The sequence below is a fragment of the Haematobia irritans genome, chromosome 2 (genome assembly GCF_050003625.1).
Source record: "Haematobia irritans isolate KBUSLIRL chromosome 2, ASM5000362v1, whole genome shotgun sequence".
NCBI lineage: Eukaryota > Metazoa > Arthropoda > Insecta > Diptera > Muscidae > Haematobia > Haematobia irritans.
In genome coordinates this window covers 88114657-88186745 of record NC_134398.1, presented here as the reverse complement: position 1 = coordinate 88186745, position 72089 = coordinate 88114657, and the positions used below count along the sequence as shown (strand labels likewise).

General features: G+C 34.2%; 1 long non-coding RNA gene across 1 annotated transcript; it reads left to right on the top strand.

The window, feature by feature from the left end:
- The first annotated feature begins 37858 nt into the window (after positions 1-37858).
- LOC142224852 (uncharacterized) lies at positions 37859-38397 on the top strand. The gene is made up of 2 exons (XR_012719203.1): positions 37859-38055; positions 38185-38397. It is a non-coding gene; the product is annotated as an uncharacterized LOC142224852 (long non-coding RNA).
- The last annotated feature ends 33692 nt before the right edge of the window (positions 38398-72089 follow it).

Sequence of the window (72089 nt, the reverse complement as noted above, 5' to 3'; positions counted from 1 at the left end):
AGTGAACAACAATTTATAAAATTTTTAGGTTATAAATTTTTCCCCAAAGCATATTTAAGAACCAAAAGTAGTTTTTGGTGTATTTTTGCTCTGTAATATACCTACAAGCTCCTAAATACGATCAGCAAACATTTTGTTAGCTGTTATGCCTCAATTCGATAAATATTCAGATTTTTGGTCAAATACTATAGATATTCATAAAATATTGTTTTAATTATGTTAGGATAGCTCCTAAGTTGTAATTTTTATTTGTTTTAGCCAAAATAAAACATGTTTTAGTGTAATCGAGCTTCAAAAATAGCAGGAAATGTTTGCTATTTCAGCAAACAGTGACTGCTGTCCCTTTTTCATCAGACTTTCTGCTGTCTTAGCAGACTTTTCTGCTGTCCCTACTAACAAATTTCTTTGGGTGTAATAATATTAAAAACTTAATATAATTTCATGAAAAAATAAAAAAGAGATATCGGAAAAATATCAGTGGGTATGTAGTTATAAAGCAATTTAAATTAAAAATTAAAATTCATGAAAAAAGCCAAACTAGATCACTAACAAGTAAGGAAAGTCTAAAGTCGGGCGAGGCCGACTATATTATACCCTGCACCACTTTGTAGATCTAAATTTTCGAAACCACAGCACATCCGTCAAATGTGTTGGTGGCTATATATAAAGGTTTGTCCCTAATACATACATTTAAATATCACTCGATCTGGACAGAATATCATAGACTTTTACAAAATATATAGACCCAAAATTTAAGTCGGCTAATACACTAGGGTGGAACATAACATTTAAATCTGAAGCAATTTTAAGGAAACTTCGCAAAAGTTTATTTATGATTTATCGCTCGATATATATGGTTACTTCCATTATTTTATTTACAGCATACTCTCTAGGTCTCTCTTTCTAAAGACATATATGTATGAAGCATATTATAAAGGGTGATTCTTTTGAGGTTAGGATTTTCATGCATTAGTATTTGACAGATCACGTGGGATTTCAGACATGGTGTCAAAGAGAAAGATGCTCAGTATGCTTTGACATTTCATCATGAATAGACTTACGATCTGCCACAACGTCGAATTTTCAGTGAATGGGCCCTAGAAAAGTTGGCAGAAAATCCGCTTTTTTATCGACAAATTTTGTTCAGCGATGAGGCTCATTTCTGGTTGAATGGCTACGTAAATAAGCAAAATTGCCGCATTTGGAGTGAAGAGCAACCAGAAGCCGTTCAAGAACTGCCCATGCATCCCGAAAAATGCACTGTTTGGTGTGGTTTGTACGCTGGTGGAATCATTGGACCGTATTTTTTCAAAGATGCTGTTGGACGCAACGTTACGGTGAATGGCGATCGCTATCGTTCGATGCTAACAAACTTTTTGTTGCCAAAAATGGAAGAACTGAACTTGGTTGACATGTGGTTTCAACAAGATGGCGCTACATGCCACACAGCTCGCGATTCTATGGCCATTTTGAGGGAAAACTTCGGAGAACAATTCATCTCAAGAAATGGACCGGTAAGTTGGCCACCAAGATCATGCGATTTGACGCCTTTAGACTATTTTTTGTGGGGCTACGTCAAGTCTAAAGTCTACAGAAATAAGCCAGCAACTATTCCAGCTTTGGAAGACAACATTTCCGAAGAAATTCGGGCTATTCCGGCCGAAATGCTCGAAAAAGTTGCCCAAAATTGGACTTTCCGAATGGACCACCTAAGACGCAGCCGCGGTCAACATTTAAATGAAATTATCTTCAAAAAGTAAATGTCATGGACCAATCTAACGTTTCAAATAAAGAACCGATGAGATTTTGCAAATTTTATGCGTTTTAAAAAAAAAAAAAAGTTATCAAGCTCTTAACAAATCACCCTTTATATATATATATATATATATATATATATATATATATATATATATATATATATATATATATATATATATATATATATATATATATATATATATATAAACAGTCTTGTGATAAACAGTCTTTTTCGTCCGTGTATAGATTTGTAATATGGTAAAGTACAAAATTTCTAAAATTATCCTACATATTATTATTTGTTCCTTTGAGTGTGTATTACCTCCAAAGAACTTCTTTGGAAATGAAAATTAAGCGTACTTGCAAATGATTAATTATAGTTAATCACTTGCCAGAACTTCAGATTATTTTTCAAATTGAGTTACCTTTGACCTTCTGAGATAATTTCATCCGATCCGATCATAACACTAGTTTACACTGAAAATGTACACTTAATGAGAGTCGACTTATGTATTTTGATATGCTGAATAAAAAAAAAAAACAATGTTTAAACATTTTTATGGAACAGTTTTTGGGATATCCCGTTATTTTTAGATTTTCGCTCTTTTTTCACTAAACAAATTATATCTCGAGTTAGAAATGTCCGATTATAACATTGTTGGTACTTAAATGAAAGGTATTAAGATAACGAATAATCGCTTATAATTGTATCTGTGAAAAGTTAAGTGGTTCAAAAAATATCGATGCGAAAAACCCAACTTTTCAAAAAATCGTATTTTACAATGGACCTTTTCCGCCAGAAAATATAGGTATTTATTCCTTTATTTATTTAAAATAGAATCAATATGGACTAACATACAGTTGACCGTAAAGAAATTGTTTGTCGGTTTGTCAATCGCTCAAAAAATTCGTGCGGATGGGTCGGACAAACACTCCAAAAATACGATCGCGGTGCTTCGAACACGTCTATAATATCGTGACAGGTGATGAATCGTGGATTTATGCGGATGAGTCAGAAAGTAAATAGAATTCGACTGGGTGTTTCGTTACTGGCTCTTCTGAGCACAATCGTAACACTAAAAAAAGCAGAACAGTCAACACAATAACAATTTTTCCAATTAAAGTCTTAATTGAGTTTTAAAAAACATTCAATTAAAAATTTAATTGATTCAACAATTTTTTTTTTAATTGAAACAAAAATCAATTACAAATATTAATAGTATCAATTAATTTTTTAATTGGATCAATTAATTTTTTAATTTATACTATCATTTTTGTGATTGAAGACATTTCAAGTAAAAAATTATTTGGATCAATTAATTTCGTGATTGAATCAGAAAAAAATGTTTGTGTGTGTGATTCGATTTCAGTACTTCAGATTTAATTTGACGAAATAGGAAAATAAAGTTTTAAATTTCCATTTCTCTATGTAAAAATGGTTTAAACATTACTATCACATGTTTTATTGAAAATAAAGGGTGATTTGTTAAGAGCTTGATAACTTTTTTTTTTTTTTAAAAAACGCATAAAATTTGCAAAATCTCATCGATTCTTTATTTGAAACGTTAGATTGGTCCATGACATTTACTTTTTGAAGATAATTTCATTTAAATGTTGACCGCGGCTGCGTCTTAGGTGGTCCATTCGGAAAGTCCAATTTTGGGCAACTTTTTCGAGCATTTCGGCCGGAATAGCCCGAATTTCTTCGGAAATGTTGTCTTCCAAAGCTGGAATAGTTGCTGGCTTATTTCTGTAGACTTTAGACTTGACGTAGCCCCACAAAAAATAGTCTAAAGGCGTCAAATCGCATGATCTTGGTGGCCAACTTACCGGTCCATTTCTTGAGATGAATTGTTCTCCGAAGTTTTCCCTCAAAATGGCCATAGAATCGCGAGCTGTGTGGCATGTAACGCCATCTTGTTGAAACCACATGTCAACCAAGTTCAGTTCTTCCATTTTTGGCAACAAAAAGTTTGTTAGCATCGAACGATAGCGATCGCCATTCACCGTAACGTTGCGTCCAACAGCATCTTTGAAAAAATACGGTCCAATGATTCCACCAGCGTACAAACCACACCAAACAGTGCATTTTTCGGGATGCATGGGCAGTTCTTGAACGGCTTCTGGTTGCTCTTCACTCCAAATGCGGCAATTTTGCTTATTTACGTAGCCATTCAACCAGAAATGAGCCTCATCGCTGAACAAAATTTGTCGATAAAAAAGCGGATTTTCTGCCACTGATTTTGGTAATAAAATTCAATGATTTGCAAGCGTTGCTCGTTAGTAAGTCTATTCATGATGAAATGTCAAAGCATACTGAGCATCTTTCTCTTTGACACCATGTCTGAAATCCCACGTGATCTGTCAAATACTAATGCATGAAAATCCTAACCTCAAAAGAATCACCCTTTATCACATGGGCCGAAAACTTGATGGGTCTATATTTCAAATTTTATTTTCCAGCTTTTCAAAAAGTCTGATCTCAAAAGAACTTCTTCTGAAATAAAAATTCAGTACATCTACTTTTTAATGTACATTAAAAGTCCCAGCAAAAAAAAGCTTCCAAAAAAAAAAATATGTTTGGATACCCAATCCGTGATCTGGAAGTATTGCAAACTTGGATCGTCTCCAATGAATTTTACATGCGCTTTTCATAGGTCGGAAGTACTCCCTTTTTGGATCCTTTGCAATGCTTTAGAATGCTTTAGTACGGAAGTACTCCCTTTTTGAATCCTTTGCAATGCTTTAGAATGCTTTAGTACGGAAGTACTCCCTTTTTGGATCCTTTGCAATGATTTAAAACTTCTGCCCTGGAAGTTAATTTGAATGAAGAACTTTAAATTTCACTTTTGTTCATCCATATGTTTTATTATACTATTATTTTTCTATTATCTGATATTTACAATTTGAAAAACTTTTTCGCTCCGACCAGGGGTTGAACCTGGGTTTGTTGGCACCATAAAAGAACGCCATAGCACACTCAGCCATAAACGCAATTGAACATAAAACGTCGAAAGGTAAATTCAAATGTTTGTGATATGATCGTAATACGACACCAAGGAATAACATTCTAATTGCTTCTCGAGATGTTCTTTATTAGTATGAACGAAAAAATAAGAAACGCAGGTTCAAATCTCACCAGCGGCAATTTTTTTATCATTTTTTTTTAAATTATTTTTTTTTTTATGTTATGCATGTGTTTAATTTTTTATTTTCAGCATATATTTTCGTATGAATATATTTTTTCCATTAAAAATCAACAAAAAAAAAATTAAAAATTCTCGTAATTTGCAAAACCTTCTCAAAAGAACTTCCATGGAAGCGAAAAAGTCAAACGACATAGGTTCAAATCCCAGCGGGGATGAATTTTTTTTTTATTATTATTTACTAAGTTTCTATTTTGTATTTTTTATTAGTTTTATATTTTTGTTAATTGTCCAAAATTTGCACTTCAAATAGCCTGATTGCGTTCTTTCTAATACTTGTCCACAAGGACTGTATCAGAAGTAGAAAAAAATCATTGTGGGATCCCAAGATGCGCTTTAGAAGAAATGTTTGTGGGCTTGGTCAAAGGAACTGCATCGGAAGTTGAAAAAACACGATGGGGGATTCTGGGATGGGCTTTAAAAAAAAATGTTTGTGGAACAACTTCCAATTTTTTTGCTGGGGGTTTGACTTGAGAAGAACTTCAGCATTTGTTTTGTTGCTTTTGAGTTTCCTTGAACTTTTTTTGGTATAATACCATCTTGTAATCATAATCGTAACGAATGGTACGTCGGATGAGATTATAAAAAATCTCACACAAATGAGTCTTTTCTCCGTGTAGATGTTCGTTGCTCATAACGTTTGTCATCGTATTTGTGGCATTTGTCGGTGAGTGTGGGCCAGTGTGTGTGTGTGTGTCCGGCGTTTTTGTTGAACAAGGATGTTTTCACAGTAAACGTCATACTTGGATGCTCCATTAACTCGTGTCAAATGTGCTTAGATTTCAAAACCAATATTATGGCCCTCAATATGAGTCTTAAAAGCTGTCAACTGCTCCGTAATACAAATGTAAACACCAACCGGCATTCGCTCACATATACAATGGCATAGGTATGATTTTCGTGAGTACAAATATTTGTGTGTTTACTGGAATGTGTGTGTATGTGTGTGTGAGTTTGTCATATTGATATAAGAATTACAGATGATGTGACATTAGCTGTGTTTTTACTTATATTCTATTATTGAATACCTTCAAAATCAGATATACGAACTTCTTAGAAATAATAGATGGGCGACCATGTTGTTTATATTTGATGATATTAGTATTAATCTTAAGGTAGTTACCATGTTTGGTTTTTCCATCAAAACTCTTAATTAACAAGTGAGTGAAGTAGAAAGTCGGCCGACAATATCATATCCTAAACTACCCCTACTGAATCAGTAAACATAACCATTTGTGGGGTATTATTGGTATAGGTTTGGAGAACAAACCACATTTCCATATTTAAGAACATAAAGGGGTACATGTTCATGGGAGTTGTATCACAATCTGAACAGAAATGTCTGATATTAGCGGATATAGTTGGTTCTGAACCTACAGAGTTAGTATGCCACTAATATTGAATCCATTATTAAAAAAGAGGAAATCGGTTATTTAGTGTGGCAATAAATCCAAATTTCCGCAAAAAGGGCAAAAGATTTATGTAAGAGCTACATGTAAGTCTAACTATGATCGGTTAATACTTCAATATAAGAAATTTGAGTAACATTAGTTAATAAATGTCTTATGGCCAAAATTTGGGAAAATCGAGCGATGCACATATATGGGAGCTATATCTACATCCGAACCGATTTGGATGAAATTTTCCAGGTTTGCTTGATACCACATAAGGTTACCTTGTGCTAAATTTGAGTATGATCGGTTAATAAATGAATTGAAAAATTAATAAATGATGGTCAAAATAAGGTTATTAGGGGAAATTTTTCAAAAACGGGCGCTACATATATATGGGAAATGCATCTATATGAGAACCGATTGGGATGATACACTGAAAAAAATATGGTCGTGAGGTCAAAGATTTCATGTCTTTAAAATACGAATGCAAATTTTGCTTAGCATAGAAGATGCATTTCTCTAGTATAAAGTTTTTTTCCTTGACCAAAGGTCGATAAACTTTTCAATGAAGTCGTATTGTCCTTATAATTAAGTGATTTGATTTAAAAATGGATATCATAACATGAAAGAAAAAATGTTTGGGCTAAGGTCAACTTGACTTTAATAATTTAGAACAAATTTTTAAATTTAATGAAATTGTCTTAAAATTTGTTGTCTTTTTGCATCTTGACTACAAAGAAAAAATCGTTCAACTATAGGACATGTTTTTCAACACTTTATTTTAAAGACGTTTTTTACTTGAAACACAGCATAATTTTTACTAGAAGTCGAGTCTTAATTTGGAAAATAAAGTCGTTGTTAACTTGTTTTTAAAGGACTTTGATAGCATATGAAGAAAAAAAGCTGAAAAAGCGAAAAATTAAAATTTGTTTCCTAGAAGCAAGTACACAAAACCCGATTTTAAAAGAGAATTGTGTCTTAAAAGTATCCTTACTTGTATTATCCAAAGATGGCTCGGAATCAATACCAAATTTTTTAAAGTAAAGACAAAATCTTTGGAACCGAGTATGCTTTTTTTGCAGGTTTGGTTGGAACCACATAAAGTTACTTTGTGCTAAAGTATATATATATAAAAAACTTAAAAGCGTATAATATTAAATAGTCTTGCTTTAGTTTTCCATTAAGAAACATTATAAAGAATGCGAATTATATCATGATGGCACGATGCTGTACGTTTGAACACATTCTGATAATATAGTCATCACAGTCATCGGCAAAGGTATTGTGATCAAATCTTTTTTGAAATTTTTAACATCGATTGGTTCCACTACGAGTATTAGGTATATAAAAAATCGTAACACCATCTAAAGTTTCTATGGTCGTAATAATTAAAAAACGTGGGCTGTTTTATTCATTCTTTGTTATTTGTGTAGAAAATACAAAGGGAACAGTCAAAATGTTGTGTGACAAATTTCCCGAAACACTAAAGGAATGTCGAAAGTTAAGATATAATGAATGATATATAAAAATTTATAAAATATGTAACCTCCTCGTTCGTCAATGGTTTATTGCGATCTTCTCGGAACCGATTTCACCAATTTTTTAATGAAATCTATAGGAGTTTCTCTCTAAAGATCCTTAATTTCAGAAATCGTATCCTCGCGAGTCCTTGTCAATGATGTGTTTTGTTTTTGCTTTACAAAGGGTGGTTAAATTGTAAGGACCGATGTTGAATGTGAACGACACCTAAACGCCAAGTTTTTTTCCGAATTTTATTTGACATTTCTCTATTTCAGACTTACTCAATTTGAACCTTGGACGTCGTGAATGGGCAGAACGGTTCCAAGAAATGGCAACAGTGAATGATCAATTTTCGAAGAAAATCATCTTCAGTGATGAGGCACATTTTCACCTCAGTGGATTCGTCAATAAACAGAATTGCCGCATTTGGGCGAATGAGACTCCAAGAGTGATTGCCGAAAAACCAATGCACCCACAAAGAGGGACTGTTTGGTGCTGTTTATGGGCTGGCGGCATCATCGGGCCGTATTTTTTTCAAAATGATGCCGGTCAGGCAGTTACTGTGAATGGTGTTCGCTATCGTGAGATGATAACGAACTTTTTATGGCCCGAATTGGAAGATATGGATGTGGACGATATGTGGTTTCAGCAGGACGGTGTCACTTGCCACACAGCTAACGAAACAGTTGCTCTTTTGGGCAACAAATCCAATGGTCGTGTTATCTCACGTAATGGCGATGTCAATTGGCTAAAGTATGAGATAATTCGGCACATTAACGGCATAGAACCTCCATTATGCCTAAGCGTCATCGAAAATTTGGACCATCGGATGAAGGTGTGCCACCGAAGTCGCGGCGCCCATTTGGCCGATATTTTGTTCCATACATAATTGAGTAATACCAATATATCATAATAAAATAAAATTACAATAATTTCCTAAATAGTTTGTGTTTTATTCAAAATCAACATCGGCCCTTGAAATTGTAACCACCCTTTATATGCCCACACGTTTTCTATAATATTTAAATCAGAAATTTTGGATCGCCAATCCAAAGTATTTACCCAAATATCGTCAAGGAACTTGATAGTTACTTTGGCTTTATGACATTGTGCGCTATCCTGCTGAAATATAAAGGACTCTCCAATACGTTTGTCACCAGATGAGAATGCCTTTTCGTTCCGAACTTGTAAATATTTATGCTTATCCATTGTTTCATCAGCAGAAACTATATCTCCGACTCCACTATATGCAATAAATCCCTAGAAAATTATAGAGCCGCCACCTTGACTTGTTATCTCACAAACTTGAGCTTTCGTTTTTCCTAAATTTTCTCACGTAAACTTTATTTGGGAATTTCGCTTGTCTAAAATTTCGGCCGGTATCTCACGAATTTATGTTTCAATTGTTCAACAGAGTGAAATCTAGCCAGAGTAAAATCTTGCCAATTTCGGCAAATTCGGGATCCACTGTTGTGCAATGGTTAGCATGCCCCAAAGGGTCGTGAGTTCCATTCCTGCTTCGACCGAACACAAAAAAGTTTTTTCCAGCGTTGGATTATCCCCCCTCAGTAATGCTGGTGACATTTCTGAGTGTTTCAAAGCTTCTCTAAGTGGTTTCACAGCAATGTGTAACGCCGTTTGGACTCGGCTATAAAAAGAAGTTCCCTGTCATTGAGCTGAATATGGAATCGGGCAGCACTCAATGGCAATAAAGAAGATCACTACTGTGGTATCAGAATGGACTGAGTCAGCCAATCGACTGGTCTCGGAAATGTTAACCTAACTCGCCACTTAGGAGTGTATGTTACAGAAGAGAATTTTTCCTTTGAGGATATAGTTGCAGGGACTACAAAACCTCCAACTTAATAGCATGGTATAATAAAAACCATAAAACACATCCATTATTATGTTTGTTTCATACTACGTGCGTAGGGAATTTCATGTCTGTTTCACGGATATTTGTAATAACAACAAATGGCATCCATTATCACCTCAAATGAAAGGTGCGGGTTAGAGGAATGTACCAAAGAATTGGCTACATCATTAAATCAATGGCATATCTGTGCACTCATAGTTCGCAATTGAACATATCAGAAAGTTATTTGTGATATTTCACATGTTCCTAATCTCATTGTAATATGCAACTACGAGTAATTAAACCAGCAGATTATGCAGTACCCAAGGTTTTGGGCCTTTTTTATAATACTAAAAGAAAGACAAATTGTGAAAAGTATAGCAATTATATATTGAATGTTGAAGTAAATTAGAATTCAGTGCAATTTTACTAAAATGACAACCTTGAGATATGCGTATTTAATTTATGAGTTTTACTAATTCATCATAATATACTCTTCAAGGCCCATAGCGCATGCATTTTTTCAAAATTGGTCCAGCAGTTTTTATGTTTATCCACACTGAAAAAAATATTGTCGTGAGGTCAAAGATTTCATGTTCTTAAAATACGAATACAAATTTTGCTTAGCATAGAAGACGCATTTCTCTAATATAAAGTTTTTTTCCTTGTCCAAAAGTCGATAAACTTTTCACTGAAGTCGTATTGTCCTTATAATTAAGTGATTTCACTTAAAAATGGGTATCATAACATGAAAGAAAAAATGTTTGGGCTAAGGTCAATTTGACTTTAATAATTCAGAAAAATTCTTTAAATTTAATGAAATTGTCTTTAAATTTGTTGTCTTTTTGCATCTTGACTACAAAGCAAAAAATCATTCAAATATAGGACATGTTTTTCAACACCTTATTTTATAGACGTTTTTTACTTGAAACATAGCATAATTTCTACTGAAAGTCGAGTCTTAATTTGGAAATTAAAGTTGTCGTTAACTCGTTTTTAAAGAACTTTAATAGCATACGACGAAAAAAAGCTGGAAAAGCAAAAAATTAAAATTTTCTTCCTGGAAGCTAGTACACAAAAACCAAATTTAAAACAGAATTGTGTCTTAAAATTATCCTTACTTGTATTCTCCGCGTCTTTGGCTCGGAATCAATACCAAAATTTTTAAAGTAAAGACAAAATCTTTGGAACCGGGCATGCATCACGAACATACACGTAAATTTTATATATACATGCTCAAAAAAAAAATATATTTTTCAGGATTGGTCCTAACAAAATAGTGTTTGTATTGTTCAAATATATTATGTTTCACATTAGGCATACAGTAATAGAGAAAAAATTTAATGACATTTTCTTTGGGTGTATATATTTTTAAGGTGCCAATTGGTTACTTCCATTCTTCTACTTGCTGCATACTCTCTAGGTCTCTGTTTCTAAACACATATATGTTTATAGGCTATTTGTAAACTGATATATATTTGCATCCAAACATATTATATTTACAAACATTTTATGTCCCAAACATAATATGTTCTAACATATTAACATATATGTCCCACGCTTACGAACAATATATGCTTGCACTTAAAAATATTTTGTTAAAAAATTTGGGTTCCAAACATATAATTTTTACACTCCCACATTTGGGAGGTGTTCAGTTATGAGATGGTTAACTTTAATGGCTTAATATAGCAAACGTCTCAAGACAACTGTCCACATTTGGGAAGGTGTCCGCCTTTCAGAGTGACACTCTCAGAGTGTCCACGTTTGAGAGGTTTCACTGTATTCACATTATCCAAAAAAATTCGCATATGTAAGGGTGCAATCGGATATCTTTCCTTACAGATATGTTTGGAATTTTGTTAAATATTGCAGTTTTGATTTTCAGAGGTTGCTCCTAATGTGATAATATAGCAAACGTCTCTATAAAATGTTCCACATTTGAGAGTTATCTGCCTTTTTGAGTGTCGAAATTTGAGTGGTAAGGTTAGGTTATGTTCATATGGACTGCAGTAGTGCATCGTTTTAGCAAAGTTACAATTGGCTTATTCCTATTGCAAATAAGCATTGTCTTTTTGTTGAATAATATCGCTTTTGGGGAGCTTATACACACTTTAAGTAAGTTTCGATTATTCGGTTAAACTTAAGTTCACAATACAAAACACATTCATGAAAACATCGAAAGAAAACAGAAATATTAAGGTGATACGCTTTGGTAAACATTTCACAAATTATTGAATGATTACGGAATAGTTTTCCAAGCTAAAATATGCAACACTTAAATAGAGGTATTTAGGTCAGATTAAAGGTCAATAGGGTTTCAGGACATTTTTTCTGTTGATTCAAAGCAAATTAAGAGCAAATGAGCTTACTTTAGATGCTGCACATTTTTTATCTGGTCTGTGCAGATTTTGCCATTAGCTTAAAACTACACCACAGAAAAACTTGCTTTAAGCATTACTATGAAAATTTTGCATTTACTTTTTGCCTGGGGATTATTCAGAGAAGCATAAAACAAAGCGAAATAAATATTCAACATAACACCCACCGCATCCATGCTCTCTGAAAGTTTCATCGGAAGCATTTTTGTGGTTCAACTGTAACTTTTCTTTTGCATTATTAATGTTTATGCAACATTTTTTGATCCGTCCCCCATGGAAGCGCTGGCTATTTGGAACCACCAAATGGCCTTATGTTATGTCCTGCTTTGCAATTCGACACATTGATGCTATTCGAAGTCAATGAATATAAATTGAGATCTTTGGCTAAATTAGATTTGGCTAACGTCTCTTGGAGGTGCAAAGTCTAGTATAGTATTTGTTTTAATATCGTATTAAGAAAAACAAAAAAAATGAAATAGATCCGTAAATAGTTCCGGAGAGAGTTCTAAATGAGAGGTAATGGTTGTTGCTCTACACCCAGAAAAAAGTGCCTTCGAAACTAAAGGAAAAAATTTTCATCAATATAGTTTATCCATTTTATTTCCATTAAGGTACATTTTTGTGAAAAATAATAAAATTTACTCGTTTCAGTAAAAAAATCCTAAACTGTAAGCAGTTAGGAATAGTTCATTAACTAGAATAAGGCATGGAATTTTACTCATCCTATTTTCTTCGCTGGGTATAAGAATTTACTACTGAAAAAGAAAATTTAATTCACCGATAACAAAGCATTCGTAAAAATAAACAAAAACCGAACTAAAACCAAGTTTCCTCAAAATTAGTAAAATTTCTTATAAAATGATAATTGCGACTTCCTTTATAATAGAAAGTTTTTCATACATACGAACAACACTTGGCATAGAAAAATATTTTAGTTCATTCGTACTAAGAAGTATGCAATCCTTTCAAAACTTAAGGAAACACACTTGTTAGAATATAGGAAATTTTCCTAAATTTCTATTGTTTACCTGTAATCGATACCTGTCATCGTAATCGATGTTTTTGCGCGTGGGTGTAATCGATATATTTGCGCGTCGGTTGTTTTTTTAGTTGGAATCGCGTTGTTTTGGTATACGGAGAGATTGTTAAAAAATAATATGGTAAAATAATATAATAAATAACAAATAAAATATATAAAATATTTGTTATTTTAAATTAGTGAGAAAAAATTTCGTTTTTTTAAATAAATCTATCAATATTCGTGATAGTGTATAAAGAAAGAAAACACCAGCAGAATAACAACCCTTTCATTTGTCTTCATTTTGGAATCTTCAATTATCAGGTAATATTCAGTGACGCTAACCTTTTGCAACAAAAATGTTTTATGATTTTTTTATATTTGTAGGTATTGAAATTGTAAAAGGAGGACAAAATCGTTAGGCAGCAACTTATTAAAAGTGAAAAGTACAAGAAGAAGAAAAAGTGCGTTTTACAGTTGATAATATCACACGGAAATTGGAAATAGTGGAATAATAAACTAATATTCCAAAGAGATTCGATGCTGTTGATTCTTAATAAATATATTCAATATATTAATAAAACATGTCTTTTATTGAAGATAAAATTGCTTATAGAAATAAATAAAATTGTATTTAAAAACGAAGGTAAGCAGTTCTAATTATGAAGTAAAAGTTTTACCACAAATGTGTAAGATTTGTCGAAATGAATGAAAAAATGTCAATAAAATCATTCCATATATGAATTCAAATTAGTTAAATTTTTTCATTCTGTAGTATAGTTGTATATAAATATAGGAAAATGTTAACTAATATATGGAATGCATTATTCCTAATTTCTACGAAAATCACATCGTTCAAACAAATAAAAATGTCTTTGGCGCTATACGAAGTTCAACTTTCTTCACAATGAGTTCATTTTAACTTAAAGAAGGGGTCACTTTTTTCTGGGTGTACTTAGTCGAAGTGTTGCCAGCTGATTTTTGATTCTTACCCCCAAAAAAAAAAAAATAAGAACATAAATGGTACAAATAGGGTCCCAAATTTCCCCAAAATATTTTCTTTTGAAGTAAATAAAAATCATTAGATAAAATCAATGATTTTAGGCGTGAAATGATGCTTTCAGCTGCTAAGTTAAAATATGATTTTTAATTGTCTCAAATATTAAAAATGCCCTTTCAACAGAAGCGTTTGAAAAATATAATGAAAATGATGTGTTTGCATACTTGCTTGTATTTAGGAACTTGGGTTGACTTCCCGCATCTTTTTTCTCAAAAGTCATGCCAGAATTGTTATGAATTGGTTGACAATTGCTCCACTTTATAAGGTCTAAGATATTTTGGTTTTACTCCCAAAAATCCCGCCATATAAATGTTACCCATAAAAATTCCCTTAAACGTGCAAAAACCCTCTAAATTTGTGGTGGAAAACCCCAACAATGCAACACTGTTTGGGAGACATATTTATTCAGTAATGTCAATACCTGAATGGCAAAAATAACAAAATACGTAAAACCCCAACTCCCGTCACAAAAATATTCCAACCGAATAAAAATTCGGATACATGGGCTTGTGTAAGTCTATTCTTTTTGGGTATGTGCTACAGAATTGCCACCTCTAATGATTTTTGTCATCTTGACGATATGACATAAGTTGTAATGTGAACAAGTAATGACAATTCTATCAAAATGTGCACCTAGCCTGCACTCCCTGTCACATTTGTCCCCGTTAAATAATGTTATGTTTTTGCATGGGTTCGTAAGCGCTGCAAGCTATCCCAGCAAAAAAATTGGAAGTTGTTCCACAAACATTTCTTTTGAAACCCATCCCAGAATCCCCCATCGAGTTTTTTCAACTTCCGATGCAGTCCTTTTGGACAAGTGCACAAATATTTCTTCTAAAGCACATCTTGGGATCCCCCAATGATTTTTTTCCACTTCCGATGCAGTCCTTTTGGATAAGTGCACAAACATTTCTTCTAAAGCGCATCTTGGGATCCCCCAATGATTTTTTTCTACTTCCGATGCAGTCCTTGTGGACAAGTATTAGAAAGAACGCAATCAGGCTATTTTAAGTGCAAATTTTGTATAATTAAATTTTACAAAAAAAATAGAAAACTAATAAAAAAACTAAAAAAAAAATAGAAATTAATAAAAAAAGTAAAAAAAATAATAAAAAAAATAAATTTCATCCCCGCTGGGACTTGAACCTGTGCCGTTTGACTTTTTCGCTTCCATGGAAGTTCTTTTGAGAAGGTTTTGCAAATTACGAGAATTTTTAATTTTTTTGTTGACTTTTAATGGAAAAAATATATTTTTACGAAAATATATGCCGAAAATAAAAAATAAAAACGTTGCATGACATAAAAAAATAATTTTTTAGAAAAATATTTGATAAAAAAAATTGCCGCTGGTGAGATTTGAACCTGCGTTTCTTATTTTTTTCGTTCATACAAATAAAGAACATCTCGAGAAGCAATTAGAATATTATTCCTTGGTATCGTATTACGATCATATCACAAACATTTGAATTGACCTTTCGACGCTTTAGGTTCGATGGCGTTTGTGGCTGAGTATGCTAAGGCGTTCTGTTATGGTGCCAGCAAACCCAGGTTCAACCCCTGGTCGGAGCGAAAAAGTTTTTCAAACTGTAAAAATTAGATAATAGGAAAAAAATTGTGTAATAAAACATATTGATGAAAAAAAGTGAAATTGGTTGAAAAATTGTTTTTTCGCTTTTTAATTTCTTCATTCAAATTAACTTTCAGGGCACAACTTCTAAAGCAATGCAAAGAATCCAAAAAGGGAGTACTTCCGTCCTATGACAAGCCCATGTAAAATTCATTGGAGATGATCCAAGTTTGCACTACTTCCGGATTACAGATTGGGGATCCAAACTACTTTTTTGGAAGCTCTTTTTTTGCTGGGATGTTATACAAATGTAACTTATAACGATAATTGTCTAGTGGTGACTATAACAGCTACGTAGCCCAGTGGTAGTGTGTTGGCTTACAAATTGCATGGTTCTCGGTTCGATTCTCCGACCAGGGGAAAGGTAAAATTTAAAAAAATTATAAAATTGAATAATTTCTTTATTATTTGTATTAGAGAAAAAGGTGCCAAGAACTAAAAATTTCGTGGAAGTGAAAATTATGTAAGGGAATGAGCACAATCTTCTTGGGGAGAAAATTCTTTCAAGCATATAATATTTTTGGACTCAAAATGCTTCCAAACATATAATTTGTTCACATAAAATAAACATAATCATGTTTCGGCAATATCCAATAATATATGTGCTTGCTGCAAAATATGTTTGGAACATATGTTAGAGAAGCGATTTTTTTTGAGGGTGTATCATCTAAATAAAATACATACATTAAACTAACTATAACAATCGCATTCCTTCTAAGTATTTTGTAAGTATTTTTTTATTTATGAAAAATATATAAGTATTAATAACAAAAATTATACATGAGCAATTTAGAATGACTTAAATTTTCAAAAAGATTTATTTAACATTTTATGAGAACATGTATTCCTTAAAAATGTAGTCAATACAACCAGAAACATTTTTTACGGGCGACAATTTTATGATGAATTTTATAACACGACTTGACTACCAAAAATATTTTTAAAATTGACCATTTTCAGCGCCAAACAGTTGGCACCACTGTGGCTCTAGCAAACACAACTAGCCTAACCATTACATAACGTAAAAAAGAGAATATTAAGAAAATGAAAATTTGTTTTTTTTTTTGTTTCCTAGTGTGTACAAAAGGAAAAAAACAATGAAAATGTTTCGTAATATCTATGAAAATATTCTCTATTATAACGAATTTTCTGTTAGTCAACGAAACGTTTCGTACTATTATTCTCATTGTCTCTATGAAAAACATTCGTTGGCTCAATTGTAATGGAGTTATCTTTGTGTGTAATTTGACGTCAGTAAAGAAGGAGTCTAATTAGGAAATTCATACCAAAAGAGGTGACTCGGTTAGAAAAGGTTAGAGTACGCACAGTAGTACAAAAATAAAACGTAGGACTTTTGGAGTACTCCAGCATTTTCAGATAAAAAGCAATGGGCACTCTGAAAGCCAACACCTTTTAAAATTGTACAATTTTCGTGAGACGTTTGCTATATCTCCAATGGTCAATTTTTGTTATTCAACTAATTTAACTCTTCAGGTTTTATCACTCAGGCTGTAAAACAAAACAAGGAAACTCGATACGGTAAAGTCCAGTTTTGTTTATATTTTCCAGTTTTAATGAAGACCGCCTAACGGCGAGTTTGGGCATTAGTGGGTTAATATTCATTTTTTACATGTGGACAAAATGTAGGCGAGGGTTGGCAATCGAAAAAATTACAGAACTGAAGTAAGCAAAGCAGGAAGAGCACATAAATATGGAACTGGAAATGTCCTGTTGGCTCATCCAGATCAAGAAAGTACTTCAGTTACAAACAATATTTTGAATCTGAATTTTGTTTTATGCTGCGATTCAAGTTGAAGTTTACAAAAGCTGTATGTCGATTACATCCAACTCGGTTAGCTACGATGAAATAAATCCCAAATTTATCAAGATAATTCTACCATACACTGAACACATTTTTTACTCTATTCACTGAAAAAAAAGCATGCCCGGTTCCAAAGATGTTGTCTTTACTTTAAAACATTTGGTATTGATTCCGAGCCAAAGATGCTGAGACTACAAGTAAGGATACTTTTAAGACACAATTCCCTTTTAAATTTGGGTTTTGTGTACTTGCTTCTAGGAAGCAAATTTTAATTTGTCACTTTTTCAGCCTTTTTTCTTCATATGCTAATAAAATCCTTTAAAAACGAGTTAACTTCTATGCTAAGCAAAATTTGCATTCGTATTTTAAAGACATGAAATCTTTGACCTCACGACAATATTTTTTGTCAGTGTTATTATGACCAGCATCTTCCCCACGGCATTTATAATTGCAAAAGTTAATGGAGTATTTCGTGCAGTGCGGTACTACCATATCTCTCTAAAGTCATATTCCCCCCAAAGAGAAAAATATTCCACGAAAATTTTTCCAATTAAAATTTTAATTGAATAAAAAAAAAAAAATAATTGATTCAACAAATGTTTTAGTTGAAACCAAAATCAATCACAAAAATTAATAGTATCAATTAATTTTTTAATTGGATCAACTAATTGTTTAATTGACCTTCAATTAATTTTTTTAATTGATACTATCTGTGAATGATGACATTTCAATTAAAAAAATAATTGGATTGAATCAGAAACAATTTTTTTTTTTTGTGCATATTCAAATCCAAAAATAATTGAATGAGAAAACCCTGTAACCACACGACAGTCGCGATTTAGGCCTAAGAACAGCTGTATCACTGTCTTATTGATCGTTGCGGTCGGCTCTTGACAACGGGAAATAGCTTTTCTCATTCTGCTCATCGAATGACTTGAAATATTGGAAGCTCCCAAATTTAGAACTTTACAATCCACTAAACTCTATAAAAATATCGAGCGTTCGATGGTCATTTATTCATTACGTCTCCGAATCACCATTTAATTGTGGGATTTCTCGTGGATTCATGAATAGCACATACTTCCAATATGTTGCAATTCGATGTTTTTATTTTTTTATTTAGGACGTGCTATAGTTTGATAAAAAATGACAAGTCACTGAGCACATTAATCCTGCTCTCTGTCCACAGTGGACAATCGAATTCCGATATGACTCTAAAAGTTTATACTTTAAACCATGACACTTACTTGGAGGCCTACGATTAATTGTCATAACGTTGTGGCAAATCCCAATGGCCTTTCCCATTTGTAATTTAATCTGTAATGCAGGGATTTTCATTTAACATCCAATCAAGCGGTAAATTAAGCAAATATTCAATACTCTGTTCCACGACATGTGTACATCTACTGGAGCCAGAGTATATGCAACCGCTCTACAATAATCTCTGTATGGTATGACCGGTTTTTGTTTATCGTTTTTTTATTTTTTTTTTATCAGATACTGCCACGTAGTGGAGAGGAATCGTTTTTTCTACACATAGAGCTTCCCATAATTGCCATGGGATCAACAGAAAATAAAGCGAATAAAAGTTATGCGTACAGTGGACAGAGATGGTCTGTATTAAACTTTTTTAGGCTTGCGACGGTCGCACAGTTGAAAACGTCGTAAAGATTATAAATGATATCCAATATGATGATATATGCGAAGAAGTTTCATTTCTCTTAACGAATTTAAAAAAGTAAACTGGAGAATAACTTATTCCGATTGGAGAATCCAAGTCAAACTTATTATGTACTACTCGATGGTGTAGTAACAGCGTTACCGTTGTGCCACTTTAGTGGCAAATTTGCCACTTTTTTTGGGCGGTGCCATTTTTGTGCCACTAAATGTGATATATTTTACGATTTTGTGCCACTTTCCTAATAATGTGAGACACTTTTTCAAAAGTTTAAATTTTATGGAAAGTTATCACATAAACAGATGTGTTACTCCGAAAATTGAATATTGTGCAACAACGATAAACAGCTATCGTCAATTAATTCTTATTATATGTGAACAGTTATGACCCGATTTAGTTTGGTAAAGCGTAATTTGAATATGTCAAATTTATTCGGACATTATAATTATGGACATGTTTAAGATTTGTATCGTGACCGCAAATAATAATTGATGATGGATTTGATGAGACTCAGTTAAAAACAAGTATATACAGCAGTAAGTTCGGCCGGGCCGAATCTTAAATACCCACCACCATGAACCAAATATTAGGGTCTCCTTTGAAATTTCAGGAGGGCTTGAGGACTTGAGGACACTTCCCGAAGATAAATTTAAAGATTTCACCTATGAGGACTATATCAGATTCTGGATTTATAAGAACCATTTTTGTTTGAGTTTTAGAGGAATCATTAACATCTCTTGTAAGTGTGCAAGAAAATTATAAAATAACTTCTTGATTTGAAATCTTAAATCTGTAGAAGTAAAATCTGGAAATTTTACATTGAGTTTCAAGCAATTTTCATGATCAGTGCGCCTTCTACACCCTCAAGAAGTGAAGTCGGTCTATATGGAGGCATTACCAAATGGACCGATAAAAACTTAATCCGATACACGTTTTTGTGAGCCTAAAATACCAGAATATTTACAATTTCAGGCATATCAGATAAAAACTACGGTTTCTAGAAACCCAAGGAGTTAAATCGGGAGATCGTTCTTATGGGGGCTATACTAAAATATGGACCGATACTCACCATTTTCGGCACACCTCTTTGTGACCCGAAAATACCTCTAGATTTCCAATTTCAGGCAAATACGATAAAAACTTCGGATTCTAGAAGCCCAAGAAGTAAAATTGGGAAATCGGTCTATATGGGGGGAATACCAAAATATGGACCGATACTCACCATTTTCGGCACACCTCTTTATGGTCCTAAAATACCTCTAGATTTCCAATTTCACATAAATTGAATAAAAACTGCGGTTTCTATAAGCCCAAGAAGTAAAATCGGGAGATCGGTCTATATGGGGGCTATACCAAAATATGGACCGATACTCACAATTTTTGGCACACGTATTTGTGGTCCTACAATACCTCTAGATTTCCAATTTCAGGTAAATTGAATAAAAACTGCGGTTTCTATAAGCCCAAGAAGTAAAATCGGGAGATCGGTCTATATGGGGGCTATACCAAAACGTGGACCGATACTCACCATTTTTGGCACACCTCTTTATGGTCATAAAATACCTCCAGATTTCAAATTTCAGGCAAATTGGATAAAAACTACGATTTCTATAAGCCCAAGACCCCAAATCGGGAGGTCGGTTTATATGGGGACTATATCAAAACCTGGACCGATATAGCCCATCTTCGAACTTGACCTGCCTGCAGACAAAAGACGAGCTTGTGCAAAATTTCAGCACGATTGCTTCATTATTGAAGACTGTAGCGTGATTACAACAGACAGACAGACGGACATCGTTATATCGTCTTAGAATTTCTCCCTGATCAAAAATATATATACTTTATATAGTCGGAAATCGATATTTCGATGTGTTACAAACGGAATGACAAACTTATTATACCCCCGTCACCATTCTATGGTGGTGGGTATAAAAAAGCAATCTCTCTTTGAGAATGATTGTTCCAGTTCGATAGACTATAATCCTGAGACTGAATGCTGGAACAGTGGACATTATTTCGTTAGAGAAAAGTTGGACAAAAAATGTCACAAGAAATTAGATAATGTATAAAGAATCCAAAATACACTGTCAAATATCAAAAGTAACAAAACAACTTTAACAAAACACCAAAGCGAATCCTTCTAAATTACTTATTGAATATACTTAACAAAAAATATTCTATATTTGTAATATACATACATTTTGTAAAAAAGTGTTATATTGCAATTAGTGATTTAGACGATATCGAACATAAAAATTTCTTTGTATATTTAAGAAATTACGACAATATACATAGGCCACCAAACCAAATCACAAATTATTTCAGAAAACATCCCTGAAACTGAAGAAATTAATAAATAAATTATTTACTTAAAATCCAATGATGATTATTTTTTGATATCGTAAATAAATTCAAAGATACAAATGAAAGGCCTGATTAAAAAATAATTTTAAAAGGGATTTGTTTTCCAATTTGTATGAACTCGCAAAAAATATTTATTTTTATTTTTTAAGTTTTTATACACAACACCATTGAATGGTGATGGGGTATAATAAGTTTGTCATTCCGGCCATTAGCGTAGCTAGACAATTTTCCTAGGGGAGACTATAGCCCCCGAGCTAAACATTAATAGGCTCAACTTATAGGTTCAATTAATGTTTTATTTTATAAAAATGAATAAGAAATCATACATCAGCATAACTAGACAATTAATTTTTAATTTTTAATTTTAATTTAACTAATTAAATTTTTTATAGCTCGTTTTGTCATATTTTAATGTTTTTTTTCAAATAGGTTAAAAAGAATTAGTAAAATGGTAAAAATTATTCAAATGCCGAAGAATGCTAGATTGCCGGAAGAATGCTAGAAAAATTGATAATTTTTGAAAATATTCCAGGGCAAACGTTTCAGACAAGCATTGGAATGCATTAAAAATTATAAAAACTATTTATTCGGGAAAATATCACAAAATTTTTTAATTCACATTCATAACACTGAATTCGGATCACACCTTAAGAAGTGGTGTAAATTCAGTGCAACGGCTGCTGAATAGTGAACATCCGTCCTACACAAAAAAAAAATTGATTTCAATCACGAAAATCGCGGATTCAATCATTTTTTTAATTGAAATGTCTTCAATCACGAAAATAATAGTATCAATCACCCATTTTGATTGAAAACCAACACGACTTTCAATTAAAAATTTAATTGACTTTTGTCACGGAATCAATTAATTGTGTAGTTGAATCAATTAAAAACGTGATTGATTTCTAACATAAAATTCAATCACAGTTTTAATTGAATCATTAAAATTTTAATTAATTTCGCGACAAAAATCAATGAACTATTTGATTCATTCAATTAAATAATTAATTGAAATTGACTATAAATTTCAATCAAAAAATGTATATATTGCGCCCCCATAATCGTATTTAGTTTTATTTGAAATAAAAGAAAATATGTGTTTCTTATAAAACATATTCAATATTTTATTATTTTTTTAATTATGCAATAGGCAAATAAATTCTTGTGTGTTTTGCTCTAACATAACTTACACATACAATTACTATCAATAACAACTACTCGTATAGGGTGAAAAAAATAAACTATATACATCATTATCTTTCTTATAATAATAACCACATCAGCATGTTCCTTCTAATACTAGGGCAGTTCGGAAACTTCTTAGCCTAGCACAAAAAGCGCAGTATAAATAGAAAAAAGTTAAGTGTTTTGGAAACTTCCACCTCTGTTACGAACACCCGTTAAATTTTGTTTCGATCTGGCAACTCCTTCATATAGAAACAGGTGTTCAAAGAAGACGCATCCGCAATTTTTTTACAATGGAAAAATTAGAAATGCGTGCTGTCATTAAATATTTACATAAAAAAGGTTTATCGGGACAAGAAATTCACAATGATAGGGTGAATGTGTTAGGTGAAAGTGCTCCTTCATATGCAACAGTAAAAAATTGGGTTGCTGAATTTAAACGTGGTCGTACAAGCATAGAAGATGAACCACGTAGTGGACGTCCAAAAACAGCAACAACAACAGAAATTGTAGCCAAAGTTCAAGATATTTGGATCGCTTTAAGCGAAATAAAATGGATTTTAAGCGTCGTGCTCCAGAGACAAAAGAACAATCCAAACAATGGACTGAAGCTGGAGGAAGTGCTCCAAAGAAGCCAAAAACAGTTCAGTGGCTGGTAAGGTTATGGCAACGGTTTTTTTGGGACTTCAAAGGCATTTTATTTATTGACTATCTGTAAAAGGGTAAAACAATTAATTCAGAGTACTATTGCAACCTTTTGGATCAATTAAATGTAAAAATTCGAGAAAAAAAGTCCTGGCTTACAACACAAAAAAAAATAATTTTTCATCAAGACAACGCACCAGCGCACAAGGGTGTTTTAACAATGGCTAAAATCAATGAATTAAAGTACGAGTTACTTATTACCCTGATTTAGCTCCCACTGTATTTTACTTGTTCCCAAATCTAAAAAAAAAAATCTTGCTGGCAAGCGTTTTACCTCAAATGAAGATGCAATTACAGTTGTAAACCACTATTTTAAAGACCTTGAGGAAAACTATTTTAATCAAGGGATAAAATTGCTAGAAAAGCGTTGGGCTAAGTGTATTGCAGTTTCAGGAGATTATATTGAAAAATAAAAATATTTTTGCACTAATCTATATCTCCCGATCTAGGACTGATATCAATAATCTGTAAAGACTACACGCAAAAAAATAATTCTTTCCTCCCAAACGAAATTTTCGACAAACAAAGTTCGTTTCTCATTTGCTTTTCGCTGTAAGGAAGTGTATTTGGAAGAAAAGTATATATTTTTTGTGATAAACGTTTATTCTTTTCCAGGATGTAAAACAATTTCATAAAGACTAACTCAAACCAAAAAAAAACGTTGTTTTCTTGCTAATTGCATTTTCCCTCACATCTTTCTCACATCCACGAGGTTTTTTAATTCTTAACACCTTTTCCTGTAATACCAACAATGTAGAAGAAATTATACAATTTTATAAATTTTTAAATTTTTTTTTACCTTTCGCCTGGACGGAGAATCGAACCGCGGACCATGCACTTTGTTAGCCAACACACTAACCACTGAGCTATGTACCTGTTATGGTCATCAATAGATAATTGTCCATATAAGTTATATTTATATAGCATAGCTTGCGGCGCCCACGAACCGAATAAACAAAGCTTATTTAATAGAAACAAACATTTAGTTTGGTACCGTGGAGCAGTGGTTGCTACGTCCGACTTGCATGCCAAGGGTCGTGGGTTCGATCCCTGCTGCGACCAAAGTTTTTTTTTGTTTTTTTTTTTACATATATTCCAGATATGTTCGGAAGATTCCGAAAAAATTTTCAACATTACATTGTAGTATATTAAGTTTTGAACTGTAAAATGTGTCTTATTAAAGACCTAAAGTCAGAAAAGAACAATGTTTGATATAAACGAAATGGACTGTGTTGTTGTTTCAAAAATAACTTTTTTTATTGAAAAAATAAAAATTTTGTAACAAACGAATTTTTTTGGTAATAAAAGTTTAAAATTTTCGAAGCAATTCAAAAAACTCTAACAAAAGAAAAACGTTTTCGGTACACGTTTTCCAAACGTTTTTTTTCTTTGCGTGTAGGGCTGTCACCCGGGATTTTTATTTTGAATCCTGGGATTTTCCGGGATCCCAATAAAATAATTGCAATTTGTTAAATTTGTGGCTTTTTAGCATTATTAAATTAACAAGTTGGAGGGCAAACTGCCCCTAGATTTCATACCCAACAAATTGAGATAATAAATATTTATGGTACCTCTTGAGTAAGAATTTATTATACATAAAAAGCACAATTTCATTAAAAATCGATGTAAACGATAAGATCCTCATTTGAACAATGAGCGCATGTGAAATTGAATTCGTTCCAAATAACATAAAAAGCAATCATAGAAGGTCGGTCGACAATATGACAAGATCGCGTTTATCTGATAAAAATTTGGATGCCTTGATATTTTTAACAAGTTACTTAAAATGATGAACTACAAAAGGATTAACACAAGTGTACGAAAATATAGGTAATCTAATCAATATCCTTAAAATGTTTTGCTGAGTAAGAAAGCGATATGAAATTGCTGTTTAATTTATTTATAATGTTTTGTTTTTCTTTTGTTCATATTGTTGAGTTGGAGTAAGTATTCGTTAAGTATAGTAGCAATTTGAAATTGATTTTGAATTTACTCTTATGTTCTTTTGTTAATAAAATTGAATTAAACTAAATTGATTTAATCTACCACTATTTTTAGGCGCTGTATATTGTTATTACTTAAATTACTCACGAAAATTTCGGGATCCCGAAAAAAATCCTGGGATTCTATATTTTAAAATCCCGAATCCCGGGATTTATAAAAATCAATCCCGAATGACAGCCCTAGTAAAGACAGAAAGATGCTCCCTCAAAAACTACACACATTATAAAATTCATTCAATAGTGAATAGTAATGCAGTGAAGTTGTAAATTAATGTATTAAAAGGATTTTTTTTAAGCGAATAATTAAAATTTGATTTTCCCAAACACATTGGTTTATCTGCCTAAAGCTTTTATCTGGTTTATGCCTAAAGCTTTTGTTATATTCATTCCCAGCAGAACAATTTGGAAGTTCTTCCAAAGGCACAACTTTAAAAGCACTTCCAGAGGATGCACTCCCAATGATGTTCTTTATTTAAACTACCCAGGAATTTATTTTAATTAAATTTTTTATAACTTGTTTTTTTTCATATTTTAATGGGTCACTTTAACTTTTTTTGTTTCAAATACGTTAAAAACAGAGTAAGAATTCATAAAATGGTACAAATTATTTAAATTTTGTCGAAAAAAAATATGCTAAATCAAATTTGAACAAATTGTCAATTTTTAAGGTCAAATGTTTCAGACAAGCGTTAGAATCCATTACAAATTATAAACAAAAATTATTTATACGACAAAATATAATAGAATTTTTTAATTTACATCCAAGACATTCAATTCGGAACACACCTAAAGAAGTGATACAAACTCAGTGCTACGGCTGTTGAAATGGAGGACTTCCGTCCTATGACAAGCCCATGTTAAATTCATCATTTCTGCGTCAATTTTGCACTACTTCCGGATCCAAAAAGAACATTTTCATTACTTTTTTGGAGATTCTTTTTTTGCTGGGTTGGTTTATGTTTCTAAATACGATAAATTTTAAATGTGAAGAGAATGGTGTTTAAAGTAAATTAAAAAATAGTTCATTCCCAAACAAATTTGAGTATGGGTTGAAAAAATTTATGTTTAGGATATAAAAATTATATATTTGTGAATGGATGACGTTAAATAAAAAAACTAAATATATTCATGTTTATACTCAACATGTGAGTTGTCCCAATTTTTTATGGGATTGAGAGATTGAGAGAAGGTAAAATTTACAAATTTCAAGAAATTCTGAATTATTCTGTCGGAGACACAAATGTAGTTTTTCTTGAAACTTTGAAGAAGGCAGTGTTTCTCCGATGAACTACGACTGTGGCTTATTTGTATAATAGTTTTTCCCCGAGAAGATCTTACAAAATTTAATTCTGTGGACTTATGACAAAACCCCATAACTCGAGATAGGATAATTTCTCAAAAATTTTATCGAGTTATAGTGTTTTGTCGAAAAAAAAAACAGACCAAAATAAACGCATATTTAACGTCAGTTGTGTTGTTTTTTACTCAGTATATGATCAGGAATCAATGCCACAAAACACTATAAGTAGGGATATGTTATTTTTATGTAAATAAAATATCATATGACGAAACAACATAAGTCAGTAATTACGAATTTTCGCTGATTCGGGGCAGAGTAATATGTAAGTTAGGGTCGCTACATCCATTTCTACCCCACAAGCTCTAAATGTAATACTATGGGACCTACTTAAATAAAAACTATTTCGAAAATTCCCCAAAATTCTAGAAATTCTCCATCAAATCACCAACGCAAAAAATTCGTTCCAATCCATGAAAGAAAATCCTCTATTACGGGAAAAATCCCCAATACTGACAACACTGGATATCGATCCCCTTTTGTATCCTCTAGCATGGGATTTTAAATGGGGTGGTGTTATTAAAATGAGATTTAATTACGCTACTCGGAAATACTGGGGTCGGTAGACGTCAAAAGACTACTCTTTCTCAGTGTGTCTTGTTTTTTTTTTTTTTTTTTTTTTTTTGTCACTATCTCAAACTCCACAATTTAAATAAAAAAGAACTTCAAGTTTAGCAAATAAATTCTTCTAGGGGGTCCCCCAACATTAAACTACTGGACGTGGTCGTATGTTGGCTACAATATCTCAGAAGAGTTGGAATTTGACCCAATTTACGCATTTACAGAATATGTGATGGGCGGTGTGGTCCACCACTGTAGCCCAAGTGTTTTGCCAAAGAATACTATGGTTATGGGGAGGGGGCGCATTTATAGTGTAGTGAGTGTTAAATGTATGTATGTGTGTGTTTGTGTATCTACCAAAATTCTCGTTTCACTTTTTTCGTTTTTTTTTTTTCAAGTAACCCGTCGTCAACTTGCGACACTGAGTATCCTTAATTACCCATGCAAGAGGTTGGAGATGAAAGTGTTGTTCTTGTTGCTGCTGTTGTTGTTGTTTGTATGAACCAAACAAAAGTTCATGATGCAAATGTATTTGTGTGTATGTGTTGAGAGTGAGTGAGTCGATATGAAGTTCATAAAACACTATAATCTATGTAGATCAGATATGCATGTATGCAAATGTTATAGGAGTTTTTTTTTTTTTTTGCTGCTGCTGTTGTTGTTGTTGACTTAAGAGTCGTCTGTGTTTTTAATATTTTAACACATTTTAAAGCTGTTTCTGTTATCTTTTCTCTTTGGTTTCGGCGACATTAAAATGAAATGTCTTGCAGTTCCCGAAATGTGTGCAGTGTTTGATGTTCTAGAAATTAGCGAGGGTGTCGTCTGTCTTGCGCAGCCACAGAGCAGTAAATGCCATAGTCTCGCACACACCCATACAACGTAAAATCACAGATTCACAGAGGCATCAGTGTACGATGCCTGCACGATCCGTTGGTGCAGTGACTGTTGATGGCAACGACAAGTTTTTCAATTTTTCTTTCCGTTTCCGGTTGTTAGGTTTGTTTTATTTTCACTCTTCACAATGTTTATCTCGTGACGTTAACTGGAATGCGTAGCTGCTGGTCGTCGTTATCTTGTTGCACGAACAACATCATACACTCCAGTGCGACAAATCCTCACCCAAACAAACAGGCACCGAATTACAATGCTACAAACAGAACAGAAGTGGAAACTTAGTGACTTATTATTATTATGTTTCTTGTGCTCACTCATTTCGTTCTTTAATTTTTTGTCATTTCGTTCGCAAGCAAATAGGAAAATAATTGAAGGACGAATATGTGCATTACACATTCATCCTCCCCTCCCCCTCCCGCCAACCATACAAAACAGCAGCATATGAAATTCCACTAAACAAACCATTGCTTCGACACACACGAACGCACACACATACACACTCATACACACAAATCCAAAGAACGTTTTTGCTCTCCCAAAAGAATGCACAGTGACCATAACCACATTTATTTCTTATTAAAAAGTAATTCAATATTACACTATAGTGAAATCATTGACGTACCCAGCAAAAAATTTTGGAAGTTCTTCCAAAGGCACAACTTTAAAGCATTTCCAGAAGATGCACTCCCAATGATGTTCTTTATTTTAACTACCCAGGTAGTTCTTTTAATTAAATTTTTTATAACTTGGTTTTTTCATACCTTTAATGGATAATTTCAACTTTTTTATTTCAAATAGGTTAAAAACAGAGTAAGAATTCATAAAATGGTACAAATTATTTAAATTTTGTCGAAAAAAGCTAAATCCAATCTGAAAAAATTGTGAATTTTTGAAAATATTTAAGGTCAAACATTTCCGAGAAGCGTTAGAATCCATTAAAAATTATAAAAAATATAAAAATTATTTATTTGACAAAATATCACAGAATTTTTTAATTTACATCCAAAACATTGAATTCGGATCACACCTAAAGAAGTGATGCAAATTCAGTGCAACGGCTGTTGAAATGGAGGACTTCCGTTCTATGACAAGCTCATGTTAAATTCATCGCTTCTGCATCAATTTTGCACCACTTCCGGATCCAAAAAGAACATTTTCATTACTTTTTTGGCGAAGATTTTTTTGCTGGGTAGCTATGCATTTACTGTAGTAGAGAAATGGCCCATTACCACGCTTTGTTCCTCAAAATTACATAGAAGCAAGTACACAGAAAAAAATATTGTCGTGTGGTAAAAGATTTCATGTATGTTATTTAAAATACGAATTTAAATTTTGCTTAGCATAGAGACACTTTTCTCTAATATAAAGTTTTTTCCTTGTCCGCAAGTCGATAAACTTTTTAATGTAGTCGTATTGTCCTTATAATTAAGTGATTTCACTTAAATATAGGTATCATAACATGAAAGAAAAAATGTTTAGGCTATGGTCAACTTGACTTTAATAATTCAGAAAAATTCTTTAAATTTAATGAAATTGTCTTTAAATTTGTTGTCTTTTTGCATCTTGACTACAAAACAAAAAGTTGTTAGGACATGGTTTTCAACACTTTATTTTAAAGACGTCTTTTACTTGAAACATAGCATAATTTCTCCAAAAAGCGAGTCTGAATTTGGAAAATAAAGTTGTCGTTAACTCGTTTTTAAAGGCCTTTGATGGCATATGAAGAAAAAAAGCTGAAAAAGCGAAAAATTAAAATTTGCTTCCTAGAAGCAAGTACACAAAACCCAAATTTAAAACAGAATTGTGTCCTAAAAGTATCCGTACTTGAATTCTACGCTTTTTGGCTCGGAATCAATACCAAAATTTTTAAAGTAAAGACAAAATCTTTGGAACCGGGCATGCTTTTTTTTTAGTGTAGACTCTATATGGACTAGTCTACAATTTAGAAGACAATATTAAGAAAGTTTAATATCCCAACAAAAAAATTTGGATGTTCTTCCAAAGGCACAACTTTAAAAGCACTTCCAGAAGATGCACTCCCAATGATGTTCTTTATTTTAACTACCAAGGAAGTTCTTTTAATTACATTTTTTATAACTTGGTTTTTTCATACTTTTAATGGATAATTTTAACTTTTTTTGTTTCAAATAGGTTAAAAACAGAATAAGAATTCATAAAATGGTACAAATTATTTAAATTTTGTCGACTAAAATGCTAACTCCAATCTGAAAAAAATGTGAATTTTTTAAAATATTTGAAGTCAAACGTTTTCGACAAGCGTAAGAATCCATTCAAAATTATAAAAAATTATAAAAATTATAAAAAATTATAAAATTATTTATTTGACAAAATATCACAGAAATTTTTAATTTACATCCAAAACATTGAACTCGGATCACACCTAACGAAGTGATGCAAATTCAGTGCAATGACTGTTGAAATGGAGGACTTCCGTCCTATGACAAGCCCATGTTAAATTCATCGCTTCTGCGTCAATTTTCATCACTTCCGGATCCAAAAAGAACATTTTCATTACTTTTTTAGCGACGCTTTTTTTGCTGGGATACTAGCCACAACCGTCGAACGGAACGGACGTATTTTTTTAATAGCGGATAAAATCATCGTAATAAGTACCTACTACGAATTTCAAGTGTGGTGGGATATTAGGCCACCATGCAGAGAAATTCAAAGACATCCACTGGGTTGCTAACTTCAGGGCCCAGTGGACGGGTATCGACTGGAGTTATAAATTTGGGCAATGACTAAGACTTAGGCCCAATTAGTCGACCTGTAGACGGGTCGACAGGTGGCGACAATTTGACAAGTCGAACCTTTTCCAAGGTAACGGCATCAAAAGGAGGCAATCCCTCACGAAAGAGATTCAAGGAACGCAGAAATGCTTTGTTTATCCTAAAGAAATTAGGATCAGTCGACCCAAGCACGTTGTCGGCTAAACAAAGCGATTCCTTAAAATGGGCTCAAGGAATTCTTGAGGCTGGAAAAAGGGAACGATCACCGGATTAGCTGCCATCCTCCAAAAGGGATCAACGATCGTTTGCCTCAGTTGCTAAAGACAGCCTTGTGATGGCTATCATAAATAAAGGAGCATTGGACGGTATGGTTCCAAAGCAAAAATGGGGGGAAATTGAGAATGCTTTGTCTGGCGTCTACTCACAGGTGCTGGAAAAGTTTCCCGGCCCAGATCCTCGACACCAAGAGGCTGGTTGGTATCAAGGACGATTTAAGCTAGTCGCATTTGAGGACCAGAGGTCTATAGAATGTTTTAAAGCTGCTCTGATACTAATTGGTGAAGTTTGGGAAGGAGCTGCTCTAGAGTTAGTCGAGAAGAAAGACATACCGGCTAGACCTAGAGCACATGCCTGGATACCTGCAAACCCTTCTGACCCTGAATCTATTTTAAATAGACTGAAACGATGCAATCCAGATCTTCCAACAGCTGATTGGAAGGTTGGCCGTTTGGATGAAGTGGATGGACCAAGACGGCATGCAGTGTTTATATTGAACACTCAGTCTTTGCCACATCTGGCAAAGTCCCAGGGCCGTGTATGTTATGGCTTTCATTATATCCAAATGAAGGTGTATAAAAACGATCAGCTAAAGGATTCAGAAATGGACAAGCCTCTGTCTGAATCAGAAGTAAGCGGATCCTCTTGCGAAGTCGAGGGAGATACCAAAGTTGAAGACATGGATAGATACCGTATGCGTGAGGAGGCTTCTATTGCCTCAGAACTCACCAAAGTCGAACCTATGGTTATTGCGAGAGTCACCGATATCTCTGAAGAGGACATTCTTGATGACTCGATCGAAGCGGCTGATGTGACGGTTGTTGAAAATCTCGATGGTCCTACGGATCCTCCAGATAAATCTTCATCATTGTAAGGCTGCATGTGCTGCCTTAAAAGTTCTCCTGATGAAAGGGGACATAGACATAGTTCTTATTCAAGAACCATATGTTTATAGAAACAAAATATGTGAATTAAGTACTCCGGGGTACAAACTATTGCAGTATACTGGTAATGATGTAATTCGAGCCTGTATAATTGCTAAAAACGAGCTTAACTTGTTTCTGCTTCCTTCAATGTGCAATGCAGACACTGTCGTTGGCAATTTAGAAATAGCCAAAATCAAATATTGGGTATCTTCGGACTATATGGGACATGACAGGGAGATGCCTCCATGTGCCGTTAAGACCTTAGTTGAGGAGTCACTGAAAACAAAGACGAAACTCATTATGGGATGCGATGCGAATGCGCATCATAGTATATGGGGAAGTAGTGATACTAATGCAAGGGGAGAGTCGCTAATAGAGTTTATTTTGCGTACTAAACTGGTAGTTTGCAACAAGGGAGATGCCCCAACCTTTGTCACTAAAAACAGGCAAGAGGTTTTGGACATCACCTTGGCCTCGCAAGAACTGAATGAAATGATATCTGAGTGGCATGTTTTAAGTGAACACAGCTTCTCAGATCATCGCTACATCAGTTTCAAATTTGATGTTCATACCACCAAGACCATATTTCCGCCAAATGTTAGGAAAGCTGACTGGAATAGGTAGAAGGAATCGTTCAATATGATGATACCGGAAATACCAGAGACAAATATGAGCACTGTGCAAGTTATCGAACACGCAGTGGAGAGGATTACTAAGGCCTTCAACATTTCACTGAAAGCTGCATGCCCTAAAGGGAAGCCAAGGGGGAAAAATCGACCACCATGGTGGTCTACGGAGTAAGGTAATATGAGGAAATCGTGCAGGAAGCTCTTTAACAAAGCATAGTCCACCAGAGCTCCTGTGGATTGGGACGCTTAAAAGAAGAATCTGAGAGGATACAAGCGAGAACTGAGAAAGGCTCAGCATAACTCTTGGAATGATTACTGCAGCAGCATTGAGAATACGTCCGATGCTTCCAGACTACGGAAGGTGCTAGCATCCACGAGCTCCGCTCCAGGTTTCATTAAAACATCGGAGGGCAATTGGACAACGTCCAGTGAGGAGACGCTGGAGGTACTATTGGACACACATTTTCCCGGAAATCAGACGGTTGAACCATGCACTGGCGGTGCCACAGTGGCTCAGCGGTCGTTTCCTATCCAGGAAATTGTATCAGAATCTAGAATAAAATGGGCGTTAAATAGCTTTGGATCATTCAAATCCCCCGGACCTGATGGAATTACTCCGGCGGAGTTAAAAGCGGTGGCTGACAGAATTATCCCCTGGTTGTCGGCGATATATATAGGATGTATCAACTTAGCATATATTCCACGAAAGTGGAGAGAATCAAAAGTCGTTTTCATACCTAAAGCAGGAAAAGCCTCTTACTCGAATGCGAAGGATTTCCGACCAATCAGCTTATCATCATTCCTACTTAAGACTCTGGAGAGGATGATAGATATTTATCTTAGAACTAGCGTCGATTCAAGTTTGCTCTCGAAACGACAACATGCATACTCGAAAGGCAGGTCTACTGAGACCGCATTACATGAACTAGTCAGCTTTATTGAAAGCTCACTATCTGTCAAAGAATACACAACCGTGGCATTTCTAGACATCGAAGGGGCGTTCAATAACGTCCATCCGAGCTCGATATTAAATGGACTGACAACTCTGAATGTTGATCCAGGTATACTTAGGCTGTTAGACGAACTTCTAAGGAAGAGACGCATGTCAGCCACACTAGGACAAGCAAACATACAAAGGTATGTAAACAGAGGCACTCCTCAAGGAGGAGTTCTATCACCTCTTCTTTGGAATGTTGCTATAAACGACCTTCTGGTTTCCCTAGAAAAAGAAAGGATACAAGTGGTGGCATACGCAGATGATGTGGCGCTAGCAGTCAGGGGAAAATTCCCATCAACAGGTAGTGATATTATACAGAGAGCCCTCCGGACGACTGAGAAATGGGCGAAAGAGAATGGTCTTGGGGTAAATCCTGCAAAGACAGAACTAGTCATGTACTGCAAAGATCGCAAAACTCCCACGGTTAGGCCCATTTCCTTAGGGGGTATTGAAATTCCCTTTAGGGAGTGTGCAAAATACCTTGGCGTTATTTTGGACAGGAAGCTGAACTTTAAGCTTAATATTGAAGAAAGGGCGAGGAAAGCAACGGTAGCTTTATACTCGTGCAAAAAGGCAATAGGGAAAAAGTGGGGACTAAAACCAAAAATTGTACATTGGCTATACACGGCAGTGGTTAGACCTATAATGCTATATGGTGTTGTAGTCTGGTGGCCGGCACTTCACCAGCCGACAAGTTTAGACAAAGTTCAGCGTATGGCGTGCTTGTGTATCTCAGGTGCATTCAGCAAGACAGGAACAAACTCCCTTAATGTCATACTGCATCTATTGCCTTTAGACATTTTGGCCAAAACAGTCAGCTGCAACAACGGCTGTGCGGTTGCGCGAGCTATCGCTGTGGTCGGAAAAAAGTTACGGTCACAGTTCGGCCCTCAAAATAATGCCAGATGTGCCTAACGTAGTGGATTACACTTTGGCGAGTCCACTTTTCGACAAAAAGTTTGAGACTCTAATTCCCAACAGTGAGGCGTGGTGTACACGGACCCCGGGGAATAAAAGATATATAGATTTCTACACTGATGGCTCCAAATTGGATGGCCAAGTGGGTTTCGGAGTATATTCTAAAGATCTGGAACTTCGAATAGCGAAAAGATTACCTGATCACTGTAGTGTTTTTCAGGCTGAAATATTAGCAATAAGAGAAGTGGTGAATTGGCTGAGAAGTAATGCTCCAAGCAATATTGGCATTAATATATACTCAGACAGTCAATCTGCAATAAAATCCTTGGACTCTGTGTTCCTCAACTCGAAAACGGCCATCGACTGCCGCAAATCTCTCAATGAGATGGCTGAGCAGCACAATATTCACCTAATATGGGTGCCTGGCCACAGGAACATACCGGGGAACTGCGAAGCAGATGAGCTAGCAAGGCTAGGAACTACCTCCCATATTCCAGGGGATCTAGAATCTGTTGGTGTGCCTCTGGCTACCTGCAAGCTCTTACTGCGTGAGAGGGCTGTCATGATGGCAAATGTTCGATGGGAGAATTGTAAGGGTTGTAACGACACCAAGCAAATATGGCCCCATTTAAACTTAAACCGCACACTAGATATGCTAGTGTTCTCGAGACGCCAGATATCACTCCTGATATCTGCTATAACGGGTCGCTGCCTGATAGGCGATTTTGCAAAAACTATTGGTGCGAAGTATAATGACTATTGTATGAGCTGTCATGATGCGGAGGAAAAGGAATCAATAAAACACCTCTTGTGTGAGTGTCCTGTATTTTGTGTAAGGCGTAAGCAAATTTTAGGAACATATAGCTTCAGATTACTGGCGGACCTGGAAAACGTTAACTTAAGCAGTCTGCTAATGTTTTTGAAACAATCTGGTTGGTTCAACAGAAGAAAATAATCGAGAAGGTTCATCGGTTAAAACTAGAAGTGCCCATATGTAATATGTACTTTTAGTTAATGTGGTATCACAATGGACTGAATAGTCTAAGTGAGCCTGAATCTTAATCGGGCTGCAACTTTAACCTAACCTAACCTAGCCACAACCCAAATAATTCGATTGTGGATGACAGTCTTTGCACAGTATTTACTTGTTTTCATACACTGAAAAAAAAAGCATGCCCGGTTCCAAAGATTTTGTCTTTACTCTAGAAATTTTGGTATTGATTCCGAGCCAAAGAAGCGAAGAATGCAAGTAAGGACACTTTTAAGACACAATTCTCTTTTAAATTTGGTTTTTGTGTACTTGCTTCTAGGAAGCAAATTTTAATTTTTCGCTTTCTCAGCTTTTTTTCTTCATATGCTATCAAAGACCTTTAAAAACGAGTTAACGGCAACTTTATTTTCCAAATTAAGACTCGACTTCCACTAGAAATTATGCTATGTTTGAAGTAAAAAACTTCTTTAAAATAAAGTTTTGAAAAACATGTCCTGTATTTGAACGAGTTTTTGCTTTGTAGTCAAGATGCAAAAAGACAACAAATTTAAAGACAATTTCATTAAATTTAAAGAATTTTTCTGAATTATTAAAGTCAGGTTGACCTTAGCCCATAAATTTTTTCTTTCATGTTAAGATACCCATTTTTAAGTCAAATCACTTAATTATAAGGACAATACGACTTCATTGAAAAGTTTATCGACTTTTGACAAGGAAAATAACTTTATTTTAGAGAAATGCGTCTTCTATGCTAAGCAAAATTTGTATTCGTATTTTAAAGACATGAAATCTTTGACCTCACGACAATATTTTTTTCAGTGCGGTTAAGATTATATCAAGCATCAACATGACACATATAGGGTGGTCCGTAAATATTTGTAAACTGCTACAGTTCCGATAATACAGATTTTTACAAATTTACGTCCATATCGTCTAAATTGGTCCAGAAGTTAATGTTATATACTGTCATATGGAAAATTTGTTATATGCCCTCCATGGTGTTGGGTATTTAAAATTCGGCGCGGTCGATCTTCCTGTCGTATTTAGCTATTTTCGAGACGAAAATATACGAATCGTTTTATTAATCAATTTTTATTTTGTTTTTCGCAAAGCTTTTTGCCGCATAGTATGATTTCGCCAATTCATGGGGAAGGGTATATGAGCTGATTTACAACCAACGTAATCACTAAAAAATGTTAAATGTCATTTTCATCTTTTGATATCGAATATATTATATTTTTATTTATTTGTTCCAATATACATATACAATATACATATTTAAATAAACAACTATAATATTTAATTGGGAAGGAATCAATTTAATTTGGTCATGATTATTATTAAAGTTGGGCAACACAACCGAATGGAAACTACAACCGATGTCATCAGCAGACCCAACCAACGCCATATGTTGTATTAGTTGTATCGACCGGATCAGTCGGGTGACACAACTACCAACTGATAGTAGCTGCAACTGCCAAAAGGAGGTTGGCAATAAATTCGGTTGTCACAACCTATCTGTATTCTCTGCACCCAGAGAAATGATTGGTTGGAATTCGATTACGACAACTATTTGATAGTGGAGACTCACAATTTTTAATTGTGGGGAATAATTGTTAGTTATTTCTTTTGTTAGATAGTTTATATAACCAATATAATAGCGGTGTGACCGAAAGTTGGTACACACGACCAAGTATTGGTCGTTATTTATATATTGAAGTAAGCAACCATTTCAATTTATTGCACCCCGTTGTGCTAACTGACTTCTTTTGCCAATATGCTTCCATGCCCAACTGAAGGTCTGTTTAACAACTAAGTTGGTTGTGTTTACAGATTTGATAGTTATAAAGGGAATTGGTTGCTATGGATTACATATACATATATAACAACAAATATATTGTGTTTTGCCTTATTAATTATCAACTTTAAATTCTTTAAATTTCAATTCAATATTTTGATGACGTTTACTCAAATTTAGAGAACATTCTGTCCATAAAGGATTGCTGTGAGTTATACATATACAGTGAATGGAAGACACAAACGGTCGTCTAACTTTTGTCCACATTTGGCAGGTGTCCAGTTAGAAAACCGTCCACGTTAGTAGGTGCGCGTTTTCATAGTGGCCAAGTCTGAGAGATTTTTTGTATATTTTTAAATTGGGTAGCTGTATTCTTAAGTGGTAAGTAATTTAAACATCAAATTAAATTAATACTCCTCACTCTTTACCTTTTTCCCTCTTGGGATATCCCAACAAATGTGACGACTTCCGATGTAACGACAACATTTCATGATCCATGCCTGAGTTCAGAGTCACGCTGAAAATCGAGAAGATTTCTTATAGGGCGAGGACCTCCTTGCGCCTGAAAATTATGCAGATTGGTTTGCAAACATCGCAACTAGCTATTTTGTGAAGTTTCTTTCCCAGTTCAAAAATATTGTACAGATGACGAATTTTTATTAGCTCAATAATCAATACAAAAAATATTAATATGTAATAAAATTAAATATAAATTAAACTTAATTCAAAGGAAGGTTTCTTAATTTCATAAGGTTGTCCGAAAAAATAATTAGTTGTTTTAACAAACGAATGAAATTTTATTGGTTGGGATTACCAATTAGAGTGTTAGTGTGCTCAAATTTTAGTTATCCAAACAATTTATATATTGTTGTGCCAGACAAGAATTGGTTGCTCTAACAAATATTGTCGGTTATATTCTGATGGTAGATGGGACCAAATAAATCGGTTGGCAAAAAAATTGGTTGGCACAACAAATTTGTTTTCTGTGTGTGTGCACGGTGGTGAACTTTTCTCTTATCTCTGAGTGCTGTCCGATTCTACACAGAGAATACAAGTTGGTTGTGACAACCGAATTTATTGCCAACCTTCTTTTGGTAGTTGCAGCTACTATCTGTTGGCAATTGCGCCACCCGATTTATTCAGTCGACTCAATCGAATTATGACAATAACAACCTATGCTATATTATGGTGTTGGTTGTGTCAGCCATTTTTACTGGTTATCGGTACCACCATCATTCGGTTGTGTCGTCCAACATTAAGAATTCCCACCATCGAATTGAAATCTATTTATAGTCCCATAAATACGAATAAAGAGTTCAGTTTTTATTAAAATTTCAAATTATGTGACCCTTGTAACAAATTTATGGAAGAATATACTAGCAAAATTGGGCGATATATGTAGAAACTATATCTTCGATATTTTTTCCAATTAAAGTGCTGACCATCACATAATTGTGAACATATAGACCGATAATCCATTTTCGTCGTCATACACATGTTCAATTCCACAAATCCGTTGGAGTTGGGAGTATGTCCTTTGGGATTTCACGTAAATTAAGCAAAGTGAGGGAATATGTTTATCCTATTTGCAAAAAAAAAAAATCCGTTAAGTGAAGTATACGCTCATTCGCTCTGACATCCACAAGAACCTCTTTCATTTAAGTTTTTAGGCTCGTTCTTACCCGATCCTGTAAATTCCGAACATGAAGTTAATTTATGTTCCCTAACAAAATACAAATACGATTCAAACCGATATTATTGCTTCCCTAGGTCCATAATTTTAAGTTGCGAGACCTTCTGGAGTATATTTTGAATGTAGGCCGCCTTTGTTGGCCTGTTTTCAACATTTATTGACAATGACAATAGCATAAATGACATTTGAAAAATATTTCAATTAATAAATATTCGGCTATGAATACCATTTGCAAGTGATGATTACCAAATGACAGTTACGGTATTTATTTTAAGTAGTTCGTATGTACCGATTTCAAGTATATTGTTTTGTGGTAGGGACATTTGGTTGCTACAACTATTTGTATTGTATCATGAAAGAAATTCTATGGAAACTATCACCAAATCGTACTGAGAACCAACACATATTTGTAAATGTAGGAAGTAAGTTGGCGCAACTGATTTATAATTCTTAATATAGAATGTTCATTAGTACAACCGATTTCCAACCAATATCTTCTCTGTGTGTATGTTAAGCTTAAATATGACAAGGGACTCCTTTTTATATCCGAATCCGACGTTGTTCCACATTGCAGTGAGACCACTTAGAGAAGCTTTTAAACACTCAGTAATGTCACCAGCATTATTCAGGTGGGATAATCCACCGCTGAAAAAACTTTTTGGTGTTTGAACCCACGACTCTGTGTATACAAGGCGGGCATGCTAACCATTGCCCCACGGTGGCACCCAACTGAAAACAAAAATTTACTGAAGCCAATGATTTAATGTCTTTCAAATGCGATTTCTTCCATATTTCTCTAATATAAAGTTTTTTCCTTGTCCAAAAGTGGATAAACTTTTTAATGAAATCGTTTTGTCCTTATAGTGGAAAGATTCCATTTAAAAATGGGTATCCTTTTATGTAAGAAATTTTTATTGATCTAAGGTCGACTTGATTTTATAAATTCTGTAAATTTAATGCAAATTTCTTTAAATTTATTGACTTTTTGCAGCTTAGCAACGAAGCAGAAAAAGCGGTAAAAAATATAAAATGTTTTTCACCATTTAATTCTAAAGACGGGTTGTTTGCTATTGGATGTCGGGTAATAATTTGAAAAAAAAAAAAAAATAAAATAAAGTGATTTGTGTCTTAGATGTATCCTTACTTCATTTGTCCGCTACTTGGGATCGGTATCCATCCAAAAGACATTAGTGTAAAGGCAACATTTCCCAAACCGGGAACACGTGGTTTTCACCATGTACTGCAGTACTGTTGGTATCGTTGGGATATCGTCGGGTGAGGCAACAAACGACGGGAGGGCTAGTTAACTTTCTTCAATAGCTTTCAATAATACAATCAACCTTCACTACCATTTTGGGTTAGTTTATTAAAATTTATATAATATTTATTCCAAATAAATTAAACTTTAATTTAAAGTTATTTATTTTTTGTTTGACTCCCACATACTTTCTCACGACGCTATGTATGAGTAGGTCTTGAGATGCTAAAGGCTGATAAAGCACTCAGCACCTTCAGCGTAACATTGCACTATGGGCGAAAATTATTATGCTATATTATGGTGTTGGTTGTGTCAGCCATTTTTACTGGTTATCGGTACCACCATCATTCGGTTGTGTCGTCCAACATTAAGAATTCCCACCACCGAATTGAAATCTATTTATAGTCCCATAAATACGAATAAAGAGTTCAGTATTTATTAAAATTTCAAATTAGTTTATTAAAATTTATATAATATTTATTCCAAATAAATTAAACTTTAATTTAAAGTTATTTATTTTTTGTTTGACTCCCACATACTTTCTCACGACGCTATGTATGAGTAGGTCTTGAGATGCTAAAGGCTGATAAAGCACTCAGCACCTTCAGCGTAACATTGCACTATGGGCGGAAATTAAAAATTTGAGGCAAAAATTATTTACAATCAATCTAGTATCGCCAAACATAGTATATCGATATATCTTATTAAAATTAAATGTTACCAACAAAAAGGGAGTCAATCCCCCTTATTCCAGGTGCGTTACTATAGAGAGGTCGAAATTGTAATTCCACTTGGAATACTATAGAATATACTCATATATGGAGTTTAATTTATACTTGCTTATTTTCCTCATTAAGAAAGCGCATTATCCCCAGAACTTGATGTGAATAGTAAGTTCTGGGGATAATGCGCTTTCTTAATGAGGAAAATAAGCAAGTATAAATTAAACTCCATATATGAGTATATTCTATAGTATTCCAAGTGGAATTACAATTTATAAACCAGTTGTCATTTTAATTAATTAATTTTATTAATTAAGATTAAACAAATATTAACCATCAAAATCACTTTCTTCGGTATCTAACTCTAATTCCGTTCGTTTGTGCTTGTTGTTCGTAGGATTCCGGTCGCATTTATTAACCGATTTTGATAAAATTTGGTATAAGGTGTTTTCTTGGTAAAAGGACAAACATTTGTGGAATTTGGAAAAAATTGCATCAAAGATAGATATAGCCCCCATATATATGTATCGCCCGATTTCGACAAATGAGACCATACTGCGCTTATTTACTACCCGATTGTCTTCAAATTTGACACAAAGTAATATTTTAGAGTACCCTTTAAGTGTGTAATCATCAAATTTGGTTCAGATTTAGATATAGCTCCCATATATATGTATCGCCCGATTTTCCCAAATTTGACTATAAAACCCTTACATTTATTTTAGTATGGGCAAGTTTGGGCAGGCAAACCTTACAGTACGTAAAAGTATACTTTCTCACGAACAAATATAAGCAAAAATTTTCATTAACAATCGTTAACATTTCTAGTTCTATTCTTCGCAAATATACGTATATACTAAAATTTCCACATATAAACAGCACTTTTGAAACCTCAAATTCAAGTTCAAAAACAAAAATATTTTTTAAAGTGTTTACAACATTTTGTACTAATAAACCTTCTCTTAGAATCTACATCTAAAAGTTTTCTTTATTCACTTTTATTGCGAAAAAAATTAAGGACGAAATTTTTCAATTTTTGCTCACCTTGATTACACGCAACATGCATAAATTTTGATAAACATTGGCAACCTTTTTCTCCTGAACAGGTTTGCCAAGTTTTAAATTAACTTTCGATTTGTACTTTCCAAGATGTTCTATAGTAATTTCAATTGGAAGATCCAATAATTTTTCATTTTGAAAATTTGCCTTGTTGCCGCTGTTTTGCGATTTCCGCCCATAGTGCATTGTAACATCCCAGCAAAAAAAGCGTCGCCAAAAAAGTAATGAAAATGTTCTCTTTGGATCCGGAAGTGGTGCAAAATTGACGCAGAAGCGATGAATTTAACATGGGCTTGTCATAGGACGGAAGTCCTCCATTTCAACAGCCGTTGCACTGAATTTGCATCACTTCTTTAGGTGTGATCCGAATTCAATGGTTTGGATGTAAATTAAAAAAATTCTGTGATATATTGTCAAATAAATAATTTTTAATTTTTTTTTTTTAATTTTTAATGGACTCTAAAGCTTATCAGAAACGTTTGACCTCAAATATTTTCAAAAATTCACCATTTTTTCAGATTGGATTTAGAATTTTTTTCGACAAAAATTAAATGATTTGTACCATTTTATGAATTCTTACTCTCTTTTAACCTATTTGAAACAAAAAAGTTAAAATTACCCATTAACGGCCATTTTCATGTAGCTCCGTTAGGCTTTAACTGTCAGTTAACAGAAAATAAACTGCAAATATCTTCTCTGCGGTTAACTTTAACTGAAAAATTTTCAACAGTTAAGATCCTAACTGACTTATGGAATAAATAGGCAAAATGACAGATATCTCCACAGTACAGCTTAAAAGTTCGTTAGCTAACGTAGCGCTAACGGAGCTTCATGAAAATGGGGGTAAAAGTATGAAAAAAACGAGTTATAAAAAATTGAATTAAAAGAACTTCCTGGGTAGTTAAAATAAAGAACATCATTGGGAGTACATCTTCTGGAAGTGCTTTTAAAGTTAAGCCTTTGGAAGAATTTCCAAATTTTTGTGCTGGGATATAAAATTATCGAATATGGTTTAAAAAAGTGATCGTCTTTCTTTTATTTTTATTATTTTCACGAAATGAGTTTATCGATCACGAACACACACATCCCAATTTAATTTATATACACTGAAAAAAAAAAAAACATTGAAATCACCAGCAAGAAGAATTTTGTTTAGAAATTTAGATTTTTTTTTAAATTTTAACAGTATTACAAACGCTGTTATCGCAGATATATCACAAAAATAAGTAAATATTTTTTCGAAAAATTCAAGAAAATTTGTTAGACAAAATCATTTTTTTTTTTCACTTGTTAAAGAAAATTTTGTTAGTTTGCAGGAAAAAATTGGAGGTCAAAAATGCAATACTCGTAATGTCTTTAGTGTCATACGAAGTTCAAGATGGGCGCATTTGTAGTAAATTTTACAAATTTAAAGAAATTATGCACTATATTGTGAGAAGTACGAACTTAGTAAATCTTTATGTTTAATTTGTGTATAATTTTTTCCCGCGTTTTTGTTCATTTGATTAACGTACCCAAAAAATTATTAGAGTTCAGGAAACTTTTCTAAACAAAATAATTCCATGAACTAAAATAAAGTTAAATTGACTTATGAAAACATTCTTTTAGTGTAGAGATAAAACTTTACTTTTTTATTTACCATTATTTGGGCTTAAACATTTTAGTCGAAATGGTTGTCATCCTCTTCTTACCAAAACAGTATTGGAAATAAGAGTGCAGCTTATGAGCGACGAATATCTGAATCGTTGAAATTAATCATTTCTTCAATGTAACATTATGCATCATGGCTCAAACCGATCACCAACAATTACAATAGCAACCTCATTTATTTATTTGTGGTGCATTCGTCGCAATCGTCTTAGATGCTCACCTACTGGCTCTTATGGACTTATTTTGTGATTGTCGATTAGCATTCGGTCTATTGTAACTAAAAATAATTTCACCAATTCGTTATGCTAATGGAATAAATTTTGTAATGTTATAGCGTATTCCCGTAGCTACTGTACAACTGGTGCACTAACAAAAAGCATGCCCGGTTCCAAAAATTTTGTCTTTACTCTAAAAATTTTGGTATTGATTCCGAGCCAAAGAAGCGGAGAATACAAGTAAGGACACTTTTAAGACACAATTCTCTTTTAAATTTGGGTTTTGTGTACTTGCTTCTAGGAAGCAAATTTTAATTTTTCGTTTTTCCAGCTTTTTTTCTTCATATGCTATCAAAGGCCTTTAAAAACGACAACTTTATTTTCCAAATTCAGACTCGACTTCCAGTAGAAATTATGCTGCGTTTCAAGTAAAAACTTCTTTAAAATAAAGTTTTGAAAAACATGTCCTATATTTGAACAATTTTTTGCTTTGTAGTCAAGATGCAAAAAGACAACAAATTTAAATTTAAAGATTTTTTCTGAATTATTAAAGTCAAGTTGACCTTAGGCCAAACATTTTTTCTTTCATGTTATGATACCCATTTTTAAGTGAAATCACTTAATTATAAGGAAAATACGACTTCATTGAAAAGTTTATCGACTTTTGGACAAGGAAAAAAAAACTTTATATTAGAGAAATGCGTCTTCTATGCTAAGCAAAATTTGAATTCATATTTTAAAGACATGAAATCTCTGACCTCACGACAATATTTGGTGTCTTCTGTTTCAGAATTGTCAAATAATATATCTGTAAAATTTGTGCGATTTTTTTGTTTGTGAAAAAGACTGTCATTCCATTCCTGACTTGTTCGTTGTCATCTATGCGTATCTCTTGCGCCGGATGTGAGCACAGCACTCTCATATGTATTATTGAGTAAGGAACACTCAATAATACATTCAAAAATGTTTATTTGAATTCAAAGATTTTGAGGCTCACTTAATGATGTTGGCATTGATTCTATGGCAAAGATACAGCTTCTTAAAAAGAAAGACATTTTTGGGAGCTATTTCGCTTTAAATCGAAGCTCTAAAACTTTAAAATTAGAATACAGATCTATATTTATCGAAATTTTGTTCTATTTTTGTGATATTTTAACAAAGGTATTCATGGACATATAGATGACAGATTATACCCCAAATACCCCAAAGATGCAAAATCTTCCTAATAAGTATTTGCCTATTTTTCGGTTTTTTATAATTAATTCAATGATCTAAGATAATGTAAAGCCCAAATATTTCTTTAAATCGAAAATTTTTGCCGTTAGTTCAAGGAAAAATTGCCTAACTTCACGGGCATACGATTTTCACAGAGGAACGCAAACTTCAAAGATTCGTAACCACCATTTAAATAAACCACATATTAAAACAAGGATTATTAACTTCATTTTAATTAAAACTTCTTCATTTTAAAGAAATTTGTAGAGAGCGTGTCGTCAAATTTAGATTTCACAATCTTTCAAATTGTTATACGAGTAATTTTCACTCACTAACACCTTGGCTTAATTTAATAAAATCTATATATAATATTAAATTGTAATTTATTTCAATTAACTACATTAATTTCAATTCAATAAGTTGTTTTCTTTTTCGTTTGTCTCCCACGCACTTTTTACAACTAGAAGTTATGTATAAGTTGGTATCGGGCTACTTAACACTGATTAAGCACCCAACGTCTTCAGCGACGTTTGGCGAAAATAGAATTTAGAAAAAAATATTGATATTTATTTAATTTATTTTTTCACGTACACTAAAAAAAAGTTTACTTGGATACAAAGATTTTGAACTTTACTTAAGGATTTTGGTTTTGATTCCGAGCCAAGGATGCGGCTCCTTTGGAATAAAGACACTTTTTAGGGACCTCTCTTGCTTTAAATCTAGGATCAATAAAATTAGGATACAGATCTCATTTATCGAATTTGCATTCTCTGTTTACGATACATTAATAAAGGTATTCATGTACAAACAAATTCCAGTTTCAAAATCCAAATTAGATACTACGAAGTAGAAAGAGTTTTCTTAATTCCAAAAACAACTTTAAACCAAAGATGCAAATCCTTAAAATTAGTTTTAGTAAAGATTCAATATATCAGTTGATTTAAAGACAATTTTGTTTTTTGTTTCACTTTAACAGAGGGACGCATATTTCCAAAACTTGTGTCCTAAATTTAATGAAAAAACTTATGAAGCAAAGATTATAAACTTTCTTTTAGTATGAGTCTTTCAGTATATGAGTCGGCAGAGCAGCGTTGCCAGAATTGTTTCACTAAAAACCGCTAGATTTGCCCAAAAAAATAGCTAAAAAAGCTAAAAAAATTCTAAAAAATAGCTAGAAAAAAAGCTAAATTTTTTTGTATCAAAAGTCACATTTTTGATTGAAATTTAACAAACTTAAAGGCGTTATTTCACTTACAATGCATATTATTTTCATTTTAATTCCACTTTTGTGAGACTGTAACAATATCTAAGGCATATTAGCTCTGTTTGCGTATTCGATACATTTTGATTACTATCACAAATTTTTTATTGGAAGTCCTTCGTTTTGTGGGAGCTACCTTCCCAACACCTCTATTTTATTTACTCGTTATTTTACAATATTAAATGATCTAAGCATGCTTTGGATTTGGTAAAAAAATGATTTGTCATTTTTTTAAATAAAATTTTAGTTTGGTTTTGCAATTGTGAAAAATTCGAAATACATTACTTTTATTTAAATTGTAGAAAATTCCTATAGTTTACATTTCCCAGTAAAAACATTTTCCTTTTCTTCATGAGCTATCAAAGTGATTTAAAAACGTGCTAACGCCAACTTAAATTTCCAAATTCAGACTCGACTTCATGTAGAAATTATTGTATATATACGTTTTTAAAATAAAGTGTTGAAAAACATCTTCTATTTTTGAACACTATTTTGGTTTGTGGTTAAGATGCAAAAACTCCTCACATTTAAAGACTATTTCATTAATTCTTCCTTCTTTCATGAAAACATACCCATTTTTAAGTTGAATCACTTAATTATAAGGACAAAACGACTTTATCGTCTTTTGGACAAGGAAAACAGTTTATATAAAAGAAATTCACAAATGCTATTATAACCAAAATTCGCGTTCGTATTTTAAGGAGACGACAATATTTTTTCAGTGCACAAAGCTATTCACATCTACTATTTTAATTTAGTAATATCGTAATAACTTTAGAATATTATAATAACATAAAAAGCATAAACGAGTCAAATGATAATATTCTCAATAATTTACTGACGTTTATCTAACAAATTTGTATGGTAATAGTAGATTTAAAGTTTACGATAACTTTTATGTATATAATGAAAAAACTTTACAACAAGGTGTATTTGCTACAAAAATGCCCGCATAATGGCTGGACTCATTATTAATGTTTCACCTGAGCTTTGAAATATGTGGAAACCCTTATACTTGCAGCAAGGCTTAGATAAAAACGCCGATTTATCCATATTTCAATAGAAACATGTCGAAAATAAAAAAAGCCAAAAATAGCTAAAAGGGTCATGAAAAAAAGCCAGAAAAAAAGCTAAAAGCTAAATGCATTTTTTTCCCGCTAAACGTCTTCAAAAAAAGCCAAATCTATTGGGAAAAAAGCTAAATTGGCAACGCTGCGGCAGAGGGCTAATTAACGCCACAACAAGTTGATTAAAGACTCCACGTCATCAGCAAAACGGGGTATAGGGTTAACGGGAAAATAAAGCAAGCAAAAATAGAGACATTTATTTATGTTACAAACTTGTTTTTTTATTGTATTCGACCTGTATTTGACTTTTTCAATTAATATATTTATTTACCCAGTATTGGGCTAATTAATGCCGCTTTCCGCGAAACAGAGCCGAGTTTAGCTTTGTTTTCGATTTTGTTGATTCGATTCTACTAATAAAATCATAATTCAGTTCTTTCAAAAAAATTGGAAGCTTTGTCATTTTGAGGACTAATAATTATACCTGTTTTTTTTTTTACTGCGATGCCTCTGCCCTTTCGTTGTATGGGATCGAAGCGCTGTGCACTGGTGCGTATGTTCAACATGAATCACGATGTTGCCTCTGCCCTTTCGTTGTATGGGATCGAAGCGCTGTGCACTGGTGCGTATGTTCAACATGAATCACGAATTGTCTGTACGAGTACATTCGTCATACGCCCAGAGGTCCAATGATTGAATGAAATTTTAAACGAAATATCGCCATGCCATGCACAGAAATATCGTCATACTATGGTTACTATAATCACAAGGGTCATGATGATTTTCTATCAAAATCCAAAATTATTTTTCAATTCCTGAGAATTTCATGAATGCAAGTATTTTCTTAGAACTTCAGAAACATATATGCATGAAAAGGAAGGTCAGAGTAGTATAACTTATGTGATAAAATAAAGAAACAATAGCAGATTGATTTGCTTATCTTATTAGAAGCAATGCGACGCGATGTTACAGCGTAAGCATACTCAGTTTTAAGGCCCGAAATACTTGCTTCCTGCTTGCAAACATTTTTCATTTGAAACCAGCGTGACCAGGTTTGCAAAATTTAATGAAAATCGATTAATAAATACGCCAAGATTTAAGTATGAAATTTTGCCAACTCGTTGACAGGTTTACAGACGGGCATTCCTATTTTTGCTTCTGAGTTGATTGATATGCTAAATTATCGGTGTTGAGCCGCTCCTCTATTAATCTTACATAAAATGAAGGACATTATTACTCTAACAAATTTGAAATTTGGTGGATCGAATAATGCTAAAATTAAAATTGAAAAAAAAGCTAAAAAATGCTAATGAGAATTTTGCAGCTAAATACAAAAAATAAATGCTAAATGTAGTTGCAAAAATGCTAAAATGACCACACTGCTTGCTACACAAAGTGCTAAATATAATACACACCATATGCGGTACACCTATTTGTGGTCTTATAATACCTCTAGATCAAATTTCATGTAGATCGGATAAAAACTACGGTTTCTAGAAGCACAAGAAGTCAAATCGGAAGATCGGTCTCTATGGATACAAAAAAAAAAAAAAACTCAATATTTTCCTACCTACTAGTAGAAGCCCTAGAGCTAAAATCGGAGTCGGTTTATGTGGGGATTATATTAAAAAGTGCACCGATATTACACATCTAACAATTTGACCTGCCTGCAAATAAAAAGCCAATCTGTTCCAAATTAAGCGTTATTATTGAAGCTTGTAGCGTGATTACAACAGACAGACGAACGGACATGGCTATATCGTGTTAGAGTTTCTCCCAGATCAGGAATATACACATAGCCCATACTAAATGGAGAAGCCAAAAAGTCTGCGCTCAGTCAAACAAAATTGTATAAAAACATTAAAAATATATAAACAAATTCTATATAAACGAATGTTAGTATTTGGTGGGATAGCATCGTTGTTTCAGAACTTCACTTAGTCTGCTTGGAATAGAATTTCCCAATTTTTCTGTTTCGTCCGCTGTTATTTTCGGTTATTTCCTTGCTGGAAATATTATGTTGCCGTATCCTTTTCTCCAGTAGATCCCACAGGTGCTCTATTAGGTTAAGATCAGGTGATTGTGGGGGTATTTTAAGCTGTCTTGGGACATTATATAGAAGCCAAAGTCTTACGATCTCGCCAGTATGCTTTGGATCGTTATCCTGCTGGAACCAAAACGTCTGTGCTAAGTCAAGTTTTTCGGCACATTGACTTAAATTGTGTTTTCATACCTTTAAGTGACCGTATTTTTCCATCGTCAATTCAATAAATACCAATTGACCCCCACCAGAAGCCGCCATACACCCCACACGCCATAACAATACCAACACCATTTTTCACAGCGTCAACAAAGTTTTATTTTCCAAGCGCAGTTCCTGCTTTCTTCCAAATAATTTGACATCCATTTATTCCAACTATACAAAATTTGCTTTCGTCTGAAAATACAACATGTTTCCAGAAATCTGGGGGCTTGTACACATATACAATGTATACATATATAATGAGTAAATTCTATTCGTTTTTGTCTGTTCACAAACGATATGTATGGTTTTCGACGGACAACCCTACAGTTGGATACACTTTTTGCAGTACTTTTCTGGCTGTTTCTGCAGAAATACTTTTTTTTAAATGACACGATAACATTTTCCACAATTTTTGGAAGATGTTATCCAAGGATTAGCCTTCGCCATATTAATAATTTTACGCTCTTCCCGTATTGATAATACCACAGGGCGACCAGACCTGGGCTTTGGTGTTAAAATTCTGGTTTCTTTAAAGTTGCTTATAAGAGATGAATATGATCTACCTACAGTTTTACCAATATTTCGAAAAATTTTGCCTTCTTTCCATAATTTAATTATTATTTTTCTTTTGTCAACGCTAATTTCTTTACCCTTAATTTCCATTTTTTAATTTTTCTACTTTTGTGAATGAGGAAACGATCTGACAAAACGATCAAATGTAATAACAAAGATAGAAAAATAAGAGAAAACTGAAAAAAAAACTCAAACATGTAACGGTACAATTTGAATAGATATTATGAACGCAGACTTTTTGGTAGCAGCTTGCACTCGTTGATTCGATTATTAATGTAAGAAGAAGAAACTGCATTTTGTCGTGTATTTATGAACTAACGGATGCAGATAATAATAATATTTTAATAGTAGTTAATGAGAAAACATATAATTTTTACAATGTTGTTAATAAACGAAATTGAGGTGAACGCAGACTTTGTGGGCTATGTGTATATCGGTATTTCGATGTGTTACAAAGGGCATGCAAACTTAGTAAACCCCTTCGCCATTCTATGATGGTGGATATAAAAAATTGATATCGGAAACATAATACGTTGTCAGATATTAAAATATATTTCCCAAATATTTTATAGTAGTTAATGAACAAACATATAATTTGTACACCGGAATGCGTCAAATTGCCTTTTTTTCATTCATTTGTATTACAAAAACTCACTGCTGATCTTTAAATATTATTACTGCTGATCTTTATATATATATATAGGTCGTTCAACCGTCGAACGGAACGGACGTGTTTTTTTAATAGCGGACTAACTCATCGTAATAAGTACCTACTACGATTTGCAAGTGTGGTGGGATGCAGCGAAATTAAAATTCATCCACTGGGTTGCTAACTTCAAGGCCCAGTGGACGGGATGAGCTGCCATCCTCCAAACGGGATCATAGATCGTTTTCCTCAGTTGCTAAAGACAGCCTTGTGATGGCTACCATTAATAAAGGAGCATTGGACGGTATGGTTCCAAAGCAAAAATGGGAGGACATTGAGAATGCTTTGTCTGGCGTCTACTCAAAGGTGCTGGAAAAGTTTCCCGGCCCAGATCCACGACACCAAGAGGCTGGTTGGTATCAAGGACGATTTAAACTAGTCGCATTTGAGGATCTATAGACCGAGCCTGTATAATTGCTAAAAACGAGCTCAACTTGTTTCTGCTCCCTTCAATGTGCAACACTGACACTGTCGTTGCCAGTTTAGAATAAGCCAAATTCAAATATTGGGTATCTTCGGTATACATGGGACATAATAGATGCCTCCATGTGCCGTTAACACCTTAGTTGAGGAGTCATTGAAAACAAAGACAAAACTCATTATGGGATGCGATGCAAATGCACATCATAGTATATGGGGAAGTGGTGAAATTAACACAAGAGGAGAATCACTCCTATATTTTATTTTGCGTACTAATTTGGTAGTTTGTTCCAAAAAATGTTGGCATTAATATATACTCAGACAGTCAACCTGCATTAAAATCCTTGGACTCTGTGTTCCTCAACTCGAAAACGGCCATCGACTGCCACAAATCTCGCAATGCGATGGCTGAGCAGCACAATATTCACCTAATATGGGTGCCTGCAAGCTCATACTGCGTGAGAAGGCTGTTATGATGGCAAATGTTCGATGGGAGAATTGCAAGGGTTGTGACGACACCAAGCAAATATGGCCCCATTTAAACTTAAACCGCACACTAGATATGCTAGAGTTCTCGTCAGATATCACTCCTGATATCTGCTATAACGGGTCGCTGCCTGATAGGCGATTTTGCAAAAACTATTGGTGCGAAGTATAATGACTATTGTATGAACTGTCATGATGCGAAGGAAAAGTAATCAATTAACACCTCTTGTGTCAGTGTCCTGCATTTTGTGTAAGGCGTAAGCAAATTTTAGGGTCATATAGCTTTAGATTACTGGCGGACCTGGAAAACGTCAACTTAAGCAGTCTGCTAATGTTTTTGGAACAATCTGGTTGGTTCAACAGAAGAAAATATATATAATAGGTACTTTTAGTTAAATGTGGTATCACAATGGACTGAATAGTATAAATGAGCATGAAACTTAATCGAGCTGCCACTTTAACCTAACCTAACCTAAATATATCAAATATAGCCCTATTAGGAAGCAAATCTTCTAATAGTATGGAACATTTCCTCAAATGTCCCAAAAACCACAAACTCGATTTTATTTTCTCATTTATAGCGTTTTCTTACCAATTTCCGGAAAATCGGTTCCTATATTCAATAAATAAAATTAGAGCACAAGTCACAAAAATAAACAATCTTCAGTACATGTATTGGAAAAAAACACACAAAATTTCAATAAAATAATTAGAGTTCTCGAAGTCTTGAAATTGAGACTATAGACAAAAAAATAAAAATAATAATAACAAACTTCCGAAGACAACAACCGGTTTATTCTTAAAAGTTCGCAAACAAAAAATTCCACAAACAACGCCGCCATGCAAAGGATTACATGGACGTCTGGATATTTATGACTATTGTTTTTATGGATGCAAAATGGTGGTAAATCGATTTTTGTAGGATCTTTTATTTACGGACATCTGAAAATCGTTCCATTAAATGTCCCCTAATGGAACGATTTTCAGGTGGCTTTGATGAAATTTTCTTTAAAAGACCGACATTTCGATACGATTAAAATTAAAATACATTTCGATAAAATTAAAATCTAAAATCCAGAAAGACCTTTTTTATTAAGGTTTAATATTGAATATTTAATATAAAAGCTCACTGTATCTTTTACTATACAACCAGAAAAAAATTCTTACGTCTTAAAATATTGACGTAATTACATGAAGTCAAGTTTGTTGTATTTAATATTTAAGACTCTGCACTCAAAATTAAAAATGAAATTTTGACCAATAATTCAAAAAACTCCAAATTAGAAGTTAAATAATATTTACCAGAGATGAAAGTAATATTGGTAAAAACAAAAACTGTGTACTAAAAAAATATATGTATTATCTATTCTCTACTAAAATTAAATTGTTTATTTGTAAATAAAAACTTAGTTTAATGCGCACTGCATTTTTAAGATACAACCACAATTTAAAAAATAACACATAAAAATACACACACACATTTTTCGGAGGAATCGGTGATCATTTGCATTTAAGGGTTAAATTTCTCGCCTAAGCCCTCATTGCCACCGCACAGTGTTTCCAAATCGCTTGTTTTGGAAATAATTCTGCAAAATTTGAATGAATAAAGATATCAAGATAAGCTGTTGGTCCCTAGTGCGTCTACGCGCTGGCCTAACGACGTTGAAATTAGTCACCTCGGGTGTATGGTATATTGTTTTAACTGCCAAATCTGCAATTATGAACCGATTTCCCTGAATGTTTTCTTTGCTTGATAGAACTTGTAACCTTCAACAAAAATGTGGCTAAATATCTCTAATAGTTCGCGTCTTATAATGATATACATGGAAGCTATATTTTAAACTGAACCGATTTCCACCACACTTGACAATATTACTGAATGCAACCATTTTGCAAAATTTGAAGGAAAGTAAAGTTGTGGCTTCTGGGCGTTGATACTGCACGTTTTATTGGGTATACAAGTTATATTCAGAAAAATCATGTAAATCTGTTCATAATTGCGAATTTGACAGCAAAAACAAAATTTAATACACCTGAGGTGACCAATTTTCAAAGCTTATAGGCCAGCCCGTGGACCTACTAGTAGCACTTGTAAACTTATAGAAAATCTCCGGCTTTCATACAAAAAAAAAATATATTGATATATTTATTCATTCAAAAGTTGGAAAACTATTTCCAAAAAAGACGATTTCGAACAACTATGGGTCGGACTATATGGTGGCGATTATACCAGATACATGACAGTGTAGGATCGGGCTATATTAAAATATGGACCCATTTGAAGACTATTTCGGCATATTTCGTTGTGGACCAAAATAGCAATGCGTTCAGAAAACATCAGACAAATAGGATGGAAATTGTCACACGTACGCGACTAAAAGGTATAGACCGGAGAAGGGTCTATATGAAATACACTTGGTATATCATTTTGTGTTCAAATCGGAGGAATATGGCGGCTTTAATATGTTCAAAAAATAAAATCGACAAATCGATTTAGGTAGAGCTCTATAATAATCTGGACCGACAGGTTACATTGCAGGACGATAGCGTGAATTCTGAAGACGGATGGATCTTGTCGTAAAATTTTACCCTAAACAAGAATATATGATATTTTATATATTGGTCGGAAATGTTTATTTCAATATATTGAAAATTGATAATAAATTGTGCAAATATTTGTTTTAGATACAAAATTACGGAATGCTGTTAAAATTTTGGTTGACTGGAGTCACAATAGAGCAAAATCTTCATACTCTGACTCCACTGGCCTGGTGTCAACCACTCTGGCCTACACCTATTGGATAGTTGCAATGAAAGAATAAGTCTAAAGTGCACCCATATATTTTGACTTTATTTTCCCAAATTAATTCGCAGCTTAAAAACTTAACTTAAATCCTCTTAACCCTGTTTTTGTTAATCCTTAGTAATTTTCTTAATATCGTTGAATAGATTGTAAAAAAAAAAAAAAACAAAAATATAAATCGCAATGAGGGTTCACTATGTATCTGGCTTTCGCTTCAATTAAATGAATAATAATTCTATGGACAAAGTAATTGCATTTCGATAACACAAAAAGCTTTTTGTATTCTAATGGATAGCCCCCAATGCAATCAATTCGCCTGTTATTCTTAAACACCGACCCTCATGCCAAACCAATCGTTAGCATGAATGGTCAATGCATACGTGAAATTGAAAATAAATGCCTATGCAATCGCATCGTTACTATAATCGAGAAGTGGAATAATAAAGGTTGATATCATTGCAAATATAAGTAAATACCTGTATTTAGTTATGCTGATAGACTTAGGACAAACAAAGGCATAGAGATGATAGATATTCGGAGCTATTTTGTTTTTCTTTATTTTTGTCAAATATTTGCCATTGCAATTTGGACCACTGTATATTTTTGGGATTTCTTTTTTGTTGTTTTTTTTTTTTGTTTTGCTGCACTCAGAGATTATTTTTGCTGCTATGTAGATGCGAATGAATAAATGTGTGTTTAAAGTTTACATGTATGTTTCAATCTATGTGGGTGTGTGTGTGTGTAAATGTATTTGCTGTACGGGTGTCTGTGGCACAATCAGCAATGTTATATGGATGCCATCCAACAACTGCAGCTTGCAGCAGTAAAAGCTGCTGTGTAATATTCAATTACACGCGCGGCAAATGGCAAAATGAAAAAGTGCCATTGTAACAACTCATACCAGCTCATCGCATCGCATTGCATCGTATCGCATCCCATCATAGCAATAGCGATAACGCAAGCAACACATGCTACAAAATACTACAGCCCCCTCGCCCTCCCCTTCCATCAACATGAAGGACAAAATAGTAACATCAGCAGAAGAACAAAACAAATAAACACAACCAAAAAATCAACCAACAACGGCGGCAGGAGCTTGAGCTGAAGCAAAAAATAGAAAGAAAGAAAAAAAAACACCCAACGAAAATGAATGAAAATGCATTTGTAATGGTCCTCTTTATGGGCAAAAGTGCCGGACGGCTATTGTACAGCTGGTTTGGTGATGGTCACCACCCACACCCATATCACCGTTGCCGGTCGACACAAGCAAGCTGCAAGCGATGATTGTTGGTGGTGGTATGTCTGTGTGCTGTTCTGTGGGGTGACCAAAATTGATGCGAAGGGGTTACCAGAAATTGTGCAGTGATGCTGACATCCGCTACGCGTTTCCGCATCCGTTAAACAGACAAAGTCACATGCACACACAGACACACTCTCTAACGCACGCACAGAGTCATTCACACAGGCACTTTGTGAAAATAGTATCCTCTGTGATGACGATACGATGCGAAACGATGCGATGCAATGCAATGCGATGTGATGCGAGTGGGCAGGGAGAGGGGACGCTGCAAGCGAGTCCTTTCAACAAAAAGCGCGCCTTCCAATAATATTAGCAACTCTGGCCATGTGTTTTTATGTGGATAAGTTTGTGCAAGATTGGTGTATTGGTATCTTCTAGTTGTCTCTCTATACATGGGTGCGAGTGTGTGTGTATGTGTACATATGTTCAATGTTTGCATTGCAGTGTGTGTGTGTGTGGAGTGTTTTTGAGTATGTAGCATATTTATTTGTTGTTGTTACCCATACATACATCACTGGACACAAAAGCACTGTTGTTTTTTACACTTAAAATTAATTGTTTTCCATTATTCATACGACCGGTAATTTTTCAAACGTTTAAAATACGCGTTTAGCCAGTCAGCCATCCAGCCAGTCAAGCCAGCCAGCACAATATTAGACAAGTGGCGATACAATACAAAACGGCATTTCTAATACCCGGAATAACTCTTTGTTATTGCTGTTATTGTCGTTGTCGTTGTTGTTCTTTGTTCGATGTGGTCGATCCCTGTGTCCGCGTTAGAGCATCATTTGAAAATATTTGAAAACGTAAAAAATTTATATGAGAAAATAGAAAATGAGTTAGCGACTACTAACATTCTCGTTTGATGCAATCATACCTTTAGTATAAATTCGTTTTGTTTTTTTTTTTATTATTATTATGGAATAGTTATAGTGGATATTTTTTTAAGTGAACACGATTATTGCTAATTAATTAATTTATCCTTAATTGGTACATTTATTATTATTGTTATTGTAAATGTATAAATACTATTTGATTTTAATTTTATTTGTTATTCATTACTACTACTAATTATTATTATTATTGTCAACATTGACTATTATTGTCGTCGTATGGTTGGAGTGTTATTGAGGTTGCGGTTGGTTGTTGCACTTTTTTCATAAATGCCTCGATTTGCATATGAACCGTCCGTTTGCGGAGTTTTATTTGTTTGCTCGTTTGTTTGTATCCGTTGTTTGTTGACGTTTCAACTGTCACTCATAAGAGCCCTATTGTTACTGAATGCCATCGTGCAAAACAGTGTGAAATAGTGTCTGTGTGAGTTCTGGTTCCCTGTGGCTTCGTCTGCCAACTGACACCGCCAAACAAACTAACGATGCTCGTATTTGATGGGGAAATCTAATCGTTTTTGCCCATCGCCTCGTATATAGCCAATTTGGAGTCGTCGTTCGGGTATTGACACGAAGTTAGGGTTCAAAGGGAAACACAATTCACCCATTGGTGGTTTGAGCATTGCTCCAGTTAGATGCTCTCTCTCTCCCTCACTCGCTCTCTCGCTGTGACTTGCCTCAACGATTTTAGTGTAGCGAGCATGTGCATTCCCTTAGCTTCCACCACGTGGTGCCAGTGAGTGGAAGAAAAGGGTTAGCAATTACTATGACAAATGTACAAAGGTTTCATTGGAGTACATTCATTTCCCCTATGGGGTGTAATGCGCATGACCCAACTACACAAGAGCTCATTTCGTTATTTGGCGGGGTAGCTCTTTAGTGTTGTAAACATACCCATACGCAGTATTGGTGATTATTAGAATCGCACTGATGTGGGCTAGAAGCCTTAATTTATAACTAGCTAGTGTATAGATTGGTTAAGAATCAATATCGGCCACAAAATTACCCTTAGAATTTTTATAAGATATATTTAGGAAGGTATTTTATAGCTATCAGGTGATTAAAATTTTTTCATTTGAGCAGAACTTTGGTTACCGACGTATTTACTTATAGGCGTAGTTAAAGGGGTTTTATGTGCTTGTCATCTAGCCCTACCAATTACCATGCAGTATTTCTTCAAACTATGATTATGTATCATTGAATTAAATATTCTGGTTTATTCCCATCTACAAGATTTTTCTTCTCTTTTGGAGGTATCTTCACAATGAACACACATTGTAGCTGTTACCCCTTACGAAAATGTTGCTAGCCACGCTAATGTTTAATTGACAATTGTGACAAATAATAATAGTAATAAAAATTCAAAATAAAATTATTGTATACCAAAAATTTTTAAATTTTCAATTTGCTTTAAATTTATGACAGAAAAGTATCGAAATAAATTGTCCCAGCAAAAACTGGGTAAAAGTTACTACTTGCAGTATTACCTGGGATTTAAAAATAATAACTTACCTGTGTAGGCAAAAAGTGATTCTTTCTATTAATACCGGTAATCAACATCATATCTTGAGGTCCGGGTTCGGCTCTACAGTGGGCACCGTTAATAGTAGCGAGAAGTAATGCAAAATTACATTTCAGACAAAAATTGTCAATAAAATATACCTTTGTTTTCTAAAGTTGTATAGTACATAATTTATATTACAAAATAACATCATTGAATAGATCCATGTCGTGGAGCGTGGTATATTGTGTTGGATTACAAAATAACAGGGGTGAGTTCGCACTTTTTGGGTATCTTTATGGTAAAGATATTATTTTTGGAGAGCTGGTATGCTTGCGAAGAAGTTCTTATTTTTCGACTGCTGGTATGCTTGCACGGAAGTACTTTCCTCCGTGTAAAAGTATTACTACTGATACATGTACGAGGAAGTTGTTACCAATTTGGCGCAGGCATACTTGTACTCATACCTGGTAATAGGAGTTTTTGCTGGGTCCTCATAATTGATGGCAAGCATTACTTCAGTTATTCTTGCGAACCGTAACATATTTCCTCATATTTCGAAGCCTATATCGATACATTTCCAGATTTTCAAAATTTTAAATTTCCCACTTGTTAAACATATTGTTCAACAATTGGGAAATTGAGTTCAATTAGATTGACGATCAAAGTTTCAGTATGGCGACTAACATTTTTGTTTTTGTAATACTAAAACTACCTTACTAGGTTAGGTTAAAAGGGGCAGCCTGATTAAGTTTCAGGATCACTTAGACTATTCAGTCCATTGTGATACTACATTAACTAAAAGTACCTATTACATGTGGACACTTCCGCTGAACCTTCTCGATTATTTTCTTCTGTTGAATCAACCAGATTGTTCCAAAAACATTAGCAGACTGCTTAAGTTAACGTTAAAACTACCTTATTAAATCTGCCTTGATTTTTTATTAGAAAACTTTGCAAAATTTTAATTTCTTTTCATTTACAATTGATCACTATTTGGTATTCTGGATTTACATCAGGGCTGTAAAGTCCAAATTGGAATCTTGGAGTCATACAAATTTTGCTCGACTCCAACTAATCCAAAATTTGTAAAAGGCTTCGTGTTTTTGTAACTAAATAAACATTTACCTAAAATAAATTTCGTTTGGGTTCCTCAATCGCTTAATGAACGATTTGACTATAATTGTGTTTATTTATGTCTATGTTGAACCAACACAACAAGATTTGAGAGTGAGAGTGTTGGCTTCATTGGTGGGAAACACAGCTTTATACATTATTGACTTATTTCTATTACATTTGAGTTACAATAGAATTTATTATCACAACTGAAATGTAGTCTACTTCGGTGTCAAGATAGAAGTGAGTGAATTTTATTTATTCCTTTTTTACAATTCATTCTTACACACTATTTTGACATTCGTTTCTTATGCGGTAGATAACTACATATTAAAGATTATTATATTCAAATATAGATGGCGCAATGTCGATATAACCTAGGTTTATTCACTATGCTGAGAGATATGATATGTACTGATAAATCCGAACGCTATATCGCAATAACAAATATTTCTGTTTTAAAAGTCGTATTTTGGCTTATGCGTTGTATTTCAAATGACATATTGTTCCAGAAACGTGTCGTTATTACAATGAATTGTTTTTCTGAGCTAAGACAATTTATTCTGGGAGGAATTAGTTTCATACCCCTATTTGAGCGGACAAATTTGAAGCGATGAAATAAGTAATCTGGTTTCTTAGTTTGTATTATGTTGTTTGGTAGAATTAGTTTTCTGATGTTTAAGTAGCTTTTAAACGAAGCATTAAAAATTAGATATGCCTTCATTTCGTTTTTTATTAAAGACATACCTAGCGATGTAATTATAAAGTATTTTGTGTCTGTTACTATCACATCCATAGTAAGAATGGCCATGATTTGGCGCCAAAAATGTTTTTCATCCAGATAAGTTCATGATTTTCTTATCAAATAGTTCATGTTATTACTACGCTGTGGGTAGGATGTACTCACAATCATTATAAAATATTAGTTAGACTTACTTGTAACTCATACTTAAATATATTCCCCAAGTTTCACAAATTTGGATTTATTACCCACGCTAATTCCTCTTTTTTAATAATGATAAATAATAGTGGCATACTAACTTTATAGTTCCTAATATCAGGCATTTCTGTTCAGATTGTGATAAAACTCCCATAAACATGTACCCCTTAATGTTCTTAAATATAGAAATGAGGTTTATCTACCAAACCAACCAATGTTTACTAATTCTGTAGGAGTGGTTTAGGGTATGATAGTAGGCCTCGCCCGACTTTCTACTTTACTCACTTGTGTTTGTTGTGCGGATTTGCCTTACAAGCATCTGAAATACAAAATATAAGAAAAATATTATCAAATTCTATCGTATATATTGATTTTTAACTTACGGTTTTCAAGAGTATTTTCTTAGAGCCAATAAGAATATCAGCTTAGTTAGCATTAAACAGAAAGTATATTACAAAAAATTATTATTAGAAGGCCTGTCCACCTGCAAGTAAAAATAATTATTTTAATTAAATTGACATTTTGGTTTTATTAAAAATGAACGAAATACCGTTTATAGAAAAACTTACCACATGGAAAAAATCCATCCAGTAGGTACATTGTTGGAATCATATTCATTTACTATGGGACATTTTTGAAATTCTTCTCAGAATATATTTGAAATAAAAAATATTATAAAATTAGACATATTTTCCACTTGTCTGTATAACATTCTATCGGGCGTTATTGTACAGGTGATATGGCCCACATACTTTTAGGCTTATGCTAATAATCTAGTGCATTCTACTACCTGGTAGATGTCGTGCAGGCATAACATAAGTGATTACGGTCATATTACTACAATTATAACAATAAGTAAAACAAAAGGCGTTACTTTTACAATGAACGATTGGAAAACTAAGAACAAAAAAGATGTTTAGGAAAGTACTAGAAAATAATGAAATGACTCTAACAAGTTATGACGTAATTTTATCGTTACAATTTGAAATTTAAATTAACGGAAACTAATTTAAATAAACTTAAATTTAGAAATATCATATTCGTAACAATATATTCCAAATTATATGCACTTGTCAAAGATTATAGTAATTTTTATTTTTCTCCTTTTTATTCTACTTTACCTAAAATTGTCAATATGAGGAAAAGTATTCCAACTTATAATAAAATGAGCTGTTTGAAGCCATTATACGAATCGGTAATGTGGTTAAGTTAATTTTTACTACAAAATTTTTTCCTACACACAATTTTTTTTTTTAAATCGCGGATTCAATCATTTTTTCTGTTGTTTGAATTTTGATTGAAAACCAACACAGTTTACAATTAAAAGTTTAATTGACTTTTATCACGGTATCAATTAATCATGTGATTGAATCAATTAAAACAAGTATAGACGGACGTAGGTTCGGTCAGGCCGAATCTTATGTACCTTCCACCATGGAAACTTCTACTAACGACAGTCAACCACAATCGAATTACTTGTGTTGTGGTAGTACTTACATCGTCTTCTAAATTGTAAGTTAGTCCTTACGTAGTATATTAGACAAAAAACAGATTAAATACGTATATAATTCAGTTCTTGAGCCGGTATATAATATATAGGGAAGTGTACAAATAATTATCAATGGATTTGAAGTTTTGTGCGGTAATTAGAGAATCGAATTGAAATTTGGGCGTCGCTTCATAAGGGGACTATATACAATTACGAACCGATATGGACCAATTTTTGTGTGATTAGGGATTAGTTTTATCTGGCACAAAAATCAATCAATTATTTGATTGATTCAATTAAATAATTAATTGATATTGGCAATAAATTTCAATCCCAAAATGTATATATTGCGCCCCCAAAATCTTATTTAGTTTTATTTTAAATAAAAGAAAATATGCGTTTCTTAAAAAAATATTTTTAATATTTGACGCGCGTCTCTGGAACTTTCTTCCACATGAACTGCAAACCCCAGTACCGCGTTAAATTTAAGGACAAACTTTTAGAATATTTTAAGCAATTATAATTGTTTGTTTGAAAATATTTAAAAATTGTTAAAATTCAAGATGCTAATGTTAATTTTTTCATAATTTTTTCTTTATTTGTTCTCCATTGTTTTATTGCTTCAAAATTGAGTAGGCATTAATTAATTATTTATTTGTTTGTTTATATATTGCACTCTTAAATTATTTCATTTTTTCTTATTTCATAATTTAAGATATTACTTTTTCTTTCAACCATTACGGAGTTTATCCTCGTACTGCAATTATAAGAATTCTATGTTCTTGTTGTGCGAGATTTAATAATAATAAAAATTCAAATATGCTGCTCTCTACTTGGCTTCAAACAGAAAAAGGTAAAACAAAAATGCAATTTAATGCCAACGCTACGTGCAACTTGAAAGTGAATTTCCAATAAACCCATACAGCTCTTGGTTTTAAGCAAACTAAGAATAAAAAAATTTTACAATTTTAAAAGATCAATAGGTACCCACCTTTTGATTGCAAAAATATTCTTATATATTTGATAAAATGATGGAGTTGATTGCTATCTCACTAAAAGAAAAGAATAACTATATAAAGGGTGATTTGTTAAGAGCTTGATAACTTTAAAAAAAAAAAAAAACGCATAAAATTTGCAAAATCTCATCGGTTCTTTATTTGAAACGTTAGATTGGTCCATGACATTTACTTTTTGAAGATAATTTCATTTAAATGTTGACCGCGGCTGCGTCTTAGGTGGTCCATTCGGAAAGTCCAATTTTGGGCAACTTTTTCGAGCATTTCGGCCGGAATAGCCCGAATTTCTTCGGAAATGTTGTCTTCCAAAGCTGGAATAGTTGCTGGCTTATTTCTGTAGACTTTAAACTTGACGTAGCCCCACAAAAAATAGTCTAAAGGCGTCAAATCGCATGGTCTTGGTGGCCAACTTACCGGTCCATTTCTTGAGATGAATTGTTCTCCGAAGTTTTCCCTCAAAATGGCCATAGAATCGCGAGCTGTGTGGCATGTAGCGCCATCTTGTTGAAACCACATGTCAACCAAGTTCAGTTCTTCCATTTTTGGCAACAAAAAGATTGTTAGCATCGAACGATAGCGATCGCCATTCACCGTAACGTTGCGTCCAACAGCATCTTTGAAAAAATACGGTCCAATGATTCCACCAGCGTACAAACCACACCAAACAGTGCATTTTTCGGGATGCATGGGCAGTTCTTGAACGGCTTCTGGTTGCTCTTCACTCCAAATGCGGCAATTTTGCTTATTTACGTAGCCATTCAACCAGAAATGAGCCTCATCGCTGAACAAAATTTGTCGATAAAAAAGCGGATTTTCTGCCAACTTTTCTAGGGCCCATTCACTGAAAATTCGACGTTGTGGCTCGTTAGTAAGTCTATTCATGATGAAATGTCAAAGCATACTGAGCATCTTTCTCTTTGACACCATGTCTGAAATCCCACGTGATCTGTCAAATACTAATGCATGAAAATCCTAACCTCAAAAGAATCACCCTTTATATTCTGGGTCGTGGAAAAATTCTGAGTCGATCTGAGCATGTCCGTCCGTCCGTCTGTTGAAATCACGCTAACTTCTGAACGAAACAAGCTATCGACTTGAAACTTGGCACAATTGTTATTGATGTAGGTCGGATGGTATTGCAAATGGGCCATATCAGTCCACTTTTACGTATAGCCCCCTTAAAAACGGACCCCCAAATTTGGCTTGCGATTGCTCTAAAAGAAGCAAATTTCATCCGTTCTGGCTGAAATTTGGTACATGATGTTAGTATATGGTCGTTAGAAACCATGCAAAAATTGGTCCACATCGGTCCATAATTACATATAGCCCCCATATAACCGATCCCCCGATTTGGCTTACGGAGCCTCTAAGAGAAGCAAATTTCATACGATCCGGTTGAAATTTGGTACATGGTGTTAGTATATGGGGTCTAATAACCACGCAAAAATTGGTCCACATCGGTCCATAATTATATATAGCCCCCATATAAACCGATCCCCCGATTTGGCTTGCGGAGCCTCTAAAAGAAGCAAATTTCATCCGATCCGGCAGAAATTTGGTACATGGTGTAAGTATATTGTCACTAATGACCATGCAAAAATTGGTCCACATCGGTCCATAATTATATATAGCCCCCATATAAACCGATCACCAGATTTGACCCTCGGAGCCTCTTGGAAGACCAAAATTCATCTGATTCAGTTGAAATTTGGTACGTGGTGTTAATATATGGCCTCAAACACCCATGCAAAAATTGGTCGAAATCGGTCAATAATTATATATAGGCTCCATATAAACCGATCCCTAGATTTGACCTCCGGAGCCCCGTGGAAGTGCAAAATTCATCCGATTCGGTTGAAATCTGGTACGTGATGTTAGTATATGGTATCCAACAACCATGCAGGAATTGGCTCATATCAGTCCACAATTATATATAGCCCCCATATAAGCCGATCCCCATATTTGACCTCTGTGCCTTTTGGAGAAGCAAAATTCATCCGATCTAGTTGAAATTTGGTACGTGGTGGTAGTATATGATATTTAACAACCATGCCAAAAGTGGTCCCATATAAACCGATCCCAAAATTTGGTTTTGGAGACTCTTGGAGGAGCAAATTTCATCCGAGTCAGTTGAAATTTGGTACATTGTGCTAGTATATGGCCGTTAACAACCATGCCTAACTAGGTCCATATCGGTCTATAGTTATATATAGCCCTCAGATAAATCGATCCCCAATCACACAAAAATTATTTGTAGACTTACCTATACATAACTTTTTTGTCTAATATATACCACGTATGGACTAACTCACAATTTAGAAAACGATGCTAAGAAGTTTTAAGATACCACAACCCAAGTAATTCGATTGTGGATGGCAGTCTTTCGTAGAAGTTTCTACGCAATCCATGGTGGAGGGTACATAAGATTACATAAGATAGAAGGTCAGTTTTAAGATCGATTATTGTTATATTTTCTTAACTATATTCCTTATAAAATTCTACGTATTCTAGAGGACAAATACGTGTACCTTTGTACTTTAGATTGAACGCCACAATTTGGCATTTCAAAACAATACCGAACCAATACCACTTGTTTCGAAGAAAATTCCAAAACATTGATCGACACACACCAAATTCGACACATCCATTAATGGACCAAAAGTACCTCTACGTTTTGAATTTCATGCAAATCGGATAAAAGTTTTAATGTCTATGTGCTGAAGATCCCATCTGGGCAAAGTCGAAACTTAGGCCGATCTTCGAACTTGACCTGCTTGTAGACAAAATACGTTATTGAAGGAAGCCTGATTACAACAGGTAGCCATCCAGACGGACATCGTTATATAGTCTTATAATTTCTCCCTGATCAAGACTATATGTATTTCTATAGTCAGAAATCGTTATTTGTATGTGTTACAAACGAAATGACAAATCCCCCATATAAGATACTGATAATAGCGCTATTACTGTACTTATGTTATATGGACCAGAAGCCTGACTTTTACTATGACTTCAAAGAGTACCATTAATAACACAGTAAAAATCATAGATCCTTTCCATCGCAATAAGGATTTCAAAGTTTTCTGCAAAAAACTGCAATTTGTCAAAATAATTGCGATATAAAAGTATTTAACTTACCTGCTTCCATGTTTTAAACATTTTTTTTTCAAATCACAATACTTCTTTTGATTTTTATTTGGCATTTTTACTATTTTGTACTATATTTTCGTTCACGTACATTTAACAAATTTTGAACTCTGAGAGTATTTTCAATATTTCTCTATTTTACTACTTTTTACTACCAGTAAAGTAAAGGAAAACTATTAAATTTCAATTACCAATCACATGTGTAATTGGGAACGGAAAATGTTTCACGTCACCAAAAATAGGCTAGAGGTGTTGGACGTCACATTGGACTCTCCGGAACTGAATGATAAGATATCTGAGTGGCAAGGTTTGAAGGAACATAGCTTCTCAGATCATTGTTACATCAGTTTCAAATTGGCTGTTCGTACTTCAAAGAAATCCTGCAGGAAACTCTTTAACAAAGCAAAATCCATAAGAGTTCCGAGGGATTAGACACTTACAAGATGAATCTGAGAGGATATAAACGAGAACTGAGAAGGGCTCAGCATAACTCGTGGAATGTTTACTGTAGCAGTATTGAGAATACGACCGAGGCTTCCACACTATGGAAGGTACTGGCATCCACTAACTCTGGAGAGGATGATAGATATTTATCTTATAACTAGCTAGGCAAGAGGTTTTGGACGTCACATTGGTCTCTCCGGAACTGAATGATAAGATATCTGAGTGACAAGTTTTGAGGGACCATAACTTCTCAGATCATCGTTACACCAGTTTCAAATTGGCTGTTCGTACTTCAAAGACCATATTTCCGCCAAATGTGAGGAAGGCTATCGAACAACCGTGATTTCAACAACAGATTTCAAAGGTTTTCAACATCTCACTAAAAGCTGCATGCCCTAGAGGAAAGCCAGTGGGACAAATCGACCGCCATGGTGGTCTACTGAGTTAAGTAATATGAAATCAGCAGGAAGCAAAATCCACACAAGCTAAGGAGGATAGGGACACTTACAAGATGAATCGGAGAGGATATAAAACAGAAGTGAGAAGGGCCCATCATAACACTTGGAAGGGTATTGTAGCAGTATTGAGAATACGTCCGAGGCTCCCAGACTACGGAAGGCATCCACTAATTCCGCTCCAGGTTACATTAAAACATCGGAGGGCAATTGGACAACGTCCAGTAAGGGGACGTTGGAGGTACTTTTGGCCACACATTTTCACGAAAATCAGACGGTTAAACCATGTTCTGGAGTTGCAACAGAGGCTCAGCGCTCATTTCCTATTGAGGAAATTGTATCGGAATCTAGAATAAAAATGGGCGTTAAATAGTTTTGGACCATTCAAATCCCCCGGACCTGATTCAGTTACACAGAGAGCCCCCCGGATGGCTGAGAAATGGGCGAAAGAGAATGGTCTTGGAGTAAATCCCGCAAAGACAGAATTAATCATGCACTGCAAAGATCGCAAAACTCCCACCGTTAAGCCCATATCCTTAGGGGGTATTGAAATTCCCTTTGGTTAGTGTGCAAAATACTTTGGCGTTATTCTGGACAGGAAGCTGAACTTTAGCCACGGTAGCTTTGTAATCGTGCAAAACGGCAATAGGGAAAAAGTGGGTTCTAAAATTGTGCATTGGTTTACACGGCAGCGGTTAGACCTATAATGGTATATGGTGTTGTAGTCTGGTGGCCGGCACTTCAGCAACCGACAGGTTTAGATAAAGTTCAGTATAAGGCGTGCTTGTGTATCTCACGTGCATTCAGTAAGAGAGGAACAGATTCCCTTAATGTCATGCCGCATCTATTGCCTTTAGTCATTTTGGCCAAACAGTCAGCTGCAACAACGGCTGTGCGGTTGCGCGGGCTATCGCTGTGGTCGGAAAAATTGTACGGTCACTGTTCGGTCCTCAAAATAATGCCAGATATGCCTAACGTAGTGGATTACACTCTGGCGAAACCACTTTTCGAAAAAAAAAACCTTTGAAACTCTAATTCCCAACAGTGAGGCGTAGTGCAAACAGGCCCCGGGTAATAAACGATATATAGATTTCTACACTGATGGCTCCAAATTGGATGGACAAATGGATTTCGGAGTATATTCTAAAGATCTGGAACTTCGAATAGCGAAAAGATTACCTAATCACTGTAGTGTTTTTCAGGCTGAAATATTAGCAATAAGAGTGGTGGCGATTTGGCTGAGAAGTAATGTTCCAAAAAATGTTGGCATTAATATATACTCAGACAGTCAACCTGCAATAAAATCATTGGACTCTGTGTTCCTTAACTCGAAAACGGCCATCGAATGCCGCAAATCTCTCAACGAGATGGCTGAGCAGTACAATACTCACCTAATATGGATACCTGGCCATAGGAACATACCGGGGAACTGCGAAGCAGATGAGTTAGCAATGATAGGAACTAACAGGTTGGCTGATAAGTCCCCGGTCTGACACATAGATGGCGTCGCTAGTATTAAATGCATATTATTTTTATATAGTACCAACCTTCAAATGATTCGTGTCAAAATTTGACGTCTGTAAGTCAATTAGTTTGTGAGATAGAGCGTCTTTTTTGAAGCAATTTTTGTTATTGTGAAAAAAATGAAAAAAAGGAATGTCGTGTTTTGATAAAATACTGTTTTATGAAGGAAAAAATACGATGGAAGGAAAAACTTGGCTTGATAATGAGTTTCCGGACTCTGCCCCAGGGAAATCAACAATAATTGATTGACGGAGGAGGTGAATGCAGTGGATGCTCGAAAAGGTGGTTACCGACGAAAACATCAAAAAAATCCACAAAATGATTTTGAATGACCGTAAAGCGAAGTTGATCAAGATAGCAGAGGCCTTAAAGATATCAAAGGAACGTGTTGGTTATATCATTCATCAATATTTGGATATGCGGATGCTCTGTGCAAAATGGGTGCCGCGCGAGCTCAAATTTGACCAAAAACAACAACGTGTTGATGAGGCTGAGCGGTGTTTGCAGCTGTTAACTCGTAATACACCCGAGTTTTTTCATCGATATGTGACAATGGATGAAACATGGCTCCATCACTACACTCCTGAGTCCAATCGACAGTCGGCTGAGTGGACAGCGACCGGTGAACCGTCTCCGAAGGCGACCGGACATATCCCCCAACGGACATTTCGCCCAAAATGATTTTTGGGCGTTATGACCTCCATTGGGGCGGTCACATCGCCCAATTTTAGTTTGTCCTCCCTCATCGCGGTCATAAGCCCCATAAAAAAATGTGGGTGTTATGACCGTTTGAATATAATTGAATATAAACAATAGTTTAAAATAACAAAATTTATTTTTTTTAAATCATTCAAAAGATAGATATGATTACTTCATCTATCCATTAATTTTTTTTTTAAATATTTAATAGATATATATGCCTCTTATTGACAAATATCGAATCCTGCTTTTATTGTATATGCTGGAAGAAGATGTAAAACTAGCATATCTTCGCTTCATCGTTTGTTTTAATTGTTTTTGACTGGAACAGAATTTTTGACCATTTTGACCATTGAAATGGCCTTTGAAATGGAAAAGCGGCTAAAGTGGCACTACGAAGACCTATTTCGCTCGTGAAGTAGGTCGGTTTAAGCTCCAAGACATTTGAATTTATATATTGAAACATGAAAATTCGGAAATTGATAATTTTTTCTTTTGAACAAACCAGACAAATGCTGAATTGAAAATTATGTATTTTAAACTGAAAATTGGAACGAGATGAGATGATCGATTTGCTGCTGATGGGTACGTGAAAAAAATCGCGCGCGCGATTTATTTCAAGTACCCATCAGCAGCACATCGATCATCAATTGGGGATAAAAACTACTACTTACTTTAGGACAGTTTTTGATTTGTATTCCGACATTATTTTCCCCATAAAATATTGGGCGTTTTGACCGCCTATTTTTTGGGACATATGACCGCGATGAGGGAGGACATAAAGGCCAAACTAAAATTGGGCGATGTGACCGCCCCATTGGATGTCATAACGCCCAAAAATCATTTTGGGCGAAATGTCCGTTGGGGGATATGTCCGGTCGCCGTCTCCGAAGCGTGGAAAGACTCAAAAGTCCGCTGGCAAAGTAATGGCCTCTGTTTTTTGGGATGCGCATGGAATAATTTTTATCGATTATCTTGAGAAGGGAAAAACCATCAACAGTGACTATTATATGGCGTTATTGGAGCGTTTGAAGGTCGAAATCGCGGCAAAAAGGCCCCATATGAAGAAGAAAAAGTGTTGTTCCACCAAGACAACGCACCGTGCCACAAGTCATTGAGAACGATGGCAAAAAATCATGAATTGGGCTTCGAATTGCTTCCCCACCCACCGTATTCTCCAGATCTGGCCCCCACCGACTTCTTGTTCTCAGACCTCAAAAGGATGCTCACAGGGAAAAAATTTGGCTGCAATGAAGAGGTGATCGCCGAAACTGAGGCCTATTTTGAGGCAAAACCGTAGGAGTACTACCAAAATGGTATCAAAAAATTGGAAGGTCGTTATAATCGTTGTATCGCTCTTGGAGGGAACTATGTTGAATAATAATAACGAATTTTGACAAAAAAATGTGTTTTTCTTTGTTAGACCGGGGACTTATCACCCAACCTGTTACCTTACATATTCAAGTGGAACTGGAATCTGTTGGTATGTCTCTCGTTACCTGTAAGCTCTAACTGCTTGAGAAGGCTTTCATAATGGCAAATGTTCGATGGGAGAATTGCAAGGATTGCAATGACACCAAGCAAATATGGCCCCATTTAAACTTAAACCGCACACTAGATATGCTAGTGTTCTCGGAACGTCAGATATCACTCCTGATATCTGCTACAACGGGTCGCTGCCTGGCGATTTTGCAAAAACTATTGACGCGAAGTATAATGATTATTTTATGAGCTGTCATGATGCGGAGGATCTTGTGTGAGTGTCCTGCATTTTGTGTAAGGCGTAAGCGAATTTTTGGAGCATATAGCTTTAGATTACTGGCGGATCTGGAAAACGTTAATTTAAGCAGTCTGTTGGTCCAACAAAAGAAAATAATAGAGAAGATTCAGTGGTTAAAACAAGAAGTGCCCATATGTAACAGATACTTTTAGTTAAATGTGGTATCACAATGGACTGAATAGTCTAAGTGGGCCTGAAACTTAAGCGGGCTGCCACACTTTAACCTAACCTAACCGTACCTAAGCAGAGAATGAAACCGCAGAGTAGCGTCGTTGACCATTTTGTCCCAGTCGACGCCGTTGCCGAATATGTCGACTCATCTCGACAAAAATTTAGCTGCCAATTAATCAAAATATTATTTACATCACAAAAATGTATTAATAATTGGTGTTTTTGCCAAATTTTTTAACCTTCCACACACAATCAATCAATACCAAGTTGCTATAATAACAAAAATTTTGCTCAGAAAATTTGAATGAAATGTAAATTTAATAGTAAGATTGGTAGTACAACTAATGGCATTATCATTCGAATAACTTCAAATTGATTTTATAATGGCCGCCGCCGACTTATCCGTCGAGCGGCCGCCGATGAAAATGGGCCCGCTTCATTTTCTGATTGTAACATATTGATTTCAGTCGTAATATATTACTTTTCAAACACAATGTTTTTGTATCCAAATATATGTGTTAAAAAATTTTTGTCACAAACATTTTATTTTTTAACCATCTTTGGCATAGA